The sequence below is a fragment of the Triticum aestivum genome, chromosome 2B (genome assembly GCF_018294505.1).
Source record: "Triticum aestivum cultivar Chinese Spring chromosome 2B, IWGSC CS RefSeq v2.1, whole genome shotgun sequence".
In the NCBI taxonomy this organism is placed as follows: domain Eukaryota; kingdom Viridiplantae; phylum Streptophyta; class Magnoliopsida; order Poales; family Poaceae; genus Triticum; species Triticum aestivum.
In genome coordinates, this window is record NC_057798.1 from 131,112,723 (window position 1) to 131,184,811 (window position 72,089).

A 72,089-nucleotide genomic window follows, 5' to 3' on the forward strand; every position below is an offset into this window, starting at 1 on the left:
ACTTGGTCATCGTAGGTGGTCTTCAAGGACGGCGTGAAAAGTTGCATGATGACTTGTTTTTTCATTGATAAGAAAATCTTCCAACGATTCTCATGTGATGTCACGGATGAGGACCGGTAAGGCAATCATCCCATTAGTTAATTTAATCACTATAGGAGCAGATGAATGCAGAGTTGGTGCTTGGTAGGGCCATGAGTACAACTTAATTACCAATTCACATAAAACAAGTTTTGTTTCCCCTCAATTTAATGGCACCAAAAGCTCTCAATCATCAGTTGCTAATCTTCTTATTTTGCTTCCCCTCACACACAAAAACAAGCAACCTAAAAATTTCAAGGAAGCAAATACTTCACAAAAAACATATGAAATTCCTTTGAGTTAAAGGACATAGTCCTATCTTTCTCATGCTAGCACCGACTCAACCCTGTTGCCCCTCTTCTTCCCTCACCAAGTCGACCTCTCCTTCATCACTGGCTCATTGCTCGTCCTACCAGCATGCAACACCCCCCCCCCCCCCCCCACACACACACACACCATAGCCCAACTTCTTCGGCGGGTCGTCAGTCGCACCAACTTTCAGCAGGTCCTCAGTTGCCACCAACTTTGCGAGGTCGAAGAAGTTGAGCTAATTGCGAAAAAAATCATGGTCACTGACAATACAACAAAAGGTAAGAAAAAACTACAATCAAGATGGACACTAAAACCTTTGTCTTACATAGTCATGTCCCAGAAACTGTAATTTCTCCCGTTTCGTCAACAATCCCATGTAAATTCAAGGTCATAAATAAGATTATATTTGGTTTTTAGTAGTTTGTAACCAATACTCAATCATCGTATTTGGTCTTCAAGGACGGCTTGAGAAGTTGGATGATCTCTTGTTTAGATGGAAAGGAAAATCCCCCATGTTAAAAAAAAACATCCAGCGATTCTGATGTGATGTCACGAATGAGGACTAGTAAGGCAATCATCTCATTAGTTAATTAATCACTAGAGGAGAAGATGAACGCAGAGTTGGTACTTGGCAGGATGAGTACTAATCTTATATCACATAAAACTCCCAGTACTAGTACTAATCTTATCACATACAACTCCCAGTAGTACTACGTACTAATCTTATCACATAAAACAGGATTTATGTTGCCCTCGACTTAGTGCCACACAAAGCTCCCAGTCATCACTCATCAGCTGTTAATCTTCTTTAGGTCCCCCGCAAGAGAATAAAAACAACTTTTTTAATGAGGGGAGTTGCGACTTGCTAATCAACATGGTTATCAAAGACCAGGGTTTGTTATTAGTGCCATAGGGGCCATACCCATGCACTCGTAGAGAGCCCGGGAGCTATAAATGGCACGAGGGGTTGCGACTTGCAACCAGCATGGTTATCAAAGACCAGGGTTTATTATTAGCGTCATAGGGCCACACCCATGCGTAGGAGCGGTTGGTTAATGGTCACTTTGGTTCGGTTAGGCCAGCCACCAGGCAATCAGCCGCCAGCAGAAAGAGACTCCCCGGTCGATCATGTAGCTGGCTAGCGGCAGCTGGCCGGACGCGAGACGCCGCCATGCACGCACGCACGCACGCACCCAGCGTAAACCAGCAGGCCGGCTTAACGAGGAAGATCGTCCGGGCTGGACTGCAGCCCCAAAGGGGATAATGACCAGCCAGCGCAAAGCGCCCGCCCGGCCGGGAGGAGCGTCGCCGTTGCCATCGCCGCCGTGACCCGACGGCGACACGTTCGTTTGCCACTTTGCCTTGACCCGTGCGTCGATCCGCTGCGTGAGTTCGCTCGCGTGTCGCTGCCCCGTTCGCGCTTTCGTTGCCTGCGTGGACGGCCGTCCTTTTTTTTCCCTTCAAAACGGAGCAAAAGATTTGCCTCATCGATTAATTAAGGATAAAAGAATTGCCTAGTTAATTAACGGAAAACCGGACAAAAACTGATACAGACCAACCACACGTGGACTACTCACACAACATGCAGATCGCCTCACAACCATACCCAACACATAATGTCCACCAGCCCCCACACTGCTACATCACAAAGACACCCGAACGAGAGTAACTCGGCCGAAGACCACATGCACCACCAAATCCACGAAGACAAGCCAGACCATAAGGACAACCCAAGAGACTGATAACTATCCTTCAAACAGCTGCGCACGCATTTCCTGTGGCGTCACTCTTCTTTCCTTTGCTCCTGAGAGCCTCCTCCACTATCGCCTTGCCAGATCCAGGGCTCACCCTCTCCAAATGTTTAAGCAAGCTGTGAAGCTCTATCTCGAATAGAATCTCATTGACCTTGTCACGCACAGAAACCTGCCCAACGGTCACCTGCGGGCGGGTGACTGCAACATCGGATCCTCCACGCTCCACAAAGGCGAGCGGCTGGTTGGGCTCCGAAGGGTCAGGCGCCAACATACCAAACGCCTCAACATCATCAGTAATAGGTACCACCGACACGATGGACTCAGACGTCTCCAGTTGCTCACATGATATAGCCTCAGAGTTAGCTGCCAACACACTTGTCGCATCAACCTCGCCACTCAAAGACACCACATGCCCAACGGTCATAGATGAGTCAGTGATAGAACCAACCAAGTCTCCACTGTTTGCAAAGGCGGGCAGCTGACGGGACTCTGGCGGTGGCAGTGAGGGTGTCATGGCCACCGCCAAGGACTCCAATGCGCTCAGCTCCATCGGTAACACAATAGATGATTCCCCACAAAGCTCCTGCAACTCAGGCATAATCTGCAGAATTGGAGCTACGACCTCGCTAATAACCGCACTCCCATGAACAAGCGGTGTCACATCCAGAGCATGAGAAGAAAAATCTCCAAAGAAACATTCAGCATCCTCATCAATAGAAACAACCTGGAACTCAGGCAGCAAAGGCACAACCGACACAACCACAAGCTTGGCTAGAGCGTCGCGAAGCTCAGTGCAGAGCAGCTCAACCTCCTGAAGGAGCTCTGTGCGCAGCAGGGCAAGTTGCGACTCCAAAGTAGAGACCAAAGATGCGTTGACACTGGAATCCTTGCAACACCCATATTGGGACCTTGGCGGCACCGACACACATAGCGACGAGTGACCTACAACCTCAGCCCAACTCCTAGTCAGCGGAGGACAAGGCTGGACGGGCGGGGAGCGGCTCCGCTAGCGAGGAGCACAAGTGACCGGAGATCCACCGCAAGCGACCGGAGAGCGATCACAAGCAACCGGAGAGCTAGCACGACAGAACCTCTCCCGATGACCAGCCCGACGACAACGAATGCATTTGAATGGCTCACGGCATGCACTGACTTGGTGGCCACGCTCGAGGCAACGAAAGCACCTTCCTCGAGCCCAACGCTTGAAGGCGAGGCTACGCTCGAGACCTTCTCTCGACGGCTCGGGGTGAGCGTGCCGGCCGGAACGGCTCCCCCGACCCACATGCTCCCAGCCCACCCCGCCTACATGAGCGGCGGCGGCAGCAGTGAGGTCGTTGCATGCCGACGCTCAAGACGGACCAAACAGAGGAGAGCCCAACTTCTCTGGTGTCTTCTCGTCGTTGCACCCATCATCGGTTCTTTGAGCCTCGCCGGAATCAGCGCCTCCGGAGGCGGTCGATGCTGCCGCACAGGAGGCCGGCATGGTCGTCTTCACCCCAACGCAGGCGTCGTGGAGGGTACTGGTAGCATCGAGCAGCAGGTCCGCCGGGGCCGACGCCGCGGCACAAACTATCTTCTCCTGATCTGGAAAAGGCGCCGGGTGCAGAGGAAGACTGATAGCTGCTGGAGGGACGACGGGCAGCGGCTCCGTAGCGGCCGTCGTCACGGAACTTGGCAGGTGGCGAGCGCGACCTCCAATGGCCGGGTTAGCCCTACGGGAGGCCAAGGCAGCCGAGGCCAGCACAGCGGCGGCGGAAGCCGGGGAGGTGAACTGCGGAGTCGAAGCTGCCGCGGGGAGCGACGCGAACGTGGGCGCAGCTAGCTCGCTTGGGGGCATCGCCGGACCAGCCTTGAGCACGCTACATCCCTTGGCAGAGCAGGCCAGCGACGTCGTCGTCGTCGGCGGATCCCGATCCAGATCGGAATGAGGATAGGACGGGGGCGACAATGGGAGGATGCACGACACGAGGCCCGCGGGCAGCTCGGCAGGAGGCGGCGGCAGCATGCTGGCCGGGACCCAGCACAGCAGTGGGGTGGCTGACAGGGCCGGAGTGGTCGCCGCTCTTGCGTGATGGTGGTCAACGGCGCGTGCTTATCGGTTGTGAGTTGTAAAGGTCAGATCGACCGCCCTTTTACGTGCATGGACGATTGGACGAGGTCTCGCTCGCAAAAGCTGGATGTGATTCGAGGGAAAACGAGTAATGGTTCGGACTCAGCTCGATCTGGCCCGTGGTACACGGCTCAGTGCGATAACTTTTGGACAACGCCAACGCCCACACGTGTGGTGGGAGTCAAACCCGCCCACACGCCCTATAACATACAGACTACGCCATGTCACCGCATGCATGCATATGGATATCTTTTTGGATTTTCAGTTTTTAAAATGATTTATCTCTTAAATGAAAAATCTGATTGAAGATCCGTTTTCACCTTTAAATCCTTCACGACGAGATCTTCAAAACTAGATCTCATATCAATATATTTTGACATGTTTTTGGGTTAAAAATTGCCATGTCTATTGCACATGAATTGCCATGATGTTTACACTAAAATTGCCATGTTATGTTTCAGCTATTTTCTTCTGTATTAAAAAGTAAACTTTGACATATTATAAAATGGAGAATTAAGAAACTAGACTTGTCATGCACCATAAACTAAAATTGCCATGATATATGCACTAAAAATTGCCATGGTTCATGCAAAAAAATATTTTCATGGTCAAAGTACAGGAATTGCCATCATCAAAAACTAAAATTGCCATGATCTACAAACTAAAATTGTCACATGGCAACTTTAGTTTAAGCACCATGGCAACTACAGCGTAAACATCATGGCAACTTTTGAGCAATTTTTTTTTGTTGAAACATATCAACATGGGGTCTAGTTTTAAAGATCTCGTCGAGACGAATTTAATGGTGAAAACAGATTTTTAATTCGCTTTTTTAATTAGGAGATAAAACATTTTTAAGCCAAAAAACAAAAAGATTTCTGCTGATATCATCTGTTCATACGTGCTAAATGAGTGGTGATGGAGGCGTGTGGGTGATGTGTAAACGCCCACACGTGTGGGCGTTAGTTTTTCCGTAACTTTTTCCGTAAGCTTTAATACTGTCTCTCTGTTGTTGCTAAAAAAAAAATCTCTTTGTTTTTTAATTGATATCTCTGTTTTTTACTGGAGGTTGTCACGTTCATACGCGGGGTGATCATGACGGAGTCGGTCACTACACAAGTGTGTGATGGACCGGCCTCGCGTGTCACTGTCGTCGCGTCGGTTTCGTTAATTTTGTGTGCTGAAAAAAAGGAAGAAGTCCAATTTAAACCTTAATCTTGTAGGGGTTAGATAAATCGAACCTGCAACTCCCAATCCCGGAAATTAGGACCCTGAACTAACAATTCCCGGTCTAAATCAAACCTTACAGCCGTTTGCTGCCTAAAACGTTGATGTGGCAATGCTTGACCGGGATTCTTATTAGTGGTGGCCCAACAAAGCGGTGGGGTTATAAATTGAAGAAAATCATACAATAGTTGGTATAAACCTGAGACGAATACTTGGCATAAATCTGGGAGGAACATTTGGTACCATTTGGTACATATAAACTGCAGAAATAAACTATAGTACCGGGAGAAATATTTAGCATACACGTTGGACAGATTGCAAGGAATAAATCTAGGACATTTGGTACATATAAACTGTAGAAACAAAACCTGGGACATTTCATATATATAAACTGTAGAAATAAACTTGGGGCATTTGGTACATATAAACTGCAAAAATAAATCTGGGGGCATTTGGTACATATAAACTGCAGAAATCTTGGATATTCATAGTTCATAAATCTGGGAGATTACACCAAAGATGGCAATGCAAAATAATCAAAAATATCGAGGACACAGGACACATGACTTTGGCACTAGTAGTTGCCACTGCAAGTGAAATATGCATAACTTGGCACTGAAGATGCAGATCTTCCTCTGCCCCTTTTTGCTCCAGTTCTAGAAGCATTTGTTCCAAGCAGTGAAGATGAAGATGTTCCACCAGGCACTGAAGATGCTCCAGGTTGAAAGGGTGCAGATCTTTTTCTTGGAGGCTTGAACTTGTTTGATGGGGCTGCAGCTTGAGCAGTTCTTGCTACAGTAGGGGCAGCAGCTTGAGAACTTCTTGGTGCAGCTTGGGCAGCAGTATGAGTTCTTGGTGTAGCTGGGGCAGCAGGTTGAGAAGTTGGTGCAGCTGGGGCCACAGTTTGAGTAGTACTACCTTGTGCTTGCTGTAGAAATAAGTAAAATACAATATGAACTCAAATATTTATTTGAAATTCTATAATATTCATCTAAACTCTGTAGTATTCATATACAAGCAATCAAATTCTCTAATAAGTAAAATACAAAAAGAACACAAATATTCATTTGAATTTCTATATGATTCATCTAAATTCTGTAGTGTTCGTCTAAATCAATTAAATTCTCTAATATTCATCTAATATGCAAGAAACATACCTCTGCTTTCTTGCTCTTAACTAGGTGTGCATTCTTTTTCTTTCCTCTCTTTGGATTCTTTTTGCAGCTAGCCTTATTGTGTCCAATGCTACCACACAATGAACACTTGATCACAGTTCCATGTTTGCTCATTTTCTTACCCTTCGGCTTCTCTGTTTCTTCCCTCTTCCTGTCATTGTTAGAAGGCCTGCCCGACATTTTCACATATCCAAGTGCTTGTGGCCTAGGATTTGGAGAAACTGGCCACATCTCCTCACCCTCAACAGGCTGCAAACAGTGGTCATATTTTTTTTCCTGCACATCAACTGAATAGCAAGGGTGGATGAAATCATCTACTTTTTTTTCCACACTTGTAGATGGCACTAATTGCATGGCAGCAAGGAAGATCCGCCAACTGGAAGTATCCACATGAGCATGTCCATTTATCAAGATTTACAGTGTATTGTCTTCCTCTGCCATTGATGTGCTTCACTTCAAATCCATCTGTGTCATTCCAAAGCACTTCAACAAACCGTGTCCTTGCAATACTTGCCTTCAACTTCTTGAAAATGCCAGGACATATTGTCCCATTCACTTCTCACTCTTTGCCCTTTGTTCTTGCACTCTAACAAGTATCTTCTTCCTGATTCTCTCTTGCATGGAAATTATTGGATAAAACCTTGCATCTACTATTGAGTGATTGAATGACTCACAGAGATTATTGTCGACAGACTCACAATTTGAGCCTAGCTGAAAAGATGCCCTTGCCCAATGCATAGGCTCTGTCCTCATAATGTCCTTCACTCCATCAGGTGTCTCTTGAGAAAGTTTTGCTTTGCGATAGTTGAAATCTTGCTTGTTAGAAGCTTTTGCAATGGCCCAAATTTTTTCCTGCCACTCATGAGATCTATGTTTCTTTCTCCAGTTCGCATATATGTGCCTAGCACACATCCTGTGTTCTACATTTGGAAGATAGTCTTGCATTGCATGTATTAATCCCTTTTGCTGATCTGAAATAACAACCCAGCCGGCTCCATTGTTGTTGATATCCAGATCTTTGATAAGCATCCCAACAAACCACTTCCAACTTTCTTTTGTTTCCTTCTCAACTACAGCCCAAGCCACTGGATACATCTGGTTGTTGGCATCTCTTGCTATTGCACACAAAAGCTCCCCCTTCACTGCTCCTTTGAAGAAACAGCCATCGAGCCCTATTACTTTCCTGCAACCAGCTTTGAAACCAAGTTTCATTGCATTAAAGCAAACATAAAAACTCTGAAATATGTTTTGATCCATGTTTGTTGGGTCCAAACATACTGCAATAGTGCTTCCAGGATTGCTCCTCAATAGTTCCAACTGGTAATCAAACACTCAAGTGTATTCGTTCTTCATACCACACATCAATCTGTCCATGACAAGCTTTTTTGCATGCTTACACTTAGAAGTTGACACATCGGCAAACATATCTTGGAGAACTATTGCTTTCATGCTGTCAATCTTCCACATTGGGTTAGCTAGTATGAAGTGTTCATATCTTTGTGCAATCACTTTAGCAGTCACAAGTTTGTTTTGCCTATTCTGAGCACAATGGTGTTCATCATTGAAGGTAACCACTTGCATTCTTGAAGTTCTTGAATTTTTTGCTGCATATAATAGCCAAGGACAACCAGGCCATCCACACTTGGCCCTCACTCTATCTGACTCTGATTTTAAAAACTCAATACTCCTTTTTGTGACTATTCCATATCTTCTCAAAGCTTTGCAAAGTTGGTTCTTGCTTCTGAACACCATCGACAAACTAAAATGTGGTATTTCAGTGTCATTGTTGTATCTTGGGTACTTGCTCTTCCTCTTCATTATCTGCCCATCTGAATCTTCATCATAGCTGTAGTCCTCGTCAGATGAGTCATAATTCCAGTCATCTTCCTCCCCCTCGAGCTGTACCTCCATGTTTGCAACAAGATCAATTGGAATAGGACCTGTTGAATCCATGCCAATCCAGCTTTTTGACTCTCTCATTCTTTTCTTAAACTTTCTGGCATGTCTTCTTAGTTGCACAACCTCAGAATCTTCTCCACTGTCCTTGCTATGTGGCATGTATTCAGTGTCGGAATCTGAATCTGAATCCGAATGGGTGTCTTCTCTGTCAGTAGCAGCATCATTTCTCCTTCTAATAGTTGTTTGTTGCTTCACTGGGCTGGACAAAACTTGTGTGATCACACCAGTTTCATCAAGCCCTAGCACATCATGCTCATCTTCAGCCGGTTCTGCACTAATGACCTGATCTGGTTCTAAATCAGATAAATGCACAAGTTCATCGTCCTCAAAATCACTGCCACTCCTAGTGTCATGGCTGTCCTCGTCCCCATGGTACTCCACATACACATCTGCAACTCCACCCACACATATATAATCTTACATCTTCACACAAACACTGTCATTGTTAAGAAACAGCAACCCATTGAGAAGTTCTTTGCTAGGAATATGAAAATTATACTTCATGGATTCCTTCAACTCTACATGATCTTTCACAAAGCCTTTCACCTCCTGTAGTGATAGTTTGTCTCTCTCAATCTCTGAAAAACCTTCATCTCCTCCCACATAATCCAACTTCGGACCAATGTGGATGAACTCGCCACCAAAGTGAAATCGAACGTTCAATATGTCTACCGGGTCCATGATTTAGCTGAAAAAAATACAGATGAATATAATGTTATTTCCAACACAAATCAACTGCAAAATCTGACCAAAAGACCTAGCTTTCCAGCGGCAAGAACATCCCCAATTCCGCCCCTATGAACCCTAACCCTAATGCTGTGAAATCAACGAGTAAATTACTGCTAACGGGGGAGGAGGAGTTCGGGGACATTACCTTCACCTTCTTCCTTCCTCGCCTCGTCACGATCGTCACTGCCGCGGCGATCACCCGGCCCTCGCCATTGCAATCGCCAGAAGCAGAGTCGAACGCCAGGGGACACTAGCGATGGAGACGAGGTCAATTGGAGGGCCGCACTGGGCCGGCCCGTGCACTTTGCACACACGCGCACCGCCCTCTCTCCCCCCGATCCCTTTTTTTACTGTTCTCTCCCCCACGATCCCGATCTTTTTTTTCTAGGGTAATCCCGATATCCCCTTGCCACGTACACAATCCCTGTTTGGGTTTCCTTGTAAGGTTTGATTTAGACTGGGAATTATTAGTTTAGGGTCCTAATTTCAGGGATTAAGAGTTGCGGGTCCGATTTAACTAACCCCTACGAGATTAAGGTTTAAATTGGACTTCTTCCAAAAAAACCCGACTAAACTGGGGGAAACCCCTTTTCCTTAAAAAAGGAGAGAGAAACAATTGACGGGCTCAGCTCTGGCCTGTGGTACACGGTTCAGTCAGTGTGATAAGTTTTTCCGTAAGCTATAATATCTCTCAGTTTTTTACTAGATAGAGTGTGTCACGTCCATACGCGGGGTGATTCGTGACGGAGTCAGTCACAACACAAGCATGTGATGGAACGGTCTCACGTGTACGTCACTGTCGTCGCGTGATTTCGTTAATTTTGTGTGCTGAAAAAAAAAATCAACTAACGCTTCGTTTGGATGTCTCTATTGGGGAGCTCCGTATTGTATTGGTCTGAATTCCAAATCAGTGAGGAAACTGAAATGGCACGAATACGAATTGACCTGTTTGGTTTTCCAGTGAATTGGCCCTTGAAATGCCTCTAAGATTGCAATACCAAATCATGTCTGGATGACAAACTTTGGAATTGCATAGCTACATTACCTTACCAGGTTATACCTTGCCCTACATGACTCAAAAATGTAATCTGAATATGAATAAATATATAGCAATGAAAATAAATAAATATTCTAGATATACATCAGGAAAAGCGAAATCAACAAAATTTCCCTGATCTGCACAGTAGACAAAACTGAAAAAAATTAAAAATGGTGCAAAGACAGAGGGATTTTCAGGATTTGGAGGGTTTTGACAAGAAGATCTAGGCCGTAGCCATGGATCCATGGTGGAGCAGTGTTGTGGCTGCACAAAGAGAGGAGCATCTTGTACATACGTAATGGTGGAGTGATGTATAGAAGGAGCTACAGCTCATGGAGAAAGGAGGACTTGAGCCCGGCAACGATAGGCAAGGACGATGGCCACACGTGGCTAGAAGGGCGGAGCTGACGACGGGGCGCGCCAGTCCTGGGCCGCCGTCGACCTCCATGGCGGGGCGCGGCACAGGGCGACGGGAGATGGCGACGAGAAATGGGGTGGGGAAGAGGGGAGGGGCGGGCCTGCGCCGCCGCCGGCCGCCGTGGTGGTCGCCGCCGCCACCTGCTGCTAGGTCGCCGCCGCCACAACCTAGGTCAGCGCTCAAGTTCGCTCCTCCCGTTCCCCTTTGTTGCCTTCTATTTCTCTTTCGTGGGCTGAAGCGGTAAGTTTTGGGGGAGACATCAAAATTGGGCCAATTTGGAGCGCCACCCCTCCGAAACACGGGAGGAAGATTTTCACGGAGCAAAAACGGGCCTGAATTGCTCTTTCATTTCCAATACGAATTCTGTGTCCAGCCAAACGTCCGTAATGACCCCAGATGATTACCAAATCTATTTCCTGGGCTCCAATGGAGACATCCAGACGCAGTGTAAGAAGAATTCAGGCAGGGCATGCCATACACCTCGACAACGTATAGTGTCTGTCTGTGAAGGATCTTAACTTACACCAAAATGTGCAAGTTAAAAGAAAAAAATCTACTCCCTCCGTCCAAAATTATTTGTCGCGGGATTGACATTCGTGCGACAAGTAATTCCGGATGGAGGCTAAACTGTACGCTGGAATTCCAATGAAAGCATGCATGTCAACAGTTGTTATGATCTGGTGTGTCATTTCCCTCCTATTTTCCCCACCACTCTTGATCGTCATCTGATTTGCTGGCTGGCCACTGGCCGTCAGGTACATGCATACATTCCTTCTCGAAGCAAGCGAGAATGAAAAAATGGGCTGATTGTAAAGCTGGTCGTAATGAGAGTATCATAGGTAGTATCATGCATGCCAATTAGGCAAATTTGATGAGGTGGCATATAATTAAATGAAGAAAGAGAGGGTTGAGTATCATATCATGATACCGTATCATATTAAATGTTGTGCTACTATGTGTCATGCATGCTAATAAATGAAGTCATCTATGATACTACCAAATGATATTATTCACTACGGATGTAATATTATACACTAGTATCATATGCATGATACTAGTATATGATACTTGCCATTACAACCAGTCTAAGGCCCGTTGCTTGCGTGCCACTGGATAATGGCGGCGTGGCGGCGCTAGCTAGCCTTGCGATGCTTGGCTGGCTCCCGGTGATCACACTCGCTCGTGCTGGCAGCTCACACCCAGCTGCCCGGCTACGTACGTTATCTCGATCGCCACCATCCTCGCGTACCAACGAACGAACGGGAGATTTTCCGTCGGTTTTGGACCTGGAAATGGCCCGCGGGATTTACCTGGTTCACCCACGTACGCTTCACCGGCGGGCAAAAATCCAGGACGACTTCTCTTCCTCCCCAGGCGCCACGCTTCCACACATGACACGTGTACGTAGGATACGCGCGCGGTACGTGCGTCCAGCTTGACTGAAAAAGCGGAAGGGCTTATTTCTGGGTGACGAAAATTCATCGAATTAGCTTGACCTAATCCGTTCTTACGTACCCGGTCTATTTTGATGCACTGCACACCCAGTCGGGTCTATTCTGCTGCAGTCCATACATGGATTGGTATGCTTTGAACCTGTCAAGACTCAAGAAACGTTATGCTCCCACTCGAATCTTAACAGCACACAGAGGAATTTAGGATACAAGTCTCAATCGATCTAGGGTTCTAGGGGAAAGGAAAGGGGATCGAGAGAGAAGTGCGCCGCCGCCAGCCTATTACTTTCGCCACACCTCGCGCAGGAGGCCTTGAGACCTACTTAACCTTACTCCTCGTTTCCCAAGTGTGGGCTGGGAACTTGCTGTTGGGCTTCACTTTGCGTCGTGGCCGTTCTAGGCCGTCAGGTGGTGCGGCAGCCTGGACCGTAGTTGTTGCTGCAGGTGAGGCCCGGGTGGCAGGGACCGTAACATTCCCTCCCCCTCGAGACACAACTTGTCCCCAAGCTGGTGCACCCGAGAAGTGGTGCTGGAGCTCGGCGACGTCCTCCCAAGTCGCCAACTCTGAAGGCTGGTCGGTCCAGCGAACTCGGACTTGTGGCGTGTTGTTTCCCCCTCGCTGGATGACTCGGTGCTCCAGGATCTCCTCCGGTATCGGACTTGCCGCTGCTGCTGTTGGAAGTTGCTCCAGGGCTTGCTCCGTCGGAGGTAGTGCTTGACGAAGCTGGGAGACATGAAACACCGGGTGCACAGTGCTGGAGTCTGGAAGCTGAAGCTTGTAGGCCACCACTCCCACGCATTGAAGTATCTTGTATGGGCCAAAGTACTTGAAGGCCAGCTTCTGGTTGGTGCGGGTGGTCACCGAGCGCTGCACATAGGGTTGTAGCTTGAGGAATACCCAATCATCAACGGCGAAGACACGGTCGGAGCGGCGTTTGTCTGCTGAATCCTTCATTTGATGACGAGCGCGCAGGAGGTGTTGCCTGATTAGCGCCTCCATCTAGGCTCGGTCTTGCAGCCACTCCGCGATATCTGGTGATGCGCAGGCCACTCGGTCCACGATGCCGAAGAAACGCGGAGCATGGCCATATAGAACTTCGAACGGAGTTGCTCCCAGTGCCAAGTGTGGTGAGGTATTGTACCAAAACTCCACAAGGGCCAGCCATGCATGCCATTTGGTAGGACATGCATTGACGAAACAACGAAGAAAGGTTTCCAGGCATTGATTGACCCGCTCTGTTTGTCCATCCGTCTGAGGGTGTCGTGCTGTACTCATCCGAAGCTTGGTGTGAGTGAGGCGAAAGAGCTCCTTCCACACAGTACTGGTGAAGACCGGGTCACGATCCGAGACTATGGACTCTGGCAACCCATGAAGCTTGTAGATGTTCGACACAAAGGCCTGCGCCACTTGAAAAGCTGTGAAGGGGTGAGACAAAGCAACAAAATGGGCATACCGGGAGAACTTGTCGATGACCACAAGAATGGAATTGAACCCCGAGGATCGAGGAAGGCCTTCGATGAAGTCCATTGTGATCATTTGCCACGCCTGGGTCGGCACTGGAAGTGGCTCGAGGAGGCCTGGATAACGAACCCGCTCCGGTTTGGCTTGTTTGCAGGTTTGACATGCCTCCACGAATAGTCGGACGTGATGTTTGAGCCCCGGCCAAGTGAACAGGCGCCTAGCACGTTGGTAGGTCGCGTTAAACCCAGAATGGCCTCCGATCGCTTCGGTGTGTAATGCTTCGAGCACTTGTTTCTGTAGGGGCACATTGTCTCCCAGCCATAAACGACCATTCTGTCGAATGATGCCATCCCACAGCTAATATCCATCTTGGGAATCTTGCGTTGTTGCCAGTCGAGCCAACAGGCATTATGCTGAAGGATCGGTCTGATAACCCAGCTGAACTGCTTCAAGCCAGGCAGGCACTACCGTCATAATGGTCGCGAGATCTCCCTATGGGGGGCCGGGAAGGCAAGTGTTGGTGTCAAAACCGGCGGATCTCGGGTAGGGGGTCCCGATCTGTGCGTCAAGGCTGATGGTAAAAAGAAGTAAGGAACACAGATGTTTACCCAGGTTCGGGCCCTCCCGATGGAGGTAAAACCCTACTTCCTGCTTGATTAATATTGATGATATGGGTAGTACAAGAGTAGATCTACCACGAGATCGTAGAGGCTAAACCCTAGGAGCTAGCCTATGATGGTATGAATGTAATTGTGATTGGCCTTCTAAGGACCAACCTCTCCGATTTATATAGACACCGGAGAGGGCTAGGGTTTACATGGAGTCGGTTACAAGGAAGGAAATATAATATCCGGATCGCCAAGCTTGCCTTCCACGCCAAGGAAAGTCCCATCCGGACATGGGCCGAAGTCTTGAGTCTTGTATCTTCACGCTTCAATAGTACGGACGTTGTACATAGTCCGGCTGTCCGGATGCCCCCTAATCCAGGACTCCCTCAGTAGCCCCTGAACCAGGCTTCAATGATGATGAGTCCGGCGCGTAGTATTGTCTTCGGCATTGCAAGGCGGGTTCCTCCTCCGAAGACTCCAAAGTAATCACCGAACACTCAAATCGTGTCCGGATCTGAGAAATGATCTTCGCATACCACCACAGAGAGGAGGATATTTCACAAATGCAATCTACTGTCAACCTTTACTGATGACGTGACACGTTATTATGATCGGATCCATTATTCGAACCGTTTCCACACAACCAGCTACAACGCATATCACGAGGCGGTTTCTGTGACACGTCTTGTCAAAGCAAAGATCATGTCCCCTTATTACGGGATTCTCATCAATACGGGCATGGTTAATCTAACTGTGCCGCTAATCATGGCGAGTGGGAGGCGGACGGGTTCCGCCAGGCAAGTGGGGAAGCACAAAAAGCCTTTATCGCCTTTATAAGGAGGTCAAGGTTCCTTTATCTTTTGCCCACGCCTCCTTTTCCTGCTAGCTCATTCCCCTTTGTGCGAGCCCTAACGCCCAAGCACTCTTCTCCCTTACCGAAGGGAAGTTTTCTGAAGATGTCCGGAGCAGGAGGCAAATGGATGGCCTCAACTGTCCAGGAGAAGGACATCAAGAAGCTCCGAGGAGCCGGGTATCTGGCCCAGAAGATCGGCCACCGTCTTCCCCCGGCGGGACAGGTAGTCCCTACTCCCGAATCTCATGAAAGAATCATGTTCCTCCCCCATTTCGTCCGTGGGCTCGGGTTTCCCCTTCACCCGTTCGTTTGGGGAGTCATGTATTACTACGGGATCAATTTTCATGATCTTTCCCCCAACTCCTTCCTCAATATCTCGATGTTCATCGTCGTGTGCGAGGCTTTTCTCCGGATCCCGCCTCACTTCGGCCTATGGCTGAAGATTTTCAATGTGAAGCCCAAGGTGGTGAGTGGCGAACACGCCGAGTGCGACGGCGCTATGGTAAGCAAGATGCCCAAGGCTGTCTGGACGAAAGGCGCTTTCAACGACTCCATCAAGGAGTGGTAGCAGCAGTGGTTCTATATCACCAAACCACGCGGAAAGAAGTGGGCGGCAGCTCCAGAGTTCAGATCCGGAGCTCCACTGCGGCTGACGTCCTGGCCCGAGAAGGGCCCGAACTGGAGCTCATCTGACGAGCTGTTACGGCTCCAGACACGCCTCCAGGGCATGATCGATAGGGACGTCAAACTCGTGGATGTAGTCTAGGTGATGCTAGTTCGCCTGGTTCTCCCTTGTCAGCGCCGAGCCTGTGCCCTGTGGGAGTTCGATCCGGCCGAGCACCAAACCCTTCAGGAGCTTTACGACTCCACCCACAAGGACATCTGGAAGGTGCTCTTTAAGTCCGGAAAATCGTGGCCGGGCCCCGCCGAGGATCGTGGGTATCAATCATCCCATTCTCCCAGCTCGGTAAGTCACAGCCACACTCTATCTATTCGTGCTTTAATTGACACATTATGCGGGAGACACCCTAATCGTATTTTATTGCCACCTTAGGGATGGGTAAAGAAGGTGGAGCGGCTATTGTCCACCCCCCTGCCGGAGGAACCGGTCGGACCTCTTCTGACGAAGATGTTGGTCCCCGCGCCTTACAAGGCGCCAAAGAAGGAGGCCTCCAAGAAGGTCAAGAAGACCCGGGGCAGCCTTCGCCGTCGCGAGGTTTCAGATGCCAGGTCCGAAGACTCCAGTGATGATCCTTCGTCCGAGGACGAAGAGGAAGAAGCAGAGGAGGATGAGCCTCACTCTGATGGTGGGAGGAAGAGGACGGCCTCCGCATCTCTGGAGGCCGGATCACCCAAGAGGGGGAAACATTCCCTCTCAGGGGCATCCCCCACGTCTGCCGACAGCAGCCCGGAGTGGGATCCCAGGGTCCAGCCCCTGGAGAAGTCGTAAGTATCCGAACACGCATACGCGTCCGGGATCGTTTTTTGGGTATAGTGGTTTTGACTGCTGCCTACATATTGCACAGTCCGGTGAGGTCCCGTGCCAGCCAGTCCTCGTCGGAGGATTCACTGGACTCGAACACTTTGGCGAGCGAGACGCCTCCGCAGGCCCCTTCCCCTAAGTCTGGGCGCCACCGAGGTGTCGTCTCGACAAGACCCGGACCAGGGAGGACATATCCCTGGTGCCGAACACGCAGGGATGGATACAACCCCTGGGACCTCCAGGGCTCTCGGATTGAGCAGGCAGCCCCCTGATGGCGGGGGGCCAACCTACGCCGCCGATGTCCTCTGTTCAAGCAGAGCTGCCTAGCGGTATATTGACATCGTTGAAGAACGCGTCCATTGTCGACAAGCATCGGGCCCTTGTGGGCGAGGTGGTTGCAAGGATTCAGTCCGCCGAGAGCGGGCTGAACGCGTCCTGCCATAGTCTTATACATGCTTTTGAGGTATGTTTCCTGGGAAACCTTTAAGGAATTGTCATAATATAAGTAGTAGCCCCTGATACACTGTCCGGTGAAGGAGACAGAGGCGGGCAGGGGATCAAACCCCCTGCCTTCGCAGGAGCCTGTGTAAATGACATATGCCCTTTGGTATGAAAACAGACATCCGCAGAGAGGACTTCCGCATTCAAGGCGGAAGTTTCCGAACTGAAGTAGAGCCTTGCACGGTCCGAGGAAGAACTCGGCCATGTGAGGAAGCAACTGGAAGACAAGCAAGGTACGTTGAAAACATTTGTCTTGGAGTTGGCACGAACGAATGGTTGTGCAGAAATAAAAATTTCAGTATTTTATGCTCTAGGAGCATGTGCCGAATATGAGGCACTAAAGAAAGCTTTGGCCGATGCCAACAAGAAGGCTGAGGCCGAACAGGCGATTCGTGAAAAACACGAGGCCAGGGTTATTATGAAGGAAATATGCCCTAGAGGAAATAATAAAGTTATTATTTATTTCTTTATTTCATGATAAATGTTTATTATTCATGCTAGAATTGTATTAACCGGAAACATAATACATGTGTGAATACATAGACAAACATAGTGTCACTAGTATGCCTCTACTTGACTAGCTCGTGAATCAAAGATGGTTAAGTTTCCTAGCCATGGACAAAAGAGTTGTCATTTGATTAACGGGATCACATCATTAGGAGAATGATGTGATTGACTTGACCCATTCCGTTAGCTTAGCCCTTGATCGTTTAGTATGTTGCTATTGCTTTCTTCATGACTTATACATGTTCCTATGACTATGAGATTATGCAACTCCCGTTTACCGGAGAAACACTTTGTGTGCTACCAAACGTCACAACGTAACTGGGTGATTATAAAGGAGCTCTACAGGTGTCTCCGAAGGTACATGTTGGGTTGGCGTATTTCGAGATTAGGATTTGTCAGTCCGATTGTCGGAGAGGTATCTCTGGGCCCTCTCGGTAATGCACATCACTATAAGCCTTGCAAGCAATGTGATTAACGAGTTAGTTGCGGGATGATGCATTACGTAACGAGTAAAGAGACTTGCCGGTAACGAGATTGAACTAGGTATTGGATACCGACGATCGAATCTCGGGCAAGTAACATACCGATGACAAAGGGAACAACGTATGTTGTTATGCGGTTTGACCGATAAAGATCTTTGTAGAATATGTAGGAGCCAATATGAACATCCAGGTTCCACTATTGGTTATTGACCGGAAACAGTTCTAGGTCATGTCTACATAGTTCTCGAACCCGTAGGGTCCGCACGCTTAACGTTACGATGACAGTTATATTATGAGTTTATAAGTTTTGATGTACCGAAGGAGTTCGGAGTCCCGGATGAGATCGGGGACATGACGAGGAGTCTCGAAATGGTCGAGACGTAAAGATCGATATATTGGACGACTATATTCGGAGTTCGGAAAGGTTCCGAGTGATTCGGGTATTTTTCGGAGTACCGGGGAGTTACGGGAATACGGGGGAAGAAGTATATGGGCCTTATTGGGCTTTAGGGGAGAGGGAGAGGCAGGCCGCGCGCCCCCCTATTGACTAGTCCGAATTGGACTAGGGGGAGGGGCGGCGCCCCCTCCTTCCTTCTCTTCCCTCTTCCCCTTCCTTGTCTCCTACTCCCACTACTTGGAAGGACACCTAGTTGGACTAGGAAAGGGGGAATCCTACTCCCGGTGGGAGTAGGACTCCCCTAGGGCGCGCCATAGAGAGGGCCGGCCCTCCCCCTCCTCCATTCCTTTATATACGGGGGCAGGGGGCACCCCATGGACACACAAGTTGATCTACGGATCGTTCCTTAGCCGTGTGCAGTGCCCCCTCCACCATATTCCACCTCGGTCATATCGTCGCGGAGTTTAGGCGAAGCCCTGCGCCGGTAGAACATCATCATCGTCACCACGCCGTCATGCTGACGGAACTCATCCCCGACGCTTCGCTGGATTGGAGCCCGAGGGACGTCATCGAGCTGGACGTGTGCTGAACACGGAGGTGCCGTACGTTCGGTGCTTGGATCGGTCGAATTGTGAAGATGTACGACTACATCAACCGCGTTGTCATAATGCTTCCGCTTAACGGTCTACGTGGGTACGTAGACAACACTCTCCCCTCTCGTTGCTATGCCATCACCATGATCTTGCGTGTGCGTAGGAATTTTTTTGAAATTACTACGTTCCCCAACAGTGGCATCCGAGCCTAGGTTTTATGCGTTGATGTTATATGCACGAGTAGAACAAAAGTGAGTTGTGGGCGATACAAGTCATACTGCTTACCAGCATGTCATACTTTGGTTCGGCGGTATTGTTGGATAAAGCGGCCCGGACCGACATTACGCGTACGCTTACGCGAGACTGGTTCTACCGACGTGCTTTGCACACAGGTGGCTGGCGGGTGTCAGTTTCTCCAACTTTAGTTGAACCGAGTGTGGCTACGCCCGGTCCTTGCGAAGGTTAAAACAACACTAACTTGACGAACTATCGTTGTGGTTTTGATGCGTAGGTAAGAACGGTTCTTGCTAAGCCCGTAGCATCCACGTAAAACTTGCAACAACAAAGTAGAGGACGTCTAACTTGTTTTTGCAGGGCATGTTGTGATGTGATATGGTCAAGACGTGATAAGATATAAGTTGTTGTATGAGATGATCATGTTTTGTTGAAGTTATCGGCAACTGGCAGAAGCCCTATGGATGTCTCTTTGTTGCATAAGATGCTAGTGCCAAATAATTGCTTTACTTTATCGCTATACGATAGCAATAGTTGCAAGAGCAATAGTTGGTGAGACAACCATGTGATGACACATTGATATAGATCAAGATGATGAAGATCATGGTGTCGTGCCGGTGACGATAGAGATCATGACAGTACTTTGGAGATGGAGATCAAAGGCGCAAGATGATCATGGCCATATCATGTCACATATTTTGATTACATATGATGTTTATCTATTATACATCTTATTCTTGCTTTGATTGACGGTAGCATTTTAAGATGATCTCTCACTGATTATCAAGAAGTGTTCTCCCTGAGTATGCACCGTTGCCAAAGTTCATCGTGCCCAGACACCACGTGATGATCGGGTGTGATAAGCTCTACGTCCATCTACAACGGGTGCAAGCCAGTTTTGCACACGCAGAATACTCAGGTTAAACTTGACGAGCCTAGCATATGCAGATATGGCCTCGGAACACGGAGACCGAAAGGTCGAGCGTGAATCATATAGTAGATATGATCAACATAGTGATGTTCACCATTGAAAACTACTCCATCTCACGTGATGATCGGTTATGGTTTAGTTGATTTGGATCACGTGATCACTTAGATGACTAGAGAGATGTCTGTCTAAGTGGGAGTTCTTAAGTAATATGATTAATTGAACTTAAATTTATCATGAACTTAGTCCTGGTAGTATTTTGCAAATTATGTTATAGACCAATAGCTCGCGTTGTTGCTTTCATATGTTTATTTTGATATGTTCCTAGAGAAAGCTGTGTTGAAAGATGTTAGTAGCAATGATGCGGATTGGATCCGTGATCTGAGGTTTATCCTCATTGTTGCACAGAAGAATTATGTCCATGATGCACTGCTAGGTGACAAACCTATTGCAGGAGCAGATGCAGACGTTATGAACGTTTGGCTAGCTCAAAAGGATGACTACTTGATAGTTTAGTGCACCATGCTTAAACAGCTTTAGAATCGGGACTTCAAAGACGTTTTGAACGTCATGGACCATATGAGATGTTCCAGGAATTGAAGTTAATATTTCAAGCAAATACCTGAGTTGAGAGACATGAAGTCTCCAACAAGTTCTATAGCTAAAAGATGGAGGAGAATCGCTCAACTAGTGAGCATGTGCTCAGATTGTCTGGGTTCTACAATCGCTTGAATCAAGTGGGAGTTAATCTTACAGATAAGATAGTGATTGACAGAATTCTCTAGTCACCACCACCAAGTTAGTAGAACTTCGTGATGAACTATAATGCAAGGGATGACGAAAACAATTCCCGAGCTCTTCGTGATGCTGAAATCGACGAAGGTAGAAATCAAGAAAGAGCATCAAGTGTTGATGATTGACAAGACCACTAGTTTCAAGAAAAGGGCAAAGGGAAAGAAAGGGAACTTCAAGCAGAATGGAAAGCAAGTTGTCACTCCCGTGAAGAAGACCAAAGCTGGACCAAAGCCTAAAACTGAGTGCTTACACTGCAAAGGAAATGGTCACTGGAAACGGAAATGCCCTGAATATTTGGTGGATAAGAAGGATGGCAAAGTGAACAAGGGTATATTTGATATACAGGTTATTGATTTGTGCCTTACTAGTGTTTATAGTAGCCCCTGAGTATTTGATACTTGTTCGGTTGCTAAGATTAGTAACTCGAAACAGGAGTTACATAATAAACAGAGACTAGTTGAGGGGAAGTGACGATGAGTGTTGGAAATAGTTCCAAGATTGATATGATCATCATCACACTCCCTATATTTTCGGGATTAGTGTTAAACCTAAATAAATGTTATTTAGAGTTTGCGTTGAGCATGAATATGATTTGATCATGTTTATTGCAATACAGTTATTCATTTGAAGTTAAAGAGTAATTGTTATTCTGTTTACATGAATAAGACCTTCGATGGTTATACACCCAATGAAAATAGTTTGTTGGATCTCGATCGTAGTGATACACATATTCATAATATTGATGCCAAAAGATGCAAAGTTAATAATGATAGTGCAACCTATTTGTGGCACTGCCGTTTGGATCATATCGGTGTAAAGCGCATGAAGAAACTCCATAAAGATGGATTTTCGGAATCACTTGGTTATGAATCATTTGATGCTTGCGAACCGTGCCTTTTGGGCAAGATGACTAAAACTCCGTTCTCCAGAACAATGGAACGAGCTACTGACTTATTGGAAACAATACATACCGATGTATGCGGTCCAATGAGTGTTGATGCTCGTGGCAGGTATCGTTATTTTCTAACCTTCACAAGATGATTTGAGCAGATATGAGTATATCTACTTGATGAAACATAAGTTTGAAACATTTGAAAAGTTCAAAGAATTTCAGAGTGAAGTGGAAAATCATCGTAACAAGAAAAATAAAGTTTCTACGATCTGATCGTGGAGACGAATATTTGAGTTACGAGTTTGGTCTTCATTTAAAACAATGTGAAATAGTTTCGCAACTCACGCCACCTGGAACACCACAATGTAATGGTGTGTCCGAACGTCGTAATCATACTTTACTAGATATGGTGTGATCTATGATGTCTTTTATCGGTTTACCGCTATCGTTTTGGGGTTATGCATTAGAGACAGCTGCATTCACTTTAAATAGGGCACCATCAAAATCCGTTGAGACGGCGCCTTATGAACTGTGGTTTGGCAAGAAACCAAAGTTGTTGTTTCTTAAAAGTTTGGGGCTGCGATGCTTATGTGAAAAAGTTTCAGCCTGATAAGCTCGAACCCAAATCGGAGAAGTGCGTCTTCATAGAATACCCAAAGGAAACTGTTGGGTACACCTTCTATCACAGATCCGAAGGCAAAAGCATTCGTTGCTAAGAGTGGATCCTTTCTAGAGAAGGAGTTTCTCTCGAAAGAAGTGAGTGGAAGGAAAGTAGAGCTTCATAAGATAATTTGTACCTTCTCCCGAATTGGAAAGTAGTTCATCACAGAAATCAGTTCCAGTGATTCCTACACCAATTAGTGAGGAAGCTAATGATGATGATCATGAAACTTCAGATCAAGTTACTACCAAACTTTGTAGATCTTCCAGATTAAGATCCGCACCAGAGTGGTACGGTAATCTTATTCTGGAAATCATGTTACTAGACCATGATGAACCTACGAACTATGAGGAAGCGATGATGAGCCCAGATTCCGCGAAATGTCTTGAGGCCATAAAATCTGAGATATGATCCATGTATGAGAACAAAGTATGGACTTTGATTGACTTGCTCGATGATCATCAAGCCATGTTAAATAAATGGATCTTCAAGAGGAAGACGGACATTGATAGTAGTGTTACTATCTACTAAGCTCGACTTGTTGCGAAAGGTTTTCGACAAGTTCAAGATGTTGAATACGATTAGATTTTCTCACTCGTATCGATGCTTAAGTCTGTCTGAATCATGTTAGCAATTGCCACATTTTATGAAATCTGGCAAATGGATGTCAAAACTGCATTCCTTAATGGTTTTCTTAATGGAGAGTTGTATATGATACAAGCAGAAGGTTTTGTCGATCCGAAAGGTGTTAACAAACTGTGCAAGCTCTAGCGATCCATCAATGGACTGGTGCAAGCATCTCGGAGTTGGAATATACGCTTTGATGAGTTGATCAAAGCATATGGTTTTATACAGACTTTTGGAAAGGCCTGTATTTACAGAAAGTGAGTGGGAGCTCTGTAGCATTTCTAATATTATATGTGGATGACATATTGTTGATTGGAAATGATATAGAAATTCTGGATAGCATGAAAGGATACTTGAATAAGAGTTTTTCAAAGAAAGACCTCGGTGAAGCTGCTTACACATTGAGCATCAAGATCTATATTGATAGATTAAAACGCTTGATAAGATTTTTCAATGAGTACATACCTTGATGAACTTTTGAAATAGTTCAAAATGGAACAGTCAAAGAAGGAGTTCTTGCCTGTGTTGCAAGGTGTGAAGTTGAGTAAGACTCAAGACCCGACCATGGAAAAAAATAGAAAGTGAAAAGTCATTCCCTATGCCTTAGTCATAGGTTCTATAAAGTATGCTATGTTGTGAACCAGACATATTGTATACCTTGCTTTGAGTTTTGCAAAGGAATACAATTTTGATCTAAGAGTAGATCACTGGATATTGGTCAAAATTATCCTTAGTGGAATGACAATATATTTCTCGATTATGGAGGTGACAAAAAGGTTCGTCGTAAAGGGTTACGTCGATGTAAATTTTGGCACTGGTCCAGATGACTTTAAGTCTTAATCTTGATACATATTGAAAGTGGGAGAATTAGCTAGAGTAGCTCCGTGCAGAGCATTGTAGACATAGAATATTTGCAAAATACATACGGCTCTGAATGTGACAGACCCGTTGACTAAACTTCTCTCACGAGCAAAACATGATCACACCTTAGTACTCTTTGGGTGTTAATCACATAGCGATGTGAACTAGATTATTGACTCTAGTAAACCCTTTGGGTGTTGGTCACATGACGATGTGAACTATGGGTGTTAATCATATACAAATATGAATATTGGTGTTAAATCACATGGCGATGTGAACTAGATTATTGACTCTAGCGCAAGTGGGAGACTGAAGGAAATATGCCCTAGAGGCAATAATAAAGTTATTATTTGTTTCCTTATATCATGATAAATGTTTATTATTCATGCTAGAATTGTATTAACCGGAAACATAATACATGTGTGAATACATAGACAAACATAGTGTCACTAGTATGCCTCTACTTGACTAGCTCGTTGAATCAAAGATGGTTAAGTTTCCTAGCCATAGACATGAGTTGTCATCTGATTAACGGGATCACATCATTAGGAGAATGATGTGATTGACTTGACCCATTCCGTTAGCCTAGCACTTGATCGTTTAGTATGTTGCTATTGCTTTCTTCATGACTTATACATGTTCCTGTAACTATGAGATTATGCAACTCCCGTTTACCAGAGGAACACTTTGGGTGCTACCAAACGTCACAACGTAACTGGGTGATTATAAAGGAGTACTACAGGTGTCTCTGAAGGTACATGTTGGGTTGGCGTATTTCGAGATTAGGTTTTGTCACTCCGATTGTCGGAGAGGTATCTCTGGGACCTCTCGGTAATGCACATCACTATAAGCCTTGCAAGCAATGTAGCTAATGAGTTAGTTACGGAATGATGCATTACGTAACGAGTAAAGAGACTTGCCAGTAACGAGATTGAACAAGGTATTGGATACCGACGATCGAATCTCGGGCAAGTAACATACCGATGACAAAGGGAACAACGTATGTTGTTATGCGGTTTGACCGATAAAGATCTTCGTAGAATATGTAGGAGCCAATATGAGCATCCAGGTTCCGCTATTGGTTTAGGACCGAGAATAGTTCTAGGTCATGTCTACATAGTTCTTGAACCCGTAGGGTCCGCACGCTTAAGGTTTCGATGACAGTTATATTATGAGTTTATCAGTTTTGATGTACCGAAGGAGTTTGGAGTCACGGATGAGATCGGAGACATGACGAGGAGTCTCGAAATGGTCGAGACATAAAGATCGATATATTGGACGACTATATTCGGAGTTCGGAAAGGTTCCGAGTCATTTGGGTATGTTTCGGAGTACCGGAGAGTTACGGGAATTCGCCGGGGAGTATATGGGCCTTATTGGGCCATACAGGAATAGAGGAGAGAGGCCAAAAGGAAGGAGGCCTGCGCCCCCCTCTGGTCCGAATTGGACAAGGGGCGCAGCCCCCTTTTCCTTCTTCCTCTCCCCCTCTTTCCCCTTCTCCTACTCCGACAAGGAAGGAGGGAGTCCTACTCCCGGTGGGAGTAGGACTCCCCTTGGCGCACCCCCTCCTAGGCCGTCCGCCCCCTCCCCCTTGCTCCTTTATATACGGGGGCAGGGGGCACCTCTAGGCACAACACAAGTTGATCTACGGATCGTTCCTTAGCCGTGTGCGGTGCCCCCCTCCACCATATTCCACCTCGGTCATATCGTCGCGGAGTTTAGGCGAAGCCCTGCGCCGGTATAGCATCATCATCGTTACCATGCCGTCGTGCTGACGGAACTCATCCCTGACACTTTGCTGGATCGGAGTCCAGGGATCGTCATCGAGCTGAACGTGTGCTGAACTCGGAGGTGCCGTATGTTCGGTACTTGGATCGGTCGGATCGTGAAGACGTACGACTACATCAACCGCGTTGTCATAACGCTTCCGCTTATGGTCTACGAGAGTACGTGGACAACACTCTCCCCTCTCGTTGCTATGCATCACCATGATCTTGCGTGTGCATAGGATTTATTTTTGAAAATTACTACGTTCCCCAACAGGAAGATCAACACGTCGCAGCCCCACCTAGGCACAACAGAGAGGTCAGCACGCCGGTCTAAATCCTATGCGCGCAGGGGTCTGGGCCCATCGCCCATTGCACAACTGCATGTTGCGAGGGCAGCCGGTGAGCAGAGCTAGCAACCTCCATTACAAAGGAAGTTGCATTAACACAGTCCAACCCGGCGCGCACCGCTCAGTCCCTGACGTCACGAAGGCTTCGGCTGATACCACGACGTCGAGTGCCCATATCTTTCCCGCGAAGTTGGTTAGTGCGTATAGGCCAGTGGCCAGACTCAGATCAAATACCAAGATCTCGTTAAGCGTGTTATTATGAAGTAACCGCGAACGCCAACCAGGGCCAGGCCCACCTCTCGCCTAGGTGGTCGCAACCTGCCCTGTCGCTCCGCCACAAAGTAACAGTCGGGGGCCGTCGGGAACCCAGGCCCACCTCTACCAGGATGGAGCCACCTATCCTTCCAGCCCCCACATCAAAATCACTTGCGGGTACTCAACGAGCTGACCCGACTTTAGTCACCATCTGTATAATATGTATATATGTATAGTATATACCCGTGATCACCTCCCAAGTGATCACGACCCAATAGTATAGCAAGGCAGACTGACAAGAATGTAGGGCCAATGATGATAAACTAGCATCCTATACTAGGCATTTAGGATTGCAGGTAAGGTATCAACAGATGTAACAACAATGAAAGGCTATGCAACAGAATAGGATTAATCGAAACAGTAACATGCTACACTACTCTAATGCAAGCAGTAGAGGGTAGAATAGGCGATATCTGGTGATCAAAGGGGGGGCTTGCCTGGTTGCTTTGGCAAGGAGGGGTCATCAACACCGTACTCGTACTGGGTAGCAGCGGCGTCGGTCTCGTAGTCTACCGGAGAGAAGAGGGGGAAGAAACAATGAATACCATGCAAACAGATGCATATCGATGCATGACATGACAAGTACCGATGCTAGGTGTGCCCAATCGCGGTAGTAGGTGATACCGACGAAGGGGGAAAACATCCGGGAAAGTATTCCCGGTGTTTCACGTTTTCGGACAGATGAACTGGAGGGGGAGAGTTGCGTGCTTGCTATGCTAGGGATGTGTGGCTTATGAATGGGCTGCGTTCCAGATTCGTCTCATCGTTTTGAGCAACTTTCATGTAGAAAGTATTTTCATCCGAGTTACAGATTAAAAGATATGATTTTCTAAAGATTTAAATCATTTCCTGATTTTATTTATTTATTTAAATCCAACATTATCCAAAACAGTGAATGATGACGCCGGCATGACATCAGAGTGATGTCAGCAGGTCAACTGGTCAGTTGACCAGTCAAACCAGACAGGTGGGTCTAGTGGGACCCACATGTCATTGTCAGGGGCACTAATTAGGGGGTTTAAACTAACTAAATGGGTTAATTAGCAGGTGGGTCGGGTAGTCAGTGAGAGGTTAGTGTTTAATTAACCAATTTAATTAATTAGCAAATTATCTATTTATTTTTATTTATTTATTTAGGTGGGGCCCATAGGTCAGTGAGACAGGGGCGGCCTAGTCAGCAGTTGACTTAGTCAACAGGTCAACTGGGCCCCGGGGACCCACTGGCAGTGACCCAGGGGTGGACCCCACACATGCCACGTCAGTTGGCCGGCGTTTAGACGCCGGCGAGTTCGTTTTCGTGGCGGCGCGGCTTGGGCGAGTGTCGGGTTTCGCCTGTAGGCCACCAAAACGAGCGGGACCGGTTGCATTCGAACAGCAAGACAACGGCGGAGCGAATGGTGGTGGTTGCGGAGGCCGAGGTGGCTAGAGTTGAGCGCGGCGAGCTCATCGGCGGACGACCGGAGTCGGACGCGAGAGGAAACGGCGACGCGGCACGCTAGCGAGTGAACTGAGAGGCCAGGCGAGACATGCGTCAGGTGGCGAATGCAATGGGCGTTGTCCCGTGACCATTTGGTCACCGGAGGCATGCTTGCGACGAGCGCAGGCGGCAACGCGTTCGGGCGCTCAACGCGCAAGGGCATAGGGGCCATATGGAAGCGCGTGCGTGGGTGTGTTCGGTCCCTGGACGCACCAGGAACACGATGCCGTGCTCAGGCGAGCACGACGAAGAGCATGGCCTCGGCGGCGAGGCGATCCGCGGCAACGGGCTCTCGGCAATGGCGACGAGGTAGCTATGGGGCGTGAGGGGCTTAACAAGGAGGAGTAGGAGGCGGGGGAGCTCACCGTGCGGCACACAAGATGGCCTGTGGTAGCTTAGTAGCAGCAGAGGGATGACGCCGGAGTTGGGGAAGAACAGCGGCGACCGGAGATGTGGAAGAAGGGGGGCGTTGCAGCAGCGCCTCCGAGCTCCAGCTGTGGCCACCAGTCCACGAGGAAGACGACGGCGGTGATGACGGACACACAGGCGCGGCAAGGCGATGACTGTGGTCGCGCGATTCACGACGGCGAGTCCATGGCAGCATTCGGACGTGGTGGGGAAGGAGGGGGAGAGCCAGGTGGATCTGAGGGGGAGGCGCAAGGACCGAGGGAAGAGTGGGGGCGAGTGGGAGGAGAGACCGAGGAGGCGGAGGCGTGGCATCCTTATCCCCTCCTCGACACCAGCGAGGGGGTCCAGTGGCGACGTGCCCTATAGCGGCACGCAACCGAGGAACAGGAAGAGGGTGCGGCGCGAGGAGCTGGGCCGGCTGGGCCGGTTGGCTGGGTTAGCTGGGCCAGTTGGCCCAGGGGGGTTTGGGGGGTTTTCCTTTCTCTTTCTTTCTTTCTTTTCTTTATTTTTCTTTTCTGTTTTATTTCATTTTAAGGTATCTAGTCATTTTCTAAAAATGTGTTTACTTCATCATAATTACCTATGCAATATTTGGCACCCCCCGAACATTTTAGTTTTAATTTTTGAAAACTTTTGGTGTTTCCTTTTCTTTTGAATTTGAATTTGAATCGGTTTCGAACTAACGCGAGATTAGCAACAGTAATCGAGGTGATGTGGCATTATTAGCAGAGGTTACTGTAGCTTGATTATCCGGGCGTCACAATTCTCCTCCACTACAAGAAATCTCGTCCTGAGATTTAAGAGGGGAACTAGGGGGTAAGGTCTGGTTACGAAATTCTAACGAATCTTCTCGTTCTTGGTTGCTCTTCTCGAAGTGGTCGATCCTTTTCGTTGATGTATTCATTTCTCTGCTTTAGGTCATCATGATGAAGTCGGCATCCTTTCTTCGGGTATTCCATCGTACTTCCAAAAGAATAAAGGGTGGGTATTCCGGGGGAATGAACCTCTGCAAGGTTAACTATCTGGTCAATAACATCGGCTAAGGTGGTGGGAAGTAACTCTCGAATTGAAACTTAAGAAAGTATCAAGAGCAAAGTAAGGAGGTATCATGGGAAGTTTCGAGCGGGCAGGCAATCGTTTGATGCCTGTTACAAGGCGTGAAAGTGGTTCAGAGCAACGGGAATATGTAGTGTGTCTGATACCAGAATAGATCACTAGGAAGGTGGCTCGTGATCTTTCATACGAAGCCAAACGTGAGGATTAGCTTTAGGAACAGGGGTGTACAGGAGAGTCAGGTTTCGATCATGTGGAACTTGTGGGTTATGGGCCCACCATGTGGGTTAAAGTAGGAAGGGCGGTGACATCTTGCACAGTCATGATAGCAAGGCATGTCAGAGGGTAGCCGGTTAGTTATGTTGACTGCATCGTTGGTACCAAGGGCGAGGGACGAAGAGAACCATTTTCCTGCTCGTTGAACGAGGCGGACCAATAGGCAAAGTTCTCATCCATCGGTGGTTACCGGAATGCTATCGACAAATGCAACAGGGTCTTACTGACCCGGTTGTACACCAAGCTGTTTACAAAAGCAGAAGAACATTACTGTTTAGATCATATGGATCACAAGGAAGGTTAAACAAATTAATGGAAAGGAAAATGTGTTTAAACACATATTTCAGGGGTATATCCTTCCCAAGGACAAGTAGAGCATGATATCCATGACATGATATAATGTAGAAAACCCTTTAGGTAAGGGGAGAGAAATTTTATGAAATTACCCATGCAACGTTGTTTGGATAATTGAGCAAGAAACATTTAGCATTGGGCTTCAAATGTTCTTGTTGAAAATCGGAGTACCATAGACATGCTTCGAGATAGCATTGACATGGTCATCAGGTGAAGATCAAACTTTGGAAACACAAAGGATTCATCGGAAACAACTTATAGGAAAGTCTTACAATTTCCTCATGGAAGAATGGATAGCCTTGCTGAAAAGGACTCTATAACAATAGGGCCTCGGGCCAGGTGTGCTAGGCATGACATCACCTTACCGGGTCATATAAAGGCCAATGTTATATCTCATGGAAATATGTTCCAACCATCATATCTGGCCGAGATTCAGATCTGATTGGTGTCAGGATAACTCAGACTCAGGATGCTTGAGAAGAAAGGTGCAACACAAATTGTTGAATGACATTGTAAGATTCTCGGGAATTGTACTATGGAAGCGAGTTCCGAAACAAGAGTTCATCAGTAAACCAACGAGAGGATGAGGAGGTGGCTGATGGACTCAGTGACCATTCATTAAGATTTCCAAAAAGATGGATTGCCACAATTATGAGAACAAGGACATAACATTTGTCAGATCAAGTGATATAATGAGGTATGCTCGAGGAAAACATACACAATTAAATATTGGTTGAAAGGTGCACCCGTAATATGGGTTGGGTTGCACGACCAATGTTAGAATGGTGATTCAATAATCAACAGTCTAAGAATGAAATGTCGACCATTAACTTCAAAGCAATAAGGTTGCTAGAATTTTTTAAAATTACTAGTCCATTTGTCAGTATTACTGTTAGGAACAACAGGGCACCAAGAAAAGAATGATGATGGTGATAAGTATCACTTAAATCAAGAATTTTCAAGAAATGGTGAAATTCCCATGACATCCTTGACATAAAAGATGGCAATATTCCAAGGTAGAACATGACACAAGCTGGGTAGAAAGGAACTCAAGGTAATACACAAAACATGAGCAAGTTTGTGTTGGAGGGAGGGCATTAACGTTGCCGATGATAATACAAACCATCGAGGGGCAAGGATGGTATTCCCCATCAAGAATTCAATAGATATTTTGGAAGAGCTCAGAATGTTGATGATCACGACACCTTTGTCGGAAGATTCCATGAGGCTGCCATCGAATAACGACGACATCAAGCAAAAGGAATGGTGAAGCAAAAGACCACCGGAACCACGGATACGACACAACCTCGGAATCAAGTATTGTTGTTCAAGCCAATAATATATGACAAGGAAGATCGACGTAAGCTTAGCTCAGCATCAAAAAGTGTGTTCCGGGAAGAAGGACCAGGTAGCATAGTTAAGATTTAGCACAATAACGATATAGCCGATCAGGCTAGGAATGACATGATTGGGTACAAACTCGTAAGTAAAGAATATCAGTAGGAGTTGTTGAGCCGTAATGCGGACTCGGTTCAGTTATCGGTGTCTTCGAGTGTTTAATAACTCGGAGCCCGTGAAAAATTGGAATCGGTGAGAATGTAGCACTTGATGAAGAACTCATAAGAAGTTATGCAGTTCCATGATAATCTCGAGATACCAGGGGGTAACACTCGACGTCAGATCAAAGTAGAGTTTGGACTAGGGTATTTCTTTGTAGAAGACAAGTGATCAAACTTGCACGAGAAATGGAATCAAGGAGAAACATGGTCGGAACCATGTCCACAGATACAAGATGATCTTATAACAAGGGGATAATTATTTTAAGAGAAGCTTCCATGATCAGGTATACATCATGTCCATGGGCATGAACACAGGGTTCAATGTCGACTCCCACTTGTTCAACGCATAACCTTTCATTCACCTCTCGTATTTCGAAAATGACATTAGTTGTAAAAGTTTTTACCTGGTGCAATACCAGATAAGTATGACCCGTGAAATCTTTCGGGTTCACACAGATTAAGGAAGGCATAGGTTCAACCCATCGGGGCATCTTAGGAGTATATACCACACATTTCGAGAATAAATAACACAAACTCGATAGTAGAGTATGCTTGATAAAGCAAAGGATACAATTTACCAAAGGCATTATGTATCCGAGGAAAGGCTCACAAGCTTATTGAATATGAAGGACATTGTCAGATAAAATCCGACAACAGGTTCTGGTGGTCCACAAGGGATCTGATGTGAGCATCGGTACTCAACCAGAGGAAGAAAGAATGCAAGGAGGTCAGATTATAGAAACAACTGTCTAACTCAAAGCTCAATTGCAAAGGAATTATGATTTCCAAATCCAGGGATCAGAAGCAACGCTCTGATCAAGGATGGATAAGTTGAGTAGGCTTAGGGGTATAATCAATGGCAATTTGATTGGTCGAGATCCAGCTCATGTTCGAAAGTAGCCGAAAATATAATTTATAAGGATCAACTGATGATTGCGTGCATTCGCATACATATAGAATCAACGGACACAAAATTATAGTGACAAAGGATGCCAATAAGATTTCTAGACTTATGGGATTAACCATAATGAAAGCAAGCAAGAATTTCAAGAGCAAATGGCTGCCGAAGATTTTCGGAAGATCGAATGGTATTTTCAAGACTATTGTGAAACACATGAACAACTAGGGATGAGGGGATACTCGGCAAGTGCGAGGAATTATCCATTTGGGTATTCAGGTGACAAAGAACAGCAATGCAGTAAGCTCAAAGGATTATCGGAACAACGACGAGTGTTTCGGGGTATCTTGTAATAACAAGACCAACTGGGGATGAATGTAAGAATAACAACTACAAGTAGTTATCCATAAGGGTTGACGGTGGAAGGGAATTGCAAACGCGATGAACACAAGTTCTTGGGTTAATAGCGTAGAGTATCTTCAGGGTCTTCACGTGCAGCAGATGATCATCAGTAATAAGGGGCTCTCCGGGTGAAAGTGATAACGAGATCCTAATGTTAGATTTAGTAAAATTCATTTAACCCGAATAGAAGAGAGTTCAGAGTCCTAGAGTAAAGGTTGAGGAATAAAGATCCTACTACCACCCAATATCGACGTGGGCCCGTAAGCCGCACAACCATGTTAGTAAAAGTTTTGCAATGACTAGACTCAACTTCGGCCAAGGAGTGTGGAAGGGGGATTCCTACAGGCAGTCAGCTATGATACCAACTTGTGACGCCCCCGATTCAATCGTACACTAATCATGCACGCAAACGTGTACGATCAAGATCAGGGACTCACAGGAAGATATCACAACACAACTCTAAAACATAAATAAGTCATACAAGCATCATAATACAAGCCAGGGCCTCGAGGGCTCGAATACAAGTGCTCGATCATAGACGAGTCAGCGGAAGCAACAATATCTGAGTACAGACATAAGTTAAACAAGTTTGCCTTAAGAAGGCCAGCACAAACTGGAATACAGATCGAAAGAGGCGCAGGCCTCCTGCCTGGGATCCTCCTAAACTACTCCTGGTCGTCGTCAGCGGGCTGCACGTAGTAGTAGGCACCTCCGGTGTAGTAGGAGTTGTCATCGACGGTGGCGTCTGGCTCCTGGGCTCTGACATCTGGTTGCGACAACCAGGTAGAAGGGAAGGGGGAAAAGGGGGAGAAAAGCAACCGTGAGTACTCATCCAAAGTACTCGCAAGCAAGGAGCTACACTACATATGCATGGGTATATGTGTAAAGAGGCAATATCGGTGGACTGAACTGTAGAATGCCAGAATAAGGGGGGGATAGCTAGTCCTATCAAAGACTACGCTTCTGGCAGCCTCCGTCCTGCAGCATGTAGAAGAGAGTAGATTGAAGTCCTCCAAGTAGCATCGCATAGCATAATCCTACCCGGCGATCCTCCCCTCGTCGCCTTGTGGAAAAGCGATCACCGGGTTGTCTGTGGAACTTGTCTGGGTGTGTTTTATTAAGTATCCGGTTCTAGTTGTCATAAGGTCAAGGTACAACTCTGGGTCGTCCTTTTACCGAGGGACACAGCTATTCGAATAGATTAACTTCCCTGCAGGGGTGCACCACATAACCCAACACAGTCGATCCCATTTGGCCGGACACACTTTCCTGGGTCATGCCCGGCCTCGAAAGGTCAACACGTCGCAACCCCACCTAGGCACAACAGAGAGGTCAGCACGCCGGTCTAAATCCTATGCGCGCAGGGGTCTGGGCCCATCGCCCATTGCACACCTTCACGTTGCGAGGGCGGCCGGTGAGCAGACCTAGCAACCTCCATTACAAAGGAAGTTGCATTAACGCAGTCCAACCCGGCGCGCGCTGCTCAGTCGCTGACGTCACGAAGGCTTCGGCTGATACCACGATGTCGAGTGCCCATATCTTTCCCGCGTAGTTGGTTAGTGCGTATAGGCCAGTGGCCAGACTCAGATCAAATACCAAGATCTCGTTAAGCGTGTTATTATGAAGTAACCGTGAACGCCAACCAGGGCCAGGCCCACCTCTCACCTAGGTGGTCGCAACCTGCCCTGTCGCTCCGCCACAAAGTAACAGTCAGGGGCCGTCGGGAACCCAGGCCCACCTCTACCGGGATGGAGCCACCTGTCCTTCCAGCCCCCACATCGAAATCACTTGCGGGTACTTAATGAGCTGACCCGACTTTAGTCACCATCTGTATAATATGTATATATGTATAGTATATACCCGTGATCACCTCCCAAGTGATCACGACCCGATAGTATAGCAAGGCAGACTGACAAGAATGTAGGTCCAATGATGATAAACTAGCATCCTATACTAGGCATTTAGGATTGCAGGTAAGGTATCAACAGATGTAACAACAATGACAGGCTATGCAACAGAATAGGATTAATCAAAACAGTAACATACTACGCTACTCTAATGCAAGCAGTAGAGGGTAGAATAGGCGATATCTGGTGATCAAAGGGGGGGGCTTGCCTGGTTGCTTTGGCAAGGAGGGGTCATCAACACCGTAGTCGTACTGGGTAGCAGCAGCGTCGGTCTCGTAGTCTACCGGAGAGAAGAGGGGGAAGAAACAATGAATACCATGCAAACAGATGCATATCAATGCATGACATGACAAGTAACGATGCTAGGTGTTCCCAATCGCGGTAGTAGGTGATATCGACGAAGGGGGAAAACATCCGGGAAAGTATTCCCGGTGTTTCACGTTTTCGGACAGATGAACCGGAGGGGGAGAGTTGCGTGCTTGCTATGCAAGGGATGTGTGGCGGACGAACAGGCTGCGTATCCGGATTCATCTCATCGTTCTGAGCAACTTTCATGTAGAAAGTATTTTCATCCGAGTTACGGATTAAAAGATATGATTTTCTAAAGATTTAAATCATTTCCTGATTTTATTTATTTATTTAAATCCAACATTATCCAAAACAGTGAATGATGACATAGGCATGACATCAGAGTGATGTCAGCAGGTCAACTGATCAGTTGACCAGTCAAACCAGACAGGTGGGTCCAGTGGGACCCACATGTCATTGTCAGGGGCACTAATCAGGGGGTTTGAACTAACTAAACGGGTCAATTAGCAGGTGGGGCCCGGTAGTCAGTGAGAGGTTAGTGTTTAATTAACCAATTTAATTAATTAGCAAATTATCTATTTATTTTTATTTGTTTATTTAGGTGGGGCCCATAGGTCAGTGAGACACGGGCGGCCTAGTCAGCAGTTGACTTAGTCAATAGGTCAACTTGGCCCCGGGGACCCACTGGCAGTGACCCAGGGGTGGACCCCACGCATGCTACTTCAGCTGGCCGGCGTTTAGACGCCGGCGAGTTCGTTTTCACGGCGGCGCGGCTTGGGCGAGTGTCGGGTTTCGCCTGTAGGCCACCAAAACGGGCGGGACCGGTTGCATTCGAACGGCAAGACGACGGCGGAGCGAATGGTGGTGGCTGCGGAGGCCGAGGTGGCCAGAGTTGAGCGCGGTGAGCTCATCGGTGGACGACCGGAGTCGGACGCGAGAGGAAACGGCGACGCGTCACACTAGCGAGCGAATTGAGAGGCCAGGCGTGACATGCGTCAGGTGGCGAATGCAACGGGCGCTGTCCCGTGACCATTTGGTCACCGGAGGCATGCCGGCGACGAGCGCAGGCGGCAACGCGTTTAGGCGCTGAACGCACAAGGGCATAGGGGCCATATGGAAGCGTGTGTGCGGGTGCGTTCGGTCCCTGGACGCGCCAGGAACACGATGCCATGCTCAGGCGAGCACGACGGAGAGCATGGCCTCGGCGGCGAGGCGATCCGCGGCAACTGGCTCTCGGCAACGGCGACGAGGTAGCTACGGGGCGCCAGGGGCTTAACGAGGAGGAGTAGGAGGCGGGGGAGCTCACCGTGCGGCACGCAAGATGGCCCGTGGTAGCTTAGTAGCAGCAGAGGGATGTCGCCGGAGTTGGGGAAGAACAGCGGCGACCGGAGATGTGGAAGAAGGGGGGCATTGCAGCAGCGCCTCCGAGCTCCAGCTGTGGCCACTGGTCGACGAGGAAGACGACGGCGGTGATGATGGACACGCAGGCGCGGTGAGGCGATGACTGTGGCCGCGCGATTCACGACGGCGAGTCCATGGCAGCGTTCAGACATGGTGGGGAACGAGGGGGAAAGCGAGGTGGATCTGAGGGGGGAGGCGCAGGGACCGAGGGGAGAGTGGGGGCGAGTGGGAGGAGAGGCCGAGGAGGCGGAGGCATGGCGTCCTTATCCCCTCCTCGACGCCGGCGAGGGGGTCCGGTGGCGACGCGCCCTGTAGCGGCACGCAACCGAGGAACAGGAAGAGGGTGCGGCGCGAGGAGCTGGGCCGGCTGGGCCGGTCGGCTGGGTTAGCTGGGCCAGTTGGCCCGGGGGGTTTGGGGGGTTTTCCTTTCTCTTTCTTTCTTTCTTTTCTATATTTTTATTTTCTGTTTTATTTCATTTTAAAGTATCTAGTCATTTTCTAAAAATGTGTTTACTTCATCATAATTACCTATGCAATATTTGGCACCCCCCGAACATTTTAGTTTTAATTTTTGAAAACTTTTGTTGTTTGCTTTTCTTTTGAATTTGAATTTGAATCAGTTTCGAACTAACGTGAGATTAGCAACAGTAATCGAGGTGACGTGGCATTATTAGCAGAGGTTACTGTAGCTTGATTATCCGGGCGTCACATCCAGGGGCTTTTGTGGATCTTCCTCGCAGCATATTAGATGCTGCTCAATTCTTTCGCACCAAGGAGAAGAAGGCTGCGGAGAGGGATTTCTGGTCGCAGTATCTGGCGCCGAACTATCCGGTGCCATTTGTCGATCAGATGAAACAGCTGATCAAACTGCACCAGGCGGCCGAATTAGCCATGAAGGACTTAATTGTCTGGCTTTGGCCTGCGGATCCGATTCCCAGCAGCTACTTCGCACTCGTTAAGCGGATCGTGGGCGCCTGTCCTCGGCTAGATGCTATCAAGTGATCGGTCTGCATAGAAGGTGCGCGTATGGCATTTGCCCATGCAAAAGTGCATTGGGGGAAGCTTGACGCGGAAAAGCTGATCACTGAGGGGCTGTCGGAGGGTAAGGAGCACCACAAGCCCAAGCAATATTATGAAGGTGTGATGAAAGGGGCCCGCCTTGTGGCGGACAGGTGTACTAAAGACATTATATTTCCTGGAGGGCATCTATGCCAGTTGTTGTAATATGGGATAATGGCATGTTTGTTGTATACTGCCTGTTTTATTTGAACATATGTTCTTCCTGTGCGGCTGTTTATTTTATGCCAATTCTGGGAGTTGGCCAGTTGTCGGCTTCTGCCCCCTCGTAAAAAGGATACGGGGGTGTTCGGGATATATCTGAATGCTCTTTATCCCATAGTTGGGTCCTTTTAAGGAGGTGTATCTTTCCGCGCAGGCAATCGGACTATAGGGCTTTATTACTCTCACTTAGCCATAGGAATTTGAGTATGGTCGGCGCAGCCCCTAGTGTTCGGAAGGCCGAGCTAGGGGCTCTATTGGCGCCTGATCAGAATACCGATCCATCGCACTTAGCATTTATGATGGCGTTATGCGGAATAAATCTTTAAGGATTTTATGAACTCTCGAACAGCGGACCGGCTCTCGCTTCATCATGACAGTCGGTTTTCGGCTTTCTCTACTGAGGTGCTCGTCCGGCTGAACCGGGACACAATCGCAGTAGTTCTCCCAGCGCTACCTTAGCCGATAGAACGGAACGTAAGGTACCAAAACATGGGAGCTGGGCAAACCCAACCAATGACCCAAGACATGATCCGGAGCAGATGCATATAGTGTTATAAGTTCGGGGTGCCGAACGACCGAAAAGGTGGTCGGACTTGCTTGCCGTACTATGGAGCCCCTGGTGCAACCAGGCGGACGCGGAGTGTGGCTTTTATGTTCGGCGAAGGTGTTGGAAATATGCCCTAGAGGCAATAATAAAAGCATTATTATTATATTTCCTTGTTCATGATAATTGTCTTTTATACATGCTATAATTGTATTATCCGGAAATCGTAATACATGTGTGAATACATAGACCACAATACGTCCCTGGTGAGCCTCTAGTTGACTAGCTCGTTGGTCAACAGATAGTCATGGTTTCCTGACTATGGACATTGGATGTCATTGACAACGGGATCACATCATTAGGAGAATGATGTGATGGACAAGACCCAATCCTAAGCATAGCACAAGATCGTGTAGTTCGTTTTGCTAGAGTTTTTTCAATGTCAAGTATCTCTTCCTTAGACCATGAGATCGTGTAACTCCCGGATACTGTAGGAGTGCTTTGGGTGTACCAAACGTCACAACGTAACTGGGTGACTATAAAGGTACACTACAGGTATCTCCAAAAGTGTCTGTTGGGTTGACACGGATCGAGACTGGGATTTGTCACTTCGTATGATGGAGAGGTATCTCTGGGCCCACTCGGTAATGCATCATCATAATGAGCTCAAAGTGACCAAGTGCTTGGTCACGGGATCATGCATTACGGTACGAATAAAGTGACTTGCCGGTAACGAGACTAAACGAGGTATTGGGATACCGACGATCGAGTCTCAGGCATGTAACGTACCGATTCACAAAGGGAATAGTATACGGGGTTGCTTGAATCCTCGACATCGTGGTTCATCCGATGACATCATCGAGGAGCATGTGGGAGCCAACATGGGTATCCAGATCCCGATGTTGGTTATTGACCCGAGAGCCGTCTCGGTCATGTCTGCATGTCTCCCGAACCCGTAGGGTCTACACACTTAAGGTTCGGTGACGCTAGGGTTATTAGGAAGACTTGTATGTGAATACCGAATGTTGTTCGGAGTCCCGGATGAGATCCCGGACGTCACGAGGAGTTCCGAAAGGGTCCGTAGGTAAAGATTTATATATGGGAAGTTGTCAAACGGACACTGGAAAGTTTCGAGGGCATATCGGTACTGTACCGGGGCCACCGGAAGGGTTCCGGGGGTCCACCGGGAGGGGCCACCCCTCCCGGGGGGCCACATGGGCTGCGTGGGGCAGGAGCCAGCCCCTGGAGGGCTGGGCGCCCCCCCCCCCTTAGGGCCCATGCGCCTAGGGTTGGGGGGGGGGGGAACCCTAGAGGGGGCGCCCCCTTTGCTTGGGGGGCAAGTCCCCCCTCCCTGGCCGCCGCCCCCCCCTCTAGATCCCATCTTGAGGGGCCGGCCCCCCTTGCCCCTTCCCCTATAAATAGAGGGGTGAGGGGAGGGCTGCATACACAAGCCAAGGCGCAGCCCTTCCCCTCCCCAACACCTCTCCTTCTCCGTCACGAGCTTGGCGAAGCCCTGTCGGAGTGCTGCTTCTCCACCAACACCACGCCGTCGTGATGCCGGTGGAGCTCTCTTCCTCAACCTCTCCTTCCTCCTTGCTGGATCAAGACGGAGGAGACGTCGCCCGTACCGTACATGTGTTGAACGCGGAGGTGCTGTCCATTCAGCACTTGGTCATCGGTGATCTGAATCACGTCGAGTACGACTCCATCATCACCGCTCCCTTGAACGCTTCCGTACGCGATCTACAAGTGGTATGTAGATGCAAACTCACTCCCTTGACTCGTTAATTAGATGAACTCATAGATGGATCTTGGAGAAACCGTAGGAAAAATTTTAATTTTCTGTAACGTTCACCAACAGTGGCATCATGAGCTAGGTCTATGCGTAGTTCTCTATTGCACGAGTAGAACACAATTTTGTTGTGGGTGTAGATCTTGTCAACTTGCTTGCCGCTACTAGTCTTATCTTGCTTCAGCGGTATTGTGGGATGAAGCGGCCCGGACCAACCTTACACGTACGCTTACGTGAGACCGGTTCCACCGACTAACATGCACTAGTTGCATAAGGTGGCTGGCGGGTGTCTGTCTCTCCCACTTTAGTTGGAGCGGATTCGATGAAAAGGGTCCTTATGAAGGGTAAATAGAAGTTGACAAAAAATCACGTTGTGGTTATTCGTAGGTAAGAAAACGTTCTTGCTAGAACCCAATTGCAGCCACGTAAAAGATGCAACAACAATTAGAGGACGTCTAACTTGTTTTTGCAGCAATTGTCATGTGATGTGATATGGCCAGAAGTTGTGATGAATGATGAATGATATATTGTGATGTATGAGATCATGTTCTTGTAATAGGAATCACGACTTGCATGTCGATGAGTATGACAACCGGCAGGAGCCATAGGAGTTGTCTTTATTTTTTGTATGACCTGCGTGTCATTGAAGAACGCCCTGTAAATTACTTTACTTTATTGCTAACGCGTTAGCCATAGAAGTAGAAGTAGTCGTTGGCGTGACAACTTCATGAAGACACGATGATGGAGATCATGATGATGGAGATCATGGTGTCATGCCGGTGACAAGATGATCATGGAGCCCCGAAGATGAAGATCAAAGGAGCTATATGATATTGGCCATATCATGTCACTACTTTATATAATTGCATGTGATGTTTATTATGTTTATGCATCTTGTTTACTTAGAACGGCGGTAGTAAATAAGATGATGCCTTATAATAATTTCAAGAAAGTGTTCCCCCTAACTGTGTGCCGTTGCTAAAGTTCGTCGTTTCGAAGCACCACGTGATGATCGGGTGTGATAGATCCTTACGTTCACATACAACGGGTGTAAGACAGATTTACACATGCAGAACACTTAGGGTTAACTTGACGAGCCTAGCATGTACAGACATGGCCTCGGAACACAGAGACCGAAAGGTCGAACATGAGTCGTATGGAAGATACGATCAACATGGAGATGTTCACCGATGATGACTAGTCCGTCTCACGTGAATATCGGACACGGCCTAGTCGACTCGGATCGTGTAACACTTAGATGACTAGAGGGATGTCAAATCTGAGTGGGAGTTCATTCAATAATTTGATTAGATGAACTTAATTATCATGAACTTAGTCTAAAACTTTTTGCAAAATATGTCTTGTAGATCAAATGGCCAACGCTCATGTCAACATGAACTTCAACGCGTTCCTAGAGAAAACCAAGCTGAAAGATGATGGGCAGCAACTATACGGACTGGGTCCGGAACCTGAGGATCATCCTCATAGCTGCCAGGAAACAATATGTCCTAGAAGGACCGCTAGGTGACGCTCCCGTCCCAGAGAACCAAGACATTATGAATACTTGGCAGTCTCGTGCTGATGATTACTCCCTCGTTCAGTGCGGCATGCTTTACAGCTTAGAACCGGGGCTCCAAAAGCGTTTTGAGCAACACGGAGCATATGAGATGTTCGAGGAGCTGAAACTAGTTTTCCAAGCTCATGCCCGGGTCGAGAGATATGAAGTCTCCGACAAGTTCTATAGTTGTAAGATGGAGGAAAATAGTTCTGTCAGTGAGCATATACTCAAAATGTCTGGGTTGCACAACCGCCTGTCCCAGCTGGACATTAACCTCCCGGATGAGGCGGTCATTGGCAGAATCCTTCAGTCGCTCCCACCAAGCTACAAGAGCTTCGTGATGAACTACAATATGCAGGGGATGGTGAATACCATTCCTGAAGTATTTTCAATGCTGAAGTCGGCAGAGGTTGAAATCAAGAAAGAACATCAAGTGTTGATGGTCAATAAGACCACTAAGTTCAAGAAGGGCAAGGGTAAGAAGAAATTCAAGAAGGACGGCAAAGATGGTGCCGCGCCCGGTAAGCCAGTTGCCGGGAAGAAGTCAAAGCATGGACCCAAGCCTGAAACTGAGTGCTTTTATTGCAAGGGGAAGGGTCACTGGAAGCGGAACTGCCCCAAATACTTAGCAGACAAGAAGGCCGGCAACACTAAAGGTATATTTGATATACATGTAATTGATGTGTACCTTACCAGTACTCGTAGTAACTCCTGGGTATTTGATACCGGTGCCGTTGCTCACATTTGTAACTCACAGCAGGAGCTGCGGAATAAGAGGAGACTGGCGAAGGACGAGGTGATGATGCGCGTCGGGAATGGTTCCAAGGTCGATGTGATCGCCGTCGGCACGCTACCTCTACATTTACCTACGGGATTAGTTTTAAACCTCAATAATTGTTATTTAGTGCCAAGTTTGAGCATGAACATTGTATCTGGATCTCGTTTGATGCGAGATGGCTACTCATTTAAATCCGAGAATAATGGTTGTTCTATTTATATGAGAGATATGTTTTATGGTCATGCCCCGATGGTCAATGGTTTATTCTTAATGAATCTCGAACGTAATACTACACATATTCATAGTGTGAATACCAAAAGATGTAAAGTTGATAACGATAGTCCCACATATTTGTGGCACTGCCGCCTTGGTCACATTGGTGTCAAGCACATGAAGAAGCTCCATGTTGATGGACTTTTAGAGTCTCTCGATTATGAATCATTTGACACATGCGAACCATGCCTCATGGGAAAGATGACCAAGACTCCGTTCTCCGGAACAATGGAGCGAGCAACCAACTTGTTGGAAATCATACATACCGATGTGTGCGGTCCAATGAGCGTTGAGCCTCGCGGAGGATATCGTTATGTTCTCACTCTCACTGATGACTTGAGTAGATATGGGTATGTCTACTTGATGAAACACAAGTCTGAGACCTTTGAAAAGTTCAAGGAATTTCAGAATGAAGTAGAGAATCAACGTGATCGAAAGATAAAGTTCTTACGATCGGATCGTGGAGGAGAATATTTAAGTCACGACTTTGGTACACACTTAAGAAAATGTGGAATCATTTCACAACTCACGCCGCCTGGAACACCTCAGCGTAACGGTGTGTCCGAACGTCGTAATCGCACTCTATTAGATATGGTGCGATCTATGATGTCTCTTACCGATTTACCGCTATCATTTTGGGGATACGCTCTAGAGACAGCTACATTCACTTTAAATAGGGCACCGTCTAAATCCGTTGAGAAGACACTGTATGAATTATGGTTTGGGAAGAAACCTAAGCTGTCGTTTCTAAAAGTTTGGGGATGCGATGCTTATGTCAAGAAACTTCAACCTGAAAAGCTCGAACCCAAGTCGGAAAAATGCGTCTTCATAGGATACCCTAAAGAAACCATTGGGTATACCTTCTACTTAAGATCCGAGGGCAAGATCTTTGTTGCCAAGAACGGATCCTTTCTAGAAAAAGAGTTTCTCTCGAAAGAAGTAAGTGGGAGGAAAGTAGAACTCGATGAAGTACTACCTCTTGAACATGATAGTAGTGCAGCTCAGGAAAATGTTCATGTGATGCCTACTCCAACTGGAGAGGAAATTAATGATGATGATCAAGGTACTTCTGATCAAGTTGCTACTGAACTTCGTAGGTCCACAAGGACACGTTCCACACCAGAGTGGTATGGCAACCCTGTCCTGGAAATCATGTTGTTAGACAACGATGAACCTTCGAACTATGAAGAAGCAATGGCGGGCCCAGATTCCAACAAATGGCTTGAAGCCATGAAATCCGAGATAGAATCCATGTATGAAAACAAAGTATGGACTTTGACTGACTTGCCCAATGATCGGCGAGCGATAGAACACAAATGGATCTTTAAGAAGAAGACGGACGCGGATGGTAATGTCACCATCTATAAAGCTCGACTTATCGCTAAGGGTTATCGGCAAGTTCAAGGGATTGACTACGATGAGACTTTCTCTCCCGTAGCGAAGCTTAAGTCCGTCCGAATCATGTTAGCAATTGCCGCATACTATGATTATGAGATATGGCAGATGGACGTCAAAACGGCATTCCTTAACGGACATCTTAAGGAAGAACTGTATATGATGCAGCCGGAGGGTTTTGTCGATCCTAAGAATGCTAACAAAGTATGCAAGCTCCAGCGATCCATTTATGGGCTGGTGCAAGCATCTCGGAGTTGGAACATTCGCTTTGATGAGATGATCAAAGCGTTTGGGTTTATGCAGACTTATGGAGAAGCCTGCGTTTACAAGAAAGTGAGTGGGAGCTCTGTAGCATTTCTCATATTATATGTAGATGACATACTCTTGATGGGAAATGATATAGAATTCTTGGACAGCATTAAGGCCTACTTGAATAAGTGTTTTTCAATGAAGGACCTTGGAGAAGCTGCTTATATATTAGGCATCAAGATCTATAGAGATAGATCGAGACGCCTCATAGGTCTTTCACAAAGCACATACCTTGATAAGATTTTGAAGAAGTTCAAAATGGATCAGTCTAAGAAGGGGTTCTTGCCTGTATTGCAAGGTGTGAGATTGAGCTCGGCTCAATGCCCGACCACGGCAAAAGATAAAGAAGAGATGAGTGTCATCCCCTATGCTTCAGCCATAGGATCTATTATGTATGCCATGCTGTGTACCAGACCTGATGTAAACCTTGCCGTAAGTTTGGTAGGAAGATACCAAAGTAATCCCGGCAAGGAACACTGGACAGCAGTCAAGAATATCCTGAAGTACCTGAAAAGGACAAAGGACATGTTTCTTGTTTATGGAGGTGACGAAGAGCTCACCGTAAAGGGTTACGTCGACGCTAGCTTCGACACAGATCTGGATGACTCTAAGTCACAAACCGGATACGTGTATATGTTGAATGGTGGAGCAGTAAGCTGGTGCAGCTGCAAGCAGAGCGTCGTGGCGGGATCTACATGTGAAGCGGAGTACATGGCAGCCTCGGAGGCAGCGCATGAAGCTATTTGGGTGAAGGAGTTCATCACCGACCTAGGAGTCATACCCAATGCGTCGGGGCCGATCAAACTCTTCTGTGACAACACTGGAGCTATTGCCCTTGCCAATGAGCCCAGGTTTCACAAGAAGACCAGGCACATCAAGCGTCGTTTCAACTCCATCCGTGAAAATGTTCAAGATGGAGACATATATATTTGCAAAGTACATACGGATCTGAATGTCGCAGATCCGTTGACTAAACCTCTCTCGCGAGCAAAACATGATCAACACCAGAACTCTATGGGTGTTCGATTCATCACAATGTAACTAGATTATTGACTCTAGTGCAAGTGGGAGACTGTTGGAAATATGCCCTAGAGGCAATAATAAAAGCATTATTATTATATTTCCTTGTTCATGATAATTGTCTTTTATTCATGCTATAATTGTATTATCCGGAAATCGTAATACACGTGTGAATACATAGACCACAATACGTCCCTGGTGAGCCTCTAGTTGACTAGCTCGTTGGTCAACAGATAGTCATGGTTTCTTGACTATGGACATTGGATGTCATTGACAACGGGATCACATCATTAGGAGAATGATGTGATGGACAAGACCCAATCCTAAGCATAGCACAAGATCATGTAGTTCGTTTTGCTAGAGTTTTTTCAATGTCAAGTATCTCTTCCTTAGACCATGAGATCGTGTAACTCCCAGATACCGTAGGAGTGCTTTGGGTGTACCAAACGTCACAACGTAACTGGGTGACTATAAAGGTACACTACAGGTATCTCTGAAAGTGTCTGTTGGGTTGACACGGATCGAGACTGGGATTCGTCACTCCGTATGACGGAGAGGTATCTCTGGGCCCACTCGGTAATGCATCATCATAATGAGCTCAAAGTGACCAAGTGCTTGGTCACGGGATCATGCATTACAGTACGAATAAAGTGACTTGCCGGTAACGAGACTAAACGAGGTATTGGGATACCGACGATCGAGTCTCGGGCATGTAACGTACCGATTGACAAAGGGAATAGTATACGGGGTTGCTTGAATCCTCGACATCGTGGTTCATCCGATGACATCATCGAGGAGCATGTGGGAGCCAACATGGGTATCCAGATCCCGCTGTTGGTTATTGACCTGAGAGCCGTCTCGGTCATGTCTGCATGTCTCCCGAACCTGTAGGGTCTACACACTTAAGGTTCGGTGACGCTAGGGTTATTAGGAAGACTTGTATGTGAATACCGAATGTTGTTCGGAGTCCCGGATGAGATCCCGGACGTCACGAGGAGTTCCGGAAGGGTTCGGAGGTAAAGATTTATATATGGGAAGTTGTCAAACGGACACCGGAAAGTTTCGGGGGCATATCAGTATTGTACCGGGGCCACCGGAAGGGTTCCGGGGGTCCACCGGGAGGGGCCACCCCTCCCGGGGGGCCACATGGGCTGCGTGGGGCAGGATCCAGCCCCTGGAGGGCTGGGCGCACCCCCCCTTTGGGCCCATGCACCTAGGGTTGGGGGGGGAACCCTAGAGGGGGCGCCCCCTTTGCTTGGGGGGCAAGTCCCCCCTCCCTGGCCGCCGCCCCTCCCTCTAGATCCCATCTAGAGGGGCCGGCCCCCCTTGCCCCTTCCCCTATAAATAGAGGGGTGAGGGGAGGGCTGCATACACAAGCCATGGCGCAGCCCCTCCCCTCCCCAACACCTCTCCTTCTCCGTCACGAGCGTGGCGAAGCCCTGTCGGAGTGCTGCTTCTCCACCAACACCACGCCGTCGTGCTGCCGGTGGAGCTGTCTTCCTCAACCTCTCCTTCCTCCTTGCTGGATCAAGACGGAGGAGACGTCGCCCGTACCGTACGTGTGTTGAACACGGAGGTGTTGTCCATTCAACACTTGGTCATCGGTGATCTGAATCACGTCGAGTACGACTCCATCATCACCGCTCCCTCGAACGCTTCCGTAGGCGATCTACAAGTGGTATGTAGATGCAAACTCACTCCCTTGACTCGTTGCTTAGATGAACTCATAGATGGATCTTGGAGAAACCGTAGGAAAAATTTTAATTTTCTGTAAGGTTCACCAACAGAAGGAGGCGTCGGCAAAAAACGACAACCGGTAATTGCTATTTACGCATCGTAGTAGAATTTTATGTCTATGCATATTAGTATGATGTATGGAAAGAGGTGTTGTTTGACGGAACCTATTATGGCCGGACTGGAGGGGCCTGTGAGTGGGTCGAGAGTGAATCCGAACTGCCTTCCACCTGCATGTTCCTTCCTTTGTGTGTCCGGGATAATTCCATGCCGCCAGCTCTATTCTGCGTTAAGCGTTAGTTTGCAAATGTGAAACGTGTGAAGACAGCTAGGTGTCCTCTTGTTGTTGCTCCCAGGGTCCCTAATCGGGCCCTGGTATACCCAGTCGTTAGACCGTGAGGTAGTACGGACTCCGCAGTGGATGTCCGAATGGTTGGCCTGGGTAATTTACCACGTAGAATCTAGTTGTCGTGGTTTTTCCCGCTAGCATACGGTAAGCTATCGTATGGGAAGGTGCCGAGGATTTATTCTTTGGCATAGTATTTTGTGGATGGTCCGAAGGCAACCATTTAGAGTGGTGGGCCAATGGAACTTGGCCTTTGCGCCTTACATCTTTTAGGAGATGTTTTCCGTGGCGTCATACCCTTGTGGGCTTTGTGTGTTATGGAGCCCCCAGTTTACTAGGTCTGGAGGCATTGCAATTAACTTGCCGTGGTTTAGGTGGTCCTGGGCGGTCGGCCGTACTGTTACGCTCTGGGGAGGGTGTAGGACCTTGAAGTATGTCTAGAGGGGGGGTGATTAGACTACTTGACCAATTAAAAACTTAACCTTTTCCCAATTTTAGAGTTTGGCAGATTTTAGCTTTCTTAGGACAAGTCAAGCAATCATCACACAAATCAAGCAAGCATGCAAAGAGTATATAGGCAGCGGAAATTAAAGCATGCAACTTGCAAGAAAGTAAAGGGAAGGGTTTGGAGGATTCAAATGCGATTGGAGACACGGATGTTTTTGGCATGGTTCCGATAGGTGGTGCTATCGTACATCCACGTTGATGGAGACTTCAACCCACGAAGGGTAACGGTTGCGCGAGTCCACTGGGGGCTCCACCCACTAAGGGTCCACGAAGAAGCAACCTTGTCTATCCCACCATGGCCGTCGCCCACGAAGGACTTGCCTTACTAGCGGTAGATCTTCACGAAGTAGGCGATCTCCTTGCCCTTACAAACTCCTTGGTTCCACTCCACAATCTTCTCGGAGGCTCCCAAGTGACACCTAGCCAATCTAGGAGACACCACTCTCCAAGAAGTAACAAATGGTGCGTTGATGATGAACTCCTTGCTCTTGTGCTTCAAATGATAGTCTCCCCAACACTCAACTCTCTCTCATAGGATTTGGATCTGGTGGAAAGAAGATTTGAGTGGAAAGCAACTTGGGGAAGGCTAGAGATCAAGATTCATATGGTAGGAATGGAATATCTTGGCCTCAACACATGAGTAGGTGGTTCTTTCTTAGAAATGGTAAGTTGGAAGTGTAGGTTTAGTCTGATGGCTCTCTCCATGAATGAAGAGGAGGTGGAGGGGTATATATAGCCTCCACACAAAATCTAACCGTTACACACAATTTACCAAACTCGGTGGGACCGATTCAACAGACTCGGTCGGACCGATTTAGTAAACCTAGTGACCGTTAGTGATTTTCGGTGGGACTGACATGCAACTCGGTGAGACCGATTCAGTTAGGGTTAGGGCATAACGTAATCTCGGTAAGACCGATTACACAAACTCGGTAAGACCGATTTTGGTAATAAGCTTTCCAGAGAGTTGGTCAGGTAAACTCGGTGGGACCGATTTGCTCTTTTCGGTGAGACCGAAATGTTACAAAAGGGAAACAGAGAGTTTACATTGCAATCTCGGTGGGACCGATCGCTCACTTCGGTTAGACCGAAACGTTACGAAGGGAAACAGAGAGATTACAATCCCATCTCGGTGAGACCAAGATCCCTATCGGTAGGACCGACTTGCCTAGGGTTTGTGGCAGTGGCTATGACATTTGAAATCGGTGGCGCCGGGTTGGAAGAATCGGTGTGACCGATTTTGGCTCTGGGTTTAGGTCATTTGTGGATGTGAGAAAGTAGCTGAGGGTTTTGGAGCATACCACAAAGCACATGAAGCAAGAGGCTCATTAAGCAACACCTCATCCCTCCTTGATAGTATTGGCTTTTCCTATAGACTCAATGTGGTCTTGGATCACTAAAATATAAAATGAAGAGTCTTGAGCTATTGAGCTTGAGCCAATCCTTTGTCCTTAGTATTTTGAGGGATCCACTTTCATCATCCATGCCATGCCATTCATTGAGCTTTCCTGAAATATAGTCTTGGAATAGCATTAGCTCAATGAGCTATATGTTGTTATGAATTACCAAAACCACCTAGGGATAGTTGCACTTTCAATCTCCCCCTTTTTGGTAATTGATGACAACATATAGATCAAAGCTTCGACAAATGATAATAAGATTGAAAAACATCGTCGCTTTGAGAAGTATGTGATAAGCAAGAGCTCCCCCTAAATTTGTGCATAGTTTAAGATTTGCTTTGGACTGCAAATGCACAAGGAATTAGGCTCATGGGTTACTCTTCCATGTCACATACATCTTGGTGGAGCGCTCAAAATGATAAAGATTGAATACATGCACTCATCACCAAGCAAAGTGAATGATCACATAGGATAGATAAGATAATATCATCAAACATGCATAAGTGTAGCTTATGATCAAACACATGATCATCAATGTCTCACAGAATAGCATAGTATCTCAAGCAATCAAAAGCAAACAAGTTTTAAACCACCAAAGCAAGAGAGAACAAAAGCAACACTCTCTCTCTCTCGAAGCCTATGATCTATACATTTTTCTCCCCCTTTGGCAACAAGTTACCAAAAAGTTCATAGAAAATGCATAGTGCTAGATCGACTCTCAGGCTTGATCTTCAGTTGGTGGTGTAGAGATGGCTCCTTGGACGAAGGCTTCAGTTGATGTAGAGGGAGCTGGAGTTGATGCTGGAGCTGGTTGCACTGGAGCTGTAGGAGTTGTGGCTGGTGCAGATGATGTTGCTCTAGTGTCTGGCACTGGCACTGCAGCTGACCTCTGAGCTCTAGGCACTCTGGCAAATACATTAGTGGTAGTCTTGCCCTTCCTCTCCTGCATGTCATCCTGCAGCTGCTCCACAACTGACTGAATCTCAGTTACCTTGACATCAAGATCATAGAATTTTTGTTCCATGATTCTCTCCAAGCTTTCCTGATTCTGAGTTAAGGTGGCCAACCCCTTCTCAATCCTCAGTGTTGATGCTATCAAGTAACCAAGCTGCTCCTGCTTGTTCTTCAAGAAATACTCAGATGCCTCCTCTTGAGTTGGCATCTTGGCAGCCTTCTCCTTCCTTGCCTTCTCCTTCTTCTCTTGAGCTTGAACTGATGATGGATCATCCTCATTCATGACAACCTCATTGTCCTCAAAGTCTGGATAGAGAGGAAAATGTTCCCTATCCAATAGATATTTGCCTGTGCCCATCTTTGAGTTAATCAACTCCTGAATCTGAGGGGCATATCCACAACTCCTCTTATGATCTGCTGCAGTCCTCTTAATGGTTTCTACTATAAGGCTCATGACCTTGAATTTCTGAGGCACATCAAACAAATGCAACATGTTGATTGCATGCCCTCTGATCATGCTGTGGTCACCTGGCTTAGGCAATAGAGTGTGCCTTAGGATCCAGTTGATTGTAGGCAGCCCTGACAGAAGAAAGTGGACTGATCCAAAAGAGAAAGTCTCTAGGGGTTTGTCTGGGATCTCCTTGTACATATATGCCATGGTATTGTGTCCCATTTTCTTCTTGGCATATACATCCAGATCATCATCATTTTCCTTTGGGGCATTTATCAGATTTGCCCACTCCTCAACAGTTGACTGGTACCTTGTACCTTCAGACATCCAAACTATCCTTCCATCTGGATAGAAGTGTGCTGTGGAGTAGAATTGCATTATAAGTTCATCATTCCAGTTGGTGAGCTTTTGCCCAACAAAATCTGCAACTCCACAAGCAACAAAACTGTCTTGTACTCCTGGATAGTGTTCTTCATTTTCCTTCATGTAGGTCCAGTCGACCCACCTCATATCACACACAATGGGCTTTTTGTCCAACAAGATTGTCTCATAGAAGTCCTGCTGTTCCTTTGTATGGAACCTGTAATCAACAGCAGTTCTTCTCCTTGTGGCATATGGATCTGCCATCCTCCATAGCCTCAACCCTGAATCTTTTCTGATGTTCATGTCCTCAGCCACAGGATGGGCATCATTATGGTCTGGTATCTTGGGCTTGAGCTTCCTCAGAACTTGTCCTTCTTCATCTTCCTCCTCAGCAACCTCAGGCACTGGGGCCTTGTTCTTCTCAGCAGCTGGAATACTCCTGGTATTCCTCTTTGGTGCAGACTTGGCCTTGGGGGCAACTTTGGGTGCATCCTTGGGCTTAGATGTTGCAGCCCCTGATCTAATAGCATCTCCCATAAGCTTTGGTGCCTTTGGTGCTGGTGCAGCAAGCTCTTCTTCTTCTTCCATCATGGAAGGTTGACCAACAACTCTGGCCATGGTCTTCTTGACCCTTTCCTTCCTTTTCTTTCCTTCAGCAGCTGGCTCTTTGGGATCAGGCTTTTCAGGCAGTTGAGTTGATGCTCTGGCTTTGGACATTGGTTGTCTTCCTGCAGGCCTTTTAATCTTCATGCCTGGCTTTGTATGCTTTGCTGAGCCATACTCCTTTTTGAGTACTACTTTCTTGGAAGTAGCTTCATCCTCTTCAGCTCTATAATCCTCATCTTCAGAGTCTGAGGTTCTCTTCTTCCTTTGCCTGGTAGCAGCCTTAGGCAGGTTGCTAGGAGTGCTCCTGCTGCCTTCATCTGAAGTGCTGGAGGGACTAGTGCCCTCACTCATTTGCATCTGCCCTTCTGACCTGTTCTGACTGTCACTCTGGTCTGACATGCTGCAAACACTGACTCTTGACCCTGTGAAGAGTTATAGATGAGATAGAGTGGATGAGCATCACAAAATGCAGAGATTTTTGCAAAAGAATGATTCAAAAATTCAGTTTTAGTTTTCCATAGAAAGCATTTCGGATCAACCGATTTTCAAACTCGGTGATACCGAAGCAGTTTTGGAACCTAAACTGATGAACTCGGTTGGACCGAGTCACAGTTCGGTGGCACCGAGACTGCTAGGGTTTCACAAAGTCCTAAAATCGGTCGCACCGATTAGCAATTCTCGGTCAGACCGAGAGCTACTAGTGCAATGGCATAAGCCAAATCGGTGGGACCGAGTTTTTCAACTCGGTGGGTCCGAGATGGTTTCGGTGGAAACCTAACCCTAAATTTTCAAATCTCATCTAATCTACGGATTGCATTGACTGGATAGGAGTGTTTCAATCGTGGCAAGAATCAATAAGAACACAATGTGCTAGGAATCAGACGAGGATAGCACAGTGAATGAGTCCATACCCTAGTTTGGCGATGAACTCGCTACGGCGGCAACGGCGGGGTTGAATTCCGTTGACGGCGGCGGAGACCAGCGATAGGAGGCGGCTGGCGACAAGGATACGATCCGGAGACCTTGGAGGTAGAGCGAGCTATTGCGCGGGCGAAGGGGTTCGGAGAAGTTTCCAAATTTTTGCCCGTGACTATATATAGCCCGATCCTGTCGGTGTGACCGAGTGGAACAACTCGGTGGCACTGAGATGCATAACTGTGTCAGTTACAGCAACTCGGTGTGACCGAAAAGTTCAAATCAGTTGCACCGAGATTGAAAACCTAGATTGACTTAGTGATCTTGGTGGGACCGAAATGGAGGAATCGGTCAGACCGAGAATCACAAAGAAGTTTTGGAAGTTTAAGTCTATGACGAATCGGGGACTCCGCGTGCTCCTCACACAGAGTGGTTCGAATCTGACTTGATCAAATTTTGTGATGTAGCATGAATAGAGTTTGAGATGAGCAAAGCATAGATAGCTAGAGAAAGTTCTTAGGCATTCTTGTCCATCCACTTGGCCAAAAGAAGGAAGAACCAAACAATCAAAACAACAAGTGGATGTCCTTGAATGAGTAAAATATGCACCAACATGCTCACACAATAAGATGGCAAATGAAATATGTGGCAAAGCATGCACAACCAATTCTAGCATCTATCAAACAATTGGCGATGACTAGGTCATCTATATATGAGTATATTGACTTAGGAGTCAAATGATAAACATTTGATCATAGGTCATACTCATCGTTTAAGCTCAAGTGGGGTTACCACTTTTACATAATGCATTGATGTGTTCACACCATTAGAGTTGCTTTGACTCAATTCTTAGAGTTAAGCTCCCCCTAGATGTGAGATCCCCTTTTAGAGGGATGAACTAACCTTGGGTTTTGTCGATGATGACTTCATGTAGGTGTTGAAGATGTGGATGCTCAATGTTGATGTAGATCATTTGGAGCAATCCGTTGGAGTGAGTTGCACTTTCAACATACCTACATGGGTTAGTCCCACAAGGAACAAACAAGAATATCCATAGACTTAGAGTGATGCACACACAAGATAATGTCCATGAAATCATTAGGTTACCTTGTCCCTTGCCTTACCAACATGAGGGTTTGTGACTCCTTGAACTAGTGCAAGATGTGGAAGTTGATTGCACTTGTCCTTGCCATAATGATATGAGTGAAAAATGTTGGCGGAGTCACCCTCAAGAACTCTCTAGTTCTTCTTCTTCGGGATCCACATCATCTTGATGGGAATCCTTGGAGTTGTAGTTGTACTTGTTGAAGTAGAACTTGACGTAGTCTTGGGAACCCACTTGACCGAGACCTTAGGTGCTTCTTCAAATGCATCAATCTCTTCTTGAAGCTTGTCCTTGCCTTTATGGTCTCGTGGTGGAAGATCATCTTGAGCTTGTGTTCCCTTGAAGGAAGTAGGATCATACTTCTCTTGTTGAGGAACAAACTTCGTCTTGGGGTATTGATCTTCTTCCCACTCAACTCCATTGGCATTGAACTTTCGTTCAAAACCAACACCTTGATTCTTCCGGTGTCTTCCTTGCTTGCGTACAATTTCCTCGAATTGCTTACTCCCAGCAAGGCTCTTGTAAACACTTTTCTCTATAATTCCCTTCAATAAGCTATTTTCTTGCTCAAGTGTTACTTGGCTAAGAGAATCATTAGTGGAATCAAGAGAACTACTAGAAGCAACAATATTGGATTTGACATTATTATTGTTACTACTAGAGGAAGTATCTTTCTTGTACTTATTACTGGACTTGACTTGAGGCATGTAAGTAGATAGGAGTAAACGCTTGGCAATGTAAGAAGAACTTTTCTTACGGAGATCATCATTGATTGCTTTTAAGAACTCATGCTCTTGCTCAAGATTGAGCTTTTCAAAGCGTAACTTCTCATGAGCCCTTAAAAAGTCTCGATGATCTTCGAAGATAGTTTCATGAGCCAACTTAAGAGTGTTTAGTTCTTTAGTTAGAGACTCAATTTTCTCCTTATCATTGTCATTCGTTTTTGATTAGCATGATTAATTGACATTTCATCATAGTATTCATCACTAGAGTTGTCAACAAGTAAATCATCATCCACAAGCAAGTCATCTTCATCACTATTGAAATCAACATACTCAGGATGTGTTACCTTTGGACCTTTGGCCATGAAGCATCTTCCAATTCCTTCATTTGATGAATCAAATATGTCCTAGGAGTTGGTTGTCACAAGTGCTAGATCGACAACACCTTCATCTTGAGTATATTCGGAGTCGGAGTGATAGCTTCTCTCGGAGTGATGGTCGGAGTCGGAGCCGAAAACCCATTCACCAACATGAGCTTGATGTCTTCGTTTTGTGTAGCTCCTTGATGACTTGTCCTTCCTTTCTGAATCCTTGCTTCTCTGTGAGGATCTTCATTCATAACGATCATCTCTACTCCTCCTCTCTCTCGGTGGTGATTCTTCTCTTTTGCTTCTTCTTTTTGGAGAATCTTCTCTTCTTTTGTAGGGTGCCGTACACTCATTGGAATAGTGTCCAGGCCTCCCACAATTGTAGCAATTGCGCTCTCGACTAGAAGATCTTTTGTCATGGTAAGACCTTGACTTGGAGCTTCTTTCTTTGCTTCTATTCTTGTAGAATTTGTTGAAGTTCTTCACCATTAAGCTCAATTCTTCATTGAAGGTTTATTTCTCACTTGATGACGTGGGGGTTTCACTTGAGGCTTTGTAAGCACCACTTGACTTGTTGTGAAGTTCCTCCTTATCCTTGAGTGACATCTCATGAGCAACAATTCTTCCAATGACTTCCGTTGGCTTGAGATCTTTGTAGTTTGGCATCATTTGGATCAATGTGCACACGGTATCATACTCTCCATCCAATGCTCTTAGGATCTTCTTGATGATGAATCTGTCGGTCATCTCTTCACTCCCTAAGCCGGCAATCTCATTTGTAATAAGAGCAAGCCTAGAGTACATTTCAGCGACATCTTCACCATCCTTCATTTTGAACTTGTCAAGCTGACTTTGGAGCACATCCAACTTGGATTCCTTGACGGATTCGGTACCTTCGTGCATATCAATCAAAGTGTCCCAAATTTCCTTTGCATTCTCAAGACGGCTGATTTTGTTGAATTCTTCGGGGCACAATCCGTTGAAGATGATATCACAAGCTTGAGCGTTGTATTGCAGCATCTTCAATTCTTCCGCATTAGCTTCACGGTTCGGCTCTCTCCCATCAAAGAATTCACCTTGCAAGCCAATACAAATAATAGCCCAAACGGCGGGGTTATGTCCGGGAATATGCATTTTCATCTTATGCTTCCAACTAGCAAAATTAGTACCATCAAAGTAAGGACCTCTACGGTGATAATTTCCCTCGCTAGACGCCATACTCTCCTAGGTTGTGAAACCAAGGCTATGACCACCAAAAGCTATGGAAATCAAAGCAAATGGAGACCAAAGCTCTGATACCACTTGTAGGACCTTGAAGTATGTCTAGAGGGGGGGTGATTAGACTACTTGACCAATTAAAAACTTAACCTTTTCCCAATTTTAGAGTTTGGCAGATTTTAGCTTTCTTAGGACAAGTCAAGCAATCATCACACAAATCAAGCAAGCATGCAAAGAGTATATAGGCAGCGGAAATTAAAGCATGCAACTTGCAAGAAAGTAAAGGGAAGGGTTTGGAGGATTCAAACGCATTGGAGACACGGATGTTTTTGGCGTGGTTCCGATAGGTGGTGCTATCGTACATCCACGTTGATGGAGACTTCAACCCACGAAGGGTAACGGTTGCGCGAGTCCACGGAGGGCTCCACCCATGAAGGGTCCACGAAGAAGCAACCTTGTCTATCCCACCATGGCCGTCGCCCACGAAGGACTTGCCTCACTAGCGGTAGATCTTCACGAAGTAGGCGATCTCCTTGCCCTTACAAACTCCTTGGTTCAACTCCACAATCTTGTCGGAGGCTCCCAAGTGACACCTAGCCAATCTAGGAGACACCACTCTCCAAGAAGTAACAAATGGTGCGTTGATGATGAACTCCTTGCTCTTGTGCTTCAAATGATAGTCTCCCCAACACTCAACTCTCTCTCATAGGATTTGGATCTGGTGGAAAGAAGATTTGAGTGGAAAGCAACTTGGGGAAGGCTAGAGATCAAGATTCATATGGTAGGAATGGAATATCTTGGCCTCAACACATGAGTAGGTGGTTCTTTCTCAGAAATGGTAAGTTGGAAGTGTAGGTTTAGTCTGATGGCTCTCTCCACGAATGAAGAGGAGGTGGAGGGGTATATATAGCCTCCACACAAAATCTAACCGTTACACACAATTTACCAAACTCGGTGGGACCGATTCAACAGACTCGGTCGGACCGATTTAGTAAACCTAGTGACCGTTAGTGATTTTCGGTGGGACTGACATGCAACTCGGTGAGACCGATTCGGTTAGGGTTAGGGCATAACGTAATCTCGGTAAGACCGATTACACAAACTCGGTAAGACCGATTTTGGTAATAAGCTTTCCAGAGAGTTGGTCAGGTAAACTCGGTGGGACCGATTTGCTCTTTTCGGTGAGACCGAAATGTTACAAAAGGGAAACAGAGAGTTTACATTGCAATCTCGGTGGGACCGATCACTCACTTCGGTTAGACCGAAACGTTACGAAGGGAAACAGAGAGATTACAATCCCATCTCGGTGAGACCGAGATCCCTATCGGTAGGACTGACTTGCCTAGGGTTTGTGGCAGTGGCTATGACATTTGAAATCGGTGGCGCCGGGTTGGAAGAATCGGTGTGGCCGATTTTGGCTTTGGGTATAGGTCATTTGTGGATGTGAGAAAGTAGCTGAGGGTTTTGGAGCATACCACTAAGCACATGAAGCAAGAGGCTCATTAAGCAACATCTCATCCCTCCTTGATAGTATTGGCTTTTCCTATAGACTCAATGTGATCTTGGATCACTAAAATATAAAATGAAGAGTCTTGAGCTATTGAGCTTGAGCCAATCCTTTGTCCTTAGTATTTTGAGGGATCCACTTTCATCATCCATGCCATGCCATTCATTGAGCTTTCCTGAAATATAGGTCTTGGAATAGCATTAGCTCAATGAGCTATATGTTGTTATGAATTACCAAAACCACCTAGGGATAGTTGCACTTTCAGAGGGTCTTGACGAGGCATCTCCCCTTTATTGCTTCCGGCGTGCGACCAGCCGTTTTGTTTTGAGAATCCTGCATTCTCTATTGGTATGCTTTGCCGTCCTTCTCGGGGTACCGTGAATTTCGCATAGCTGATCCAGCGTGTATCTTCGGTCGAGTAGGCTTGTGCTACTCTTCGCCTGTTTATCGGGCTGAGCGTTGCTGGACTTGGCACCAGCTTCCTTGTCTTGATGTTTATGACCTTTATGCCGAGGTCTGAGGGTGCCTCTTCGTATCTGCTGCTTGCCGCCTTGGACCGTAGTGATGCGTGGGCGTCTGCGTGCGTGCCCGTGGTTTTTCTGCTCGAGGTGAGGTAGCCAATTGTGCCGTATGTGCCCTTTATTGGGGCTCTCGAGTTCATATTTTTCGGTGGCCAGTATCTTGGTCCACCTATCCTCTAGCGCATCTTTGTCAGCTGTGAGCTGCTCTTGTTTCCTTTGCAGGCTCCTTGCTGTAGCCATGAGCCGTCTCTTGAAGCGAACTTGTTCCACTAGGTCCTCTGGTACGCCGAATTCGTCGTTGCCGAGGCTTGCCTCGTCGTTGGAGGGGGGTATGTGATTGTCCCTCTCCCAGTATCCCGTCGTCATTTGTCCGGCCTGCGTAAGTGCAGGCTGACTTGGGTTGTATTCCTTTTTGGCATCGTACGACTGCTCTCGTTTCCGGGGTCGTTTTTGGTGTGGCGGGGTTTGGAGTGGTACCGATAACGCACATGTTGTGCCTTTCTTCCTGATGGGTTGTCCTCTGTTGCCTCGTCGCCATTAGTTTCCTTCGGAGTGTCCACCATATATATATCATATGAGGAGGTGGCCGTCCACCGCCCGGTGAGCGATGGCTCTTGTGATTCTCCTACATCATCATCCATACCGTCGATGTCTTCGGAGTCGAAGTCAAGCACGTCGGTTAGATCATCGATCGTGGCAATAAAGTGGGTGGTGGGTGGGCAACGAATTCCATCGTTGTCTGCTTCCCACTCGAGCCGGACATAGTTCGGCCCGGAGTCTCCTGACAAGGAGAGAGACCTCAATAAGTCCAGCATGTCGCCGAAGGGCAAGTGCTAAAAAACGTCCGCCGTGGTAAACTCCATCGCCGAAGCCCAACCAGGATCAGCGGGCTCGGGGACGTGCAGACTGGAACCTGCGTCCAGATATGAATCCGGGGGTTCGGAGTCACAGGTTGCCTTAGAGGTGAAACCTGTGTTCGGCTCCATCGTCGATGAAGGTACGGCCTGCGGGGCGGGGTCCAGCCCTCCGTCCTTAGGCGAAGCAACCTGTCCCGGATTTATATCCAAGGCTTCTGCGGGGACGATATCCCGAGCGATGTCTGATAGCAGGTCTAAGCCGTGCTCATCGCGACTGTTCGGCGCTTCTGGCGCCGGACCAAATCCGTCGAAGATCAAGTCTCCGCGTATATCCGCTGTGTAGTTCAGGTTTCCGAACTTTATTTGATGGTCAGGGGCGTAGCTTTCGATCTGCTCCAAGTGGCCAAGCGAATTGGCCTGCAGTGCAAAGCCGCCGGATATGAAGATCTGTCCGGGGGGAAAAGTCTCACCCTGTACCGCATCGTTATTGATGATCGGAGGAGCCATCGGGCCTAAAGATGACGACACAGAGGAACTCTCAATGAAAGCACCAATGTCGGTGTCAAAACCGGCAGATCTCGGGTAGGGGGTCCCGAACTGTGCATCTAGGCGGATGGTAACAGGAGACAAGGGACACGATGTTTTTACCCAGGTTCGGGCCCTCTCGATGGAGGTAAAACCCTACTCCTGCTTGATTAATATTGATGATATGGGTAGTACAAGAGTAGATCTACCACGAGATCAGAGAGGCTAAACCCTAGAAGCTAGCCTATGGTATCGTTGTTGTTCGTCCTACGGATTAAAACCCTCTGGTTTATATAGACACCGGAGAGGGCTTGGGTTACACAGAGTCGGTTACAATGGGAGGAGATCTACATATCCGTATCGCCAAGCTTGCCTTCCACGCCAAGGAAAGTCCCATCCGGACACGGGACGAAGTCTTCAATCTTGTATCTTCATAGTCCAGTAGTCCGGTCAAAGGTTATAGTCCGGCTATCCGGACGCCCCCTAATCCGGGACTCCCTCAATAGCCAATCCTTCTTTTTCATAAGTAGAAAGCATTCGGTTGCGCGGCCCCAACGCGCGACTCAGGAAGCCAATTGGATGCTTCTCCTGCATCAAAACTGCTCTAATGCCCAAATTAGACGCATCTGTTTGCAGCTCAAAGGTCTTGGAAAAATTGGGCAGAGCCAACACCGGGGCAGTGACCAACGCTTGTTGCAGGGCCCGGAATGCGCCATCTTCTAGATCAGTCCAGCGGAAGATAGTACCCTTCTTGAGCAGATCTGTGAGTGGCCGGGAGATGATAGCGAAACCACGGACGGATTTTCGGTAATAACCGGCCAACCCGAGGAAACCCCTCACTTCCCTCACATTGGTAGGGACCGGCCACTTTTGCACTGCTGCAATGTTTTTCCCATCGGTGCGCACCCCGTCACCACTGATCTCATGACCCAGGTAAAGCAGCCTCGGGCTGGCAAATGTGCACTTGCTGTACTTGATCATCAATTGATGCTCTTGGAGTAGCTGAAAAACTTGACGTAGCAGCCGAATATGCGAGCTCAGGTCTTTGCTGTAGATGAGGATATCATCGATGAAAACAAGCACTCCATGACACAGCAATGATGACAAAATAATGGTCATGCCGCCTTGGAAGGTTGGTGGGCCACCAGTTACTCGATATGGAGTACCTTGAACTCGAAATGGCCATGATGTGTTTTGAATGTTGTCTTATGCTCATCCTCGGGTCGCATCCGGATTTGATGGTACCCTGCCCGCAGGTCCAAGCTGGTGAACAGGCAGGCTCCCGCTAGCTCGTCGAGCAGCTCCTCAATGATAGGAAGGGGGTAACAATTCTTGACAGTCACTGCGTTGAGATGTCGATAAGCCACGCAAAAACGCCACGTGAGGTCCTTCTTCTGAACTAACAAGACCGGAGAAACAAAAGGACTCGTGCTAGGCTGAATGATGCCTTGAGCTAACATATCAGCTACTTGCCGTTCTATTTCATCTTTTTGCGATGGACTGTGTCGGTAGGGGCGCAAGTTGATAGGCCGTGCCCCGGGCACCAGAGGGATAGCATGATCAAAATCTTGTTGTGGTGGCAATCCTCGCGGTTCCTCAAACAACACCTCGTACTGCACAATCAGTTCCCTAATCTCTGACGGAGTGGGTGGTCTTTCCATGTATTCAGTTGTTGCACAAAGTTGCGCGACCCAAGACACCGCCTCTTGTTCCAGCAAACTGTGCAATTCAGCCCCTGAAATTAGATCGCAACGGTTGACATCCGCTCGAACACCGGTGAGATGCACTTGCTTGTCCTTGTACAAAAAATCCATGGTCTTTTGTAACCAATGTACTTTCATTGGGCTATGGCACGCCAGCCAATCAATGCCCAAGATGACATCATAGCACCCCAGGGGTAGAACCTTGAGATCCGAGGCAAAATCAATCCCTTGAGAACGCCAAGCACATGCCGGTATCTCTTGATCACAATGCAGAACTCCACCATTGGCCACACCCACCGACATGGCACGTTTAGCTTGCTGCACCCCTTGAAGGTGTTGAGCCAGAGATGAGCTGACAAAACTGTGTGAGGATCCAGAGTCCACAAGCATGAGCACCTCCCACTGCTGTACCCAACCGTGCAAACGCATTGTCGTCGGTGATTCAACCCCTTCAATTGCTTCCCTGGAGAGGACACAACAATCAGCCTCACTGGTCGATGCCTCCACATTTGGTGTATCAGGTGATGGTTGGTGAAGCATCTCGATGAGCTCCTCGACCACGTGAAGCTGCACTGTGGGAGCACAGCGGTGATCGCGCCCCCAACGCTCACCACAAGTGAAGCAGAGGCCCTTGGCGCGGCGATACGCCCGCAGGGCCGCCATCCAGTCGTCACTAGCTGGCGGTCGAGGCGTGTCGAGGGTGCGGCAGTTGTCTTGGCGCATGTCGCCAGGGGCGCCGCCTGCCTTCGTTGGTGGAGGAGGCAGCGGCAATGCTGTGTAAGGAATCGCCTGCCCTCCCGCAGACGGGGAGAAGGACGCAGGAGTACGTCGTTCATCTCGCCGAAATGTGTCCACCACCTCTTCCTGTAAACAAGCAAGATCCACAAAAGTATCCAAATTTTGGGGGCGATGAAGCACGACAGCAGCACGGATATCACGTTGCAAGCCGTCAAGAAATTGAGTAACAAAAAATGCAGGATCCCATGAAGTGTGATGCGCTAACAGGTTATGCATGATTTGTGTGAATTGTTCAACATACTCTGCTACCGTGCCAGTTTGTTTCAGCCTATTAAACTGTCTTAGGAGGTTCTGAAACTCCTCACGACCAAACTGGGTGCATATAGCAGTGGCAAAATCGCCCCAATCCTGATAATGCAAATGCGCTTGCGATGATTGCAACCAAGTGAGAGCGCTCTCTGTAAAGTACATAACGACATAACTAACCCAAGTATCTGGACTAAGCGTGCAAACCCGGAAGTAGGCCTCGCATTTGAGACGTCACGCCCTCGGGTTATTCCCACCAAACAGAGGAAAATCGAACCATGGTGGTGGTGGCATTCAAAGGTACCCACAGTCCCCGGAAAACGACTGCTCGCCATGGTGATAGAAGTCGTACGTACCAGTGCCCGGAGGTAATCGAGGGGTGCAGATCTCCCCTGACGATTTCCCCCAAAGATCAGTGAAAACGCCATAGCCATCGGGCCCGTGACCAGTGTCACCATGAACTGGAGCATCGACGGCGCGCGGATGGAGCGCGTCGGCCGTCAGTGGCGGAGGTCGCGGCCGCACACCCTCCACGAGTTGGGGAAGCAACGGCGGGAGCTCGCTGAGCTGCAGGGGAGGGGGAGGTGGAGCGGTCGCCGTGGCCTTGTCCGCTAGGGCTGTGGTAGTGGCCTTGTCGATCTGAGTCCGCAAGTGACCCACCTCCGATCAGATCTCCTCCACGAACTGCTCGATCAAGAGGCGCCACCCTTGCAGCTCGTGGACGACGGGTGGATGTCTTTGATTTTGGTGGTGAGGGCCGCGATTGCCGCGGTCAGATCAACGATTGCCTTGGTATGCTCCTCCATCGTCGTGGCCTTGCCTTTCCGTGGTATGATAGATGGAAATCGCCCAGCCAGATTGGGGAGGGTGGAGAATTTTTTTGGGTGGATCGGACGGGTTCTGATACCAATTTTTATGCTCCCACTCGAATCTTAACAGCACAAAGAGGAATTTAGGATACAAGTCTCGATCGATCTAGGGTTCTAGGGGAATGGAAAGGGGATCGAGAGAGAAGTGCGCCGCCGCCAGCCTATTACTTTCTCCACACCTCGTGCAGGAGGCCTCGAGACCTACTTAACCTTACTCCTCGTTTCCAAAGTATGGGCTGAGAACTTGCTGTTGGGCTTCACTTCGCGTCGCGGCCGTTCCGGGCCGTCGGGTGGTGCGGCAGCCTGGCCCGTAGTCGTTGCTGCAGGTGAGGCCAGGATGGCAGGGACCGTAACAAGAAAGGTACTACATGTTCCATTCAGGGTATTAAACGTGTACATTGCCCGCCTTAATGCGCTACAGCTACATCAAACTAATCGTGATTAGTACTCTGAAGAAATAGTTAGCTTTAGTGGTGTCTTACTTTTTTTTGATAGAAACCGCTGGAGATCAGTCTGGATTTTAGCCTTTTGAAAGGGTCGATTTTAGCGAACAAAAACGTGTCCTATTCTTTTCTAGAAACATACGTAGTATAATGTAGACGGACACATGGGCTCACACACACAAGCACGCGCACACACTCACACTTCATCACACACTCTCATACAACGTCTACTGAAAAATAGAATGACAGCGTCGTGTAGTTTTAAGATTGATGAAGTCATCACGAAAATAATTAGGATGCAACTGATATTCCCAACCCAAAAATTATCTCACTGAACTTATGAAAAATTATAATCTTATATTAAGACATACATCTACCATGACAAAACATTTCAGGTTTAAATCCAATTCATGTTTGATAAAGAAACAGTACTAATTCTCTTCTAACAAATTCAAACTAGGTTATGAATATGCTCCTTTATCGCTATTAATATTGAATTTGGCAATTTTGTTTCTCCAGCTATATATATATATATATATATATATATATATATATATATATATATATATATATATATAGGGCTGGACTATTCTGTTACCGGTAACAGAATATTATATTCTGTTACCCTCGCCCCCTATAAGGAGCGACGCGTCCACGACTGACCCAGCCCCAATCCGACCCGCTTCCTACCGCCGGAGGCAGCCCGCGGCGCCGTGACCCGCCGACGGCGAGTTTGCACCACCGCCCCCCGATCTATAGCCACCACTCCTCCCGACGCGCCGCCATCTAGCCATGCCGCCGGCCCAACCGCCCCCACCATCGGTCGCCTCATCCGGCGCCGGAGCATCCCCGCGCACCTCCCCGCCACCGGGCGGCGGAGCCTCCCTGCGCGCTTCCCCGCTGCCGGGCGTCGGAGCCTCCCTGCACGCCTCCCTCCGTCTGGTGCAGGAGCCTCCCCGCTCGCCTACCCGCCGCCTGGTGCAGGAGCTTCCCCATGCGCCTCCCCGCCGCCGGGCGCCACCCCTCGACGGACCTCGTCGTTAGAGCTCCACCACAAGCACGGTCGTCTCCCCAACAACAATGGCTCCGCCTTCCAAGTTGTTGCCAATACGCCGCCAACGAAACGAAGATGGAGTCACATCCAACAAGATGCAGGTGATGAATCCTTCCCACACAAATTACTAGTAACACAAGTTTTTGAGATCTGGGTTTGAATAAAGATATGTACCACATTTCTGTCAATTTACCAGTTCATCAGTTTATCTGTGCTGCTATGCTCTGCCTACATGTTATACTATTAGGTTCATGAGTACAAAATTGTGTGCGGCATCAGTACATTGCAAATGCTAGCATCAGTTCATTGACACCCCTGACATTTGATGCACGATTAGCATGTCGAGATTACTGTCAGTACGTCTAATATGCTAGCTTCAGTTCAAGTAAAAAAAACTTAAACTTGTGCATCAGTCCAAGTAGATAGTCCACTGAAAAGTTGTATGTTGTTATTTCTAAGAGTACAAGTCATCTAGTTGCGTCAGTTCGAACAAGTAAAAAAACTGTTACTGGAAAAAATTATGAAGTTGTTACACAGTAAGTTCAATGATACATAAACTGGCAGTACTTGTAACGTAGATGCATTGATGCACGATTAGCATGTCGAGGTTACTGTCAGTGCATCTAATATGCTATCTTCAGTTCAAGTTAAAAAAAACTTAAACTTGTGCATCAGTCCAGGTAGATAGTGACAAGAGAGTGCCACAGTTACACAGTAAGTTCAATGATACATAAACTAGGAGTACTTCTAGTGTAGTTGCATAAGTTATATAAGAACAAAAGAGAAGTCATGCATGAGTTCAATGTCCAGTTTACAAAATAGTGCTAAAAAATAGTACATCAGTACATCCGTGTTTGAACATGAACGTTCATCAGTTCGACTGAAAACGAAACTAGATTAATCCCAAAAACTTTTGAATGTTGTTTTGCAGAAGCATGAAAGGCGGCGCACGCAGCAAGCATTTCATGAGCAAAACAGATATGGGGCACCACCTGGTTGGGTAACACCAGAAATACCGCCTGGATATTTCAACAGTACAGGCCGATTTGAAGATACACCGCAATCATCAGAAGCATGAACAGGTCCTTCTATACAGCAAACAACAATGTCTGGGAATGCAAGCTTTGCCGTTGCTGGGTTGCAACAAGGCCAACAATATCACCAACAACAATTGTTTTCCTTCCCCAGCGCATGCAAAAAGCCAAGGACAGGAAGCCGTGGATGGGTTGCAAGAAGGCTTCCACCAGTCGCTCCGTCAATATCAATCATCCGTGCTGCAAAAGCAGTTGCGATGGGAAGACCAGGTCAAAAAGACAGAAATTTTGACCACTCTAGCAGGTTCAAAAGTATAAGATATGAGCCATATAGACAAGAGCAACATCACAATGAATCTGAGGAGAGACGGTCGTACAACGAGAGACGGAGATCTTCATCATCGTTGCTCCCTCCAAGAGATGCATTTCTGCATGTGCCAAGGGTGACACCACCGGCGCCCATAAACCAGGGAGAACAATAAACACCAGAGGCAGCGCAGAGCTATACACATGTAAGTATCCATATAGAAAAAAAATACAAAGCACAGTCCATACCATGGTGCTGTGACCACCCCATCTAACATTTTTGTTTGGTCACTGTTGTGTGCAGCCACCTGACACTGAAGCTTATGTTCTGCCAAGGCTAGAGATGAGGTTTGAAACGTTCGAAGAAAGTAAGAACTTCTACAACGTATATGCGAAGTATACTGGTTTTGCTGTCAGGGAAGGCCCCAAGTTTAAGACTAGAGCCTACCTTTATTGCACGTGCCATGGAGTTTATGAATCAAAGGTGTCTGAAGCAAATAGACAGCGTAACAAGACGACAGCCAGAACTAACTGCGGGGCTAAAATGAGGCTGAAGAAGGAAAATGATGGAACATTTGTCGTAAAAGAGATAGTCTGGGAACACAACCACAGGCTACAGCTCACCGCAGAAATGCTTGTCTTCTTGCACTCCCACAAAAACTTTGACAAAACAATCTTGGAGTACGTCAAGTACCTGCAGTTCAAAGGCATTGAACACGCGTAAATCATGAGCATTCTGGGCGGTGGTGACCCTAGTAGCTACTTCCTCGAAATGAATGCCAAAGACCTGATTAACCTGTAAGTACAATCTTGTTCTCCTCCCATAAAATGCCTACGTATTTTTTCCTCTGTCAATACAAACATATCACGCAACGCATGACCCGACGCCAGTTCAACATGCATTTTTCAATGAACTTTTAATATGCAGGAAAGCAAAGAATTTAAGGATTGATAATGTGGACAATGTCCTAAAGACTGTCAACTTCTTTAGGGAGATGAAAGCTATAAACAAGGAATTCTTCTGTGACATGCAACTCGATGAGTCCGACAGAGTTAAGAACATATTCTGGGCGAACACAAGCTGCCGAGGGGCGTATCAGGACTTCGGGGACTGCATAACATTTGACACAACATATAAGACCAACAAGTACCATATGCCACTTGGGGTGTTTGTCGGAACTAACAACCACTTACAGACTACATTCTTTGGTTTTGCCCTGATAAGAGATGAGGATGCAGATTCATTCAAGTGGCTGTTCGAGACATTTTTAAGGTGCATGAGAAGGAAGGCTCCTACATGCATTCTCACAGGTACACCCGCTAAAACCACCCCAAACCACCACCCCCTTCCAAAAAAGAAAAGGAAAGTAACACAATAAAAATGTTGTGTCAGTTCTATTGATATATATGCACAACCATCTGCTGACCACTCCGAGTTTTATTGGTCTTTTTTCACCGAGAAAACTCCAGAAATTGCAAAAACTATTGAAAACCCAAAGAACTTGACATGGTGCCTTGAATTAATCATACAATGCCATGAAAAAATAGGGCCATTTCAGGATGTCAAAAAAATTGGAGCCATTTTAAGGATGTCGAAAAAAGATCAAAGCTAATAAATTCACAAATTTGAAAAATATTTGCAGGCTTCAAAAAAGTTCTCAAATTTGGAAAAAGTTCATGAAAAATTTAAAATGTCCACAAAATTTGAAAGGAAAATCATGAGCTAAAAGTTCATGCATTTGGAAAATGGTTCACGGCTAAAAAATTCATGAATTTGGGCAAACGTTTGCGAATCTGAATAAGTTCATGAATTTGGACAAAAGTTAATGAAAATTGGAAAACATTCACGAAATCCGGAAAGAGTTCAGCAATCTGAAAAAAAATCACGAAATTCGAAGAAAAATATCATGCATTTGAAAAAAGTTTGCGGCTAAGAAATTGACAGTTTTGAAAAAAAATCACAGGTTGAAAAAAGTTCACGAATTTGGAAAAAAGTTCATGAAAATTAGAAAAAACTTGGGAAATTTGGAAGAAGTGCACAAATTTGGAATAAAGTTCAGGAGCTAAAAGTTCACGCATTTAAGAAAAGGTCATAGCTGAAAAATCATGAATTTGAAAAACAAAATTGTGAATTTGAAAAAAGTATACGAGTTTGGAAAAGTTTATCAAAATGGAAAAAAGATCACAAAAAAGTTTGTGAATTATGGAAGAAAAGAAAAAAAGAAGAAAGTGAAAATGAAAAACCTAAAGAAAACCGGCTAAAGAGAAGAAAAAATAAAGTGAGAATGCGGTGTTTTTTCATCATTATACTTACCACACAAGAAACAAAAAAGGAAAGAAGCGGACATGGCTAGTAAGATGTACTAGTTGGTTTTGTCTACTTGAACTAAACCTACAGGGATGGAATTCAAGTCCCACTGCCCCGCACTAGTTTGTTGAAATTTAAAAGAACGAGAAAAGCAAGTGGGCCGAGCCCATGAAGGAGGGGGTGTGCACCGGACGGAAATGGGTCGGCCCAGTCGGGGGCTTGGCTACTCCCCGAATGTACGATGTATACACTGGAAAACCCTATTTGACGCATTTTGCATCAAAGAGTCGGGGAAACGCACATACAAGGCGACCTATTGAGATATTTGGGTCGGCCCATCTGTAGTATTAACTACAAGTTTCAGTTCCGGTTTTGGGAACCTTCTAGAGGATTCCCAGCCGGTTTTTACTGGTTTTGGGAACCTTCTAAAAGGTTCCGGAACCGTTTTTTATTTTTCCTTTCAATTTTTTGTTTTTCGTTTTCCTTTTTTCTTTTTTTCCTCTTTTCTGTCCTTTTTCCTTTTCCGTTTTTTTCTTTTCTCTTTAATTTCTTTCAATTTTCTTCTTCTTGTTTTTCTCTTTTTCGCCAACTTTTCTGAATTCTAAAATGTTTGTATTTCTAAAAAAAAAAATTTCTCTAGAATTTCTTGCTCTATTCAAAATTTGTTCACTTATTTTCAAAAAATGTTCGAAAATTAAAAAAAAAAGATAAAAAAATCTGAACAATTTTATAATTGTTTTTATGAATTTGAAATTTGTTCATGTTTTGACAATTTGTTCCGCAATTCAAAAAATTGTTCGTATTTTTACTTTTATTGACTAATTTAAAATGTGTTTGGGGTTTGAAATAATGTTCTAGCTTGGCCAATTTGTTAAGAAATTCAAAATATGTTCAGTATTTAAAATATTGTGTGCAAATTCGTAAAATGTTTGAGCTTTGAAATAATTGTTCCAATTTTTTGAAATGCTTCTTGTTTTCAATGTTTGTTCATATTTCGAAAAAAGTTTGTGTTTGTTACAAATTTGTTCGTCATTTTCAAAAATGTTCTCGTTTGCAATTTTTGGAGTTTTTTTTACAAACTTCCAGTTTTATCGCTGTCATTGTTGTTTCTTTTACTGTTGCGATGAAAATTGTTCTTGTTTTGAAATTTGTTCTGAAATTCAAAAAACTTGTTCGCGTTTTTTTGTTCACAAATTTAAAATATGTTTGTGGTCTGAAATAATGTTCTAGCTTTAGAAATTTGTTCAGAAATTCAAAATATTTTCAGGTTTTAAAATTTTGTTCGCAAATTCATAAAATGTTTGTGTTTTGAAATAATTGTTCGCATTTTTTGACAAATGTTTCTTGTTTTCAATGTTTGTTCCCTTTTTCGCAAAAAGATTGTGTTTGTTACAAAATTGTTCGCCATTTTGAAAAATGTTCTTGTTTGCAGTTTTGGGATTTTTTTAGATACTTCAAGTTTTACTGTGGTCGCTGTTGTTTCTTTTACTGTTGCGCTGAAAATTGTTCACGTTTTGAAAACTTGTTCTAGAATTCAAAAAAATTGTTCGCATTTTTATTTGGAATATGTTTATGGTTTGAAAGAATGTCCTAGCTTTACAAATATGGTCAGAAATTCAAAATATGTTCAGGTTTTAAAATTTTGTTCGCAAATTCAAAAATGTTTGAGTTTTGAAATAATTGTTCGCAATTTTGAGAAATGTTTCTTCTTTTCAATGTTTGTTCCTTTTTTTCGAAAAAAGATTGTATTTGTTACAAAATTGTCCATCATTTTGAAAAATGTTATCATTTGCAATGTTGGGATTTTTTAGAAACTTCAAGTGTTATCGCTGTTGGTTTTATTTCTTTTACTGTTGCTCTGCAAATTTAGCACAAGTGCAAGTTGGCCACAGCGGCTACCTAGTGCGCTCAAGACCGTGAGGTCACCGGGTCGAATCCCAGCACCAGCGTATTTATTTTTTCACATTTTTCATATCGCGCATGCTAAATGGGCCGGCCCAGGTTTGACACGCCTATGCGAAACGGCGACACTTCGACGCAATTAGCGTCGCATAGGAGCTCCCGTATACATTCCGGTGGGCGACCCACCATACGTACGAAAGTGGGTATGATATGCCAAATTTCCATATTGCCTTTTATACGTTTAGTGATGGGGTTGTATCAAAATGGGGCTCATCTTTAAGCTAGAAATTAAATATGATGTTAATCGCATTTGAGCTTCATTGCCCACAATTAATCATAAGTGATTTTAACTATCCAAAAATGCATTGTACGTGAAGAATGTGAAGTGGTTTTCTGCTGAATGGATGATAACTTTCACTTGGATAAGTTTAAAATCCATTTTTAAAGAAAATTGGCCCATATCCAAGAAGGAATTTATGCATGTGCCTTTCAACCAGTCGAACATGGAACTTTCATTCCTGAAGAGGAGCTTCGAGCCCACACTGTTGATGACTCATAAGTATAGGGATCAATCGTAGTTCTTTAGATAAGCGGTTTTTAGTAAGGTATTCTTTGCAGGTGTTGTAAGACATTTTTAGTAAGCGGTTTTTAGTAAGGTATTCTTTGCAGGTGTTGTAAGACATTTGTGACAGTTAATTTGATAGCAATATAATTTGTAGCAAGTAATAAGTAACCAAGTAGCAAGGTGCAACAAAATGGCCCAATCCTTATTATTGGTAAGGACAAGCCAGGCATACTTTTATAGTGACACTAGTGTAGAAAAGCCTAGCTATGGCGTGGAAAAAACAACCTTGCTGGTGTGGATGCCCAACGCCATCAATATGAAACCATTACTGAAAAGTAGTGGTGGCATGACACATGGCAAACGCCAGGAGTAAGTTCATCTTAACACTGTCGTTCTGTAACATTCTAAATTTTCAATTTGAAATGTTATACATAGGTCATCATATGCATATCATATTTTACTTGCATTTCGTTTGCGATCCTAGAAATTCTAAGCAACTCAAGGACCCACGGAGAGAGTTGGGGATTTCATTTATTTTCATATTTGATTTTCTCAAATATTGAAAAGAGGATCATTTTGGATTTTAATTATTTTTCTCTCCAAATAATATTCCCAATAATAAAAATAAAAGAGAGGAGATAATATGACTTCTCCAAAATAAAAGAAATATTGGAGGAAAAATGTTAAAATCAAATAAATTATTTTATTTGGATTTTATTGCAATTTTATTTGAATTAGAAAAAATATGCATTTTTCAAAATTGCATTTTTAGGCCAAGAAAATGTTCACTTTGTTCTCAGTTTTATATTTAGACGGTGAAAATTCTTTTTGGCATTTTTAGAGCATGCAAGCCGGTGATATAGGTAGCAAACCATCAGCTAAAGTAAGATACTGGACACAAAATTTTATTTACATAGCAGCAAAATGCTCTGCTGTACAAAAAACATATAGCATCACAGAAAATCTCCCCAAAAGAAGCTAGTTTATTTTCACATGGCCAGTTTACCTTTCTGATAACTAAAACAATGTGTCAATCAAACAAGAGAATAAAGTTATAACCAGATTGATCAAGAAACCTCTATTCCTTGCATATACACCAATAAAAGGTAGCTGGCAATCTGAAATTGCAAACCTGGCTAAAGGAAGTGAAAGCTCTAAACTGAAAGGAAACATGGGGGAAGCTGAGCAGTGATGGCACCAT